Source organism: Patella vulgata, chromosome 2 (genome assembly GCF_932274485.2).
Source record: "Patella vulgata chromosome 2, xgPatVulg1.2, whole genome shotgun sequence".
Taxonomy (NCBI): domain Eukaryota; kingdom Metazoa; phylum Mollusca; class Gastropoda; family Patellidae; genus Patella; species Patella vulgata.
The window spans coordinates 79,924,252-79,996,340 of NC_065880.2; the positions used below are offsets into that span (position 1 = coordinate 79,924,252).

Below are 72,089 nucleotides of genomic sequence, written 5' to 3' on the forward strand. Positions count from 1 at the left end.
GCCATCTTTAGATTGCAATGGCATCCCTGATCCTAATTCACCAAATCATCGGAAGTTACGCCAGGCGCTGCGGAAGGAAGCTCAGTATAAATCCATGTCTACGTTATCTCCACGATATCAGTCGTCGGGAAAGGAGTGCTCCATCCTGTCTTGTTTACATCAATTCACCTCCGCGGAACTGCTGACCGGTAGTAATAAAGTTAGCTGTGAGCGATGTACGAAAATCAAGAATAATAAAACAGCCATAAATAAAGGTAAGACAGTGAATACAGTTTAAAGATGCTATCGTCAATTTGTGGGTTTTGTTTTTGACAATATCAAAGTTTTGGTATTGTTTTCTTAAACATACATTATGCAAGAGCTAAATCTGTCTATTGCAGGTCTTTCTTTGGGCCTGAAATGTTATCTAAATTATTAATTAGACATTAATTAACCTATCCAGACCATAATCAACTCTAGATGGTTATGCTAGCCTGCGATCTTTACTGGATTATGAGCTGATTTACTGCATAACTTTCCTTCTTGATTAAACGATTAAATGGATAATGGAGACTATGCTGTTTATCGTACTGACTTTAGTAATGATGATCGAGGCTAGGCGGAAATTCCTACCGCTTAGTTCTCGGTTCATAGTGGATCAATTTGAATGAAATTTTCAGCAAATTGCCTTTACATTATCTAGTTTTTAACTATTATAGTGAGGACTGCCAACTCGTTATCGAATCTCCCATAATGTATATTTAATTAAAGGTTAACTAATCATTTTTTTAGTTCATTTTAAGCGTGGATTAAGACATGATATTGTCAGTTATTATTTTAATATCAACTGGTACCTGGAATTCTTACGGAGTGTGGAAAACACGTGCAATTCGCAAACAATGTCGAGATAGTCTTCTTTTGCCACGTGGCTTATTTTCACAAAGGCAGCTTACCGAACCTGCTCAGAATAATCAGCAAGCTTGTTTTTTTTTTTTTCCCGCATTATCAAAATAACCGTTAAATGTGCTAATTACTCGGATTATGAACCACATGGTTGATTCTCATTAAGGAATGGCTGTTGTTGTAGCCAACAAACAAGTTGATTGACTTCTTAATTAAAAGTAATAATTATAACCTGTTGTAATTTAGCGGAAAGTAGATTGATTTATGATACCGTAGTGACTGGTTAATTGTTTGACCAATCGACTAGATTAAACATCAATCAGCTAAAGCAACAACCGATTAAAAACAGTACTCAGTAGGCTATTAAATAATGTTCTTGCTATGTGTAAAGAGAGTGATCAGGGTTTGTTATATAATAAAACAAAAAATTAGTTAATCCCTGGTTTCTTGTTATTTTCACTGATCTTTTTACCTGATCAGCGAGGAGCCAAATAATTAGCTGTTAATCTAGCTATATGACTGGATAGCGGATATCAGCAATGGCCGTTGAATGGGTGATATCTTGACAATTTTATAAAAAAGATACTGGCTGTTGGCTGGTCACATTAGAGGAGTGGCTGTAAATAATTTCAACAGGTGTATTTATTGTGACTGCTCGTACAGATTCTACTGTACTGTATTAAGAAGAAGAGTGAGACCGTCTTGTTGTCAGATCTATATAATCGTATTATTTATATTTTGTAGATAAGAAGAAAAGTGAGACCGTCTGTTCGAATGCTAGTAAACAATATTTAATATTTCAACCACCTGCTGTTTTAACTCTTCATTTAAAAAGATTTGAACAGGTAGGTGCTTGTCTCTAATCCCAGTTAAAAGGACAGCTGTCTTGTCGTTCGAATGGGACAAAAAAACAAGGTCCTGTGTATACAATGGCGTGCACCTTAAAGATCCCTTGGCAGTTGGAATTCAATATAAGAGTAGGCCATAGCGCTGCTGTGCGGGCAAAATTTCTCTCGTGGCACACTGTATTGCGTATGCCCACCTTCATTAGCCCAGTCAGAGCAGAACAGTAGGCATTAAACCCCATTTCATTTCATTTTCTATGGTATTTTATATAAATTTGATTTATTTGTAGGTTGGTTTTGCATCCAGAAAAGTAAATCGTCATGTAGATTTTCCATTAGTTCTTGACCTAGCTCCATATTGTAGTTCTTTATGTCAGGTTGGTATTAATATATATTGTAATCAGTTATAGATTGGAAACTGCTGGGGAGCCATGGTGGCTCAGTGGCTTGCTAACAGGGGGTCTCGAATATTATCCCGGTGTTGGCTGAGAAAGTTCCTCAGGATTTTCTAATTTCCCCTTGTCAGTGACTAGTTGATCGGTTGGTATGAAAAATCTAGGTCCTTTGTACACATTGGCAAGCACATAAAGGAACACTTGACATTTTGAATTCAAAATAAGAGTAGACCATTGTGCAAAATTTCTCTCATAGCACACTGCATGGCGTATGCACATCTTCATTAGCCCATTTTAAACCCCATTTCATTTCATTGAAACTGCCAAGATATTTGAGATGTTGTACTACCCAGTATTAGCAGAGAAGATGGAAATCCTGCTGTATCCCTCCTTGCATTGCATATGTGACCATAGTCAATAAGATATTCACGCAAAGTGCGAAAATATGCAACAGCTATCTCTCAACTGAAGCTTATCTTAAAGGCAAACTTGCAAGTTGCTCAAATTTGATAAATATCTTGATCCTTCAATAAATCAGTCATATGGATGAGACAAAAAAGACAAGGTCTTGTGTATACATTGGCGTGCATGTAAAAGATCCCCTGGCAGTTGGAATATGATATAAAAGTAGGCCATAGTGCCTCTGCCGAGGCAAAATTTCCCTCATACCACACTGTATGGTGTATGCCTGTCTTCCTTTTCCCAGTAGGAGCAGAGAACGGTAGGACATTAAACCCCAATTTCATTTTATTTCTGTTCCAGGGTATTCAACCAGGTCAAAGAAAAGTTCTTTATTCCTTATATGGTGTTGTTGAACACAGTGGACGTCTATCTGGTGGCCATTACACAGCATTTGTCAAAGTCCGACCTAATCTGAATGCAGTAGTAAGTTACATACAACCACACTATTCATTTCCCAAAGAGTATATCCATAGATACGTCGAACGATCCATCAACGGTCCAAAATCTCCGGAAACCGACATCAGTGAGAAGGCAATCGAGAGTTTGATTCCTCCAGGAAAATGGTACCATATCAGTGACAGTCACGTCCATGAAGTTCCAGAATCCTCCGTTCTTCACGCACAAGCTTACCTTTTATTTTACGAGAGAATTCTTTAAAGATAATTAGTCTTAGTGAAAAGTAGGACGTCAATCAATTACCCACCCCCCTACATTTCATTTTGTCTTAAGCGGCCCATACACGGCCCCCTACATTTCATTTTGTCAAGCGGCCCATACACGTTCAATTTTTTCGTCAATCTATTAATTGATTTCAGTTAATTGACGAAATTGACATTGCTCCCACACGATCAATGTTTTAGCTTCAATTTACATTCTGATCGAAAACTTTGAGATGAAAGCATCTCTAGCACTAGCACACACGGTTGATTTAATTGACGAGCCGTCAATAAATATCAAAGGAACTTTGATCCGTCAATTAATTGACTCAATTAAATTGTTTCAATTAATTTGCCGTCAATGTCCTTCATACACGTTCAATTTCTTCATCAATTAATTGAACGTGTATGGACCACTTTAGTGACCCAAAAATATTTCGAACAACTGAAGTCAGTTACGTATTATTTTACTAGAGAATATGACTTGTATGTTGTAGAATTAATTACGAAATTTATTGTTTGGAAGTTAAAAGGTTGTATATGGGTTTAGCCACATTGTTCAGGCAAGCAAAAAATGCATAGCAGTTAAGAATCATGAGGGGGGTTGGATGGCATTGTATCATAAAGTCTGGCATTGAGTCAACTGGCGTGGTTTCGATTTCCCAGTTGTACGTGAGAAGGAGTAAGGTTGCCTGTCCAACCTCGTGGGTTTTCTCCGGGTCCTCCGGTTTCCTGCCACTGCTAAAGACCCCTACGTGCAAGCGAATTATTGAAATAAAATTGAACCATATGTTAGTCACGAAATGACCTAGTTTGTATTGAGTGGACGTTAAACCCTATTTCTCTCTCTAAGAATTATGATATTGTACGGAAACCACATTTTGAAACAATGTCTAGATCCCCTTGAAACAATATTTATAAAACCTTTTTTTATTGGCTTAGAAATACATGAAAAGATGCACAAGAAAATTCTAAGTATAGACAAGCAAAAATATAAATTTTGTAATATATGCCATATACAACCTTTTTGACTTACGTCCGACAATATGTAACATCTGGTGTCACTTGTGTTTTATTTTCTGAGAGAATGCATTAAAAACTGTTTATGATTTAGTCATTATAAGTAAAAAGTTTTAGGAGAGAGATAATATATGCCCAGCCTGTTTCTCAATCCTTTTCTGAGAATAAGATTTAATTTGTTTTTATACTTAATGAAAACTAGGACGAACACTTTCATATAAGGTCCACTGGTTTAGATGTATTTGAACTTATAAATGTTAAGTTCAGATAGCCATTCTATTTTTGTGATATTCACAATGCTTTAAGAGTTGAATTGTCTAAATATTCAATTTATCCAATTATTATAAATGAAATGAAATGGGGTTTAACGTCCTACTGTTCTGCTCCTAACCTGGGCTAATGAAGACGGCAATTATTATAAGATAATTCAAATATCCATTATTTTAAAGATACATTATGGGAGATAAGATAAAGAGCTGGAAGTTCTCACTATAATAGTTAAAAACTAGATAATGTAAAGGGAATTTGCTGAAAATTTCAGTCAAATGGATCCACTCTGAACCCAGATTTTAGCGATTGAATTTTGGGCCAAGCCTTGATCATCATTACTAAAGTCGGTACGATAAAAAGCATAGTCCTGATTATCCATTTCATGATTAAATTATGAATGGAAGTCAAACAGCATATCGGGGCCTAATCCAATAAAAATCACGCCCTAGCGATGGCATCAAGAGTTGATTATGGTCTTGATAAGTTAATTAATGTTTAATTAATGATTTATATAACATTTCAGGCCTAAAGAAAGACCTGCAATAGGCAGATTTAGCTCTTGCATAATATCTGTTTAATGATTACATGTACTAAACCTATTTGTTATTTTGTTTTTACTATTGAGAAATCTACAATTAGGCCACCCCAATTTTATTTTCTGTTCTTCAAGACCTTCATAAATAAATAGCTACTTGAATCATGTGACAGAATTTTTTGTTTTAAATTTCAAAACTTCTTGAATCATGTGAAAGAATTTTTTGTTTTAAATTTCAAAACTATTTGAATCGTGTGAAAGAATATTTTTTTGTAAATTTCAAAACTACTTGAATCACGTTAAACTCCATTTCTTTCTCTCTCTCTCATTACCCGGCTTCGTTAAACAGATTGGTGCTGACAAGTTTGACGTTAAATATCATTTCATTTCAACTTTGACTTAAACATACATTATGCTAGAGCTAAATCTGCCTATTACAGGTCTTTCTTGAGGTCTGAAATGTGATCTAAATTATTAATTAGGCATTAATTAACTTATCAAGACCATAATCAACTCTCGATGCCATTGTTAGCCTGCAATATTAAGTGGATTTGAATACTTTTTTGTGATGGATGATTTAACGTAAAAATGAATAGTTGAAACTTATTTTATTATCGTATCAATGGTAGTAATGACAATCAAGGCTAGCCTAAAATTAAATCACTAATATCTCGGTTCAGGGTAAAGCAATTTGACTGAAATTTTCAGCATATTCTGTTTTCATTATCTATTTTTTAACTATTATAGCGAGAACTGTGTCAGCTATTTATCTAATCCTACCTAATATCTTGGTTCAGGGTAAAGCAATTTGACTGAAATTTTCAGCATATTCTGTTTTCATTATCTATTTTTTAACTATTATAGCGAGAACTGTGTCAGCTATTTATCTAATCCTACCTAATGCCCCTTTAAGTAAAAAAATACCAAACACAATATAATTGTTATGATAAAAATATTGTTACATATTGTGTTTATAGATATAAATTGTAAATTGTTATTATTGAGAGAGAATATATGATAGTAATTGTTATTGTGTAAAAAGGACTGAAATAATTGTTTTATTAATGCATCTTGGTATGACCATGGTTCACTAATATTATCACCTATGCCTAATTTGGAGGAGGGCGATCACTGTAACGCGGGTATCATTTAATCTTGTGTATCTAGCACTAATTTCTTTTACATTCGTTTAATATCTATTTTTTGTTTTAAAATTCGTAAAAATCATTTAAGATCACCCAAAATCATCTAATTTGTCCAGTTTAAAGCTGACTGATTAATTTTGATAATTTACAAGCATTTTATTTTCTGACCATTGTTCAAAAACTAATCATTATACATAAATAATCAATTGGGTTGTTTATTTTTTAACAGTGATCAAGAAATTAAATACTTGTAAATTGGACACTCAGTATCAAAATTGAATGGTCAGATCTAAACTGTACACAGTACAAATTTTAATTAGATGATTTTTGGTGATTTTAAATGATTTTTTCAAATTTTTAAACAAGGATTTGTTATTGAATAAATGTGAAAGAAATTAGTGCTAAATACACACAAGATTAAATGATACTGAATATATCCCGATTGGCTCTGTATATTAACAAAATATTAACAAAAAGGATATTTGAAATCAAATATTAAAGTGGCATTATCACTTCTACTGAGTTTATAAAGGTAAAAGATAATCTTACACCAACCATGAACCTGTTTAGAAAAAGAAATTATCTAAAAATGATTGTAAAATTGTCGAATAATGTTTGTATATTAGTGATTTATCGATTTGTCTCAAATTTTCGATTCAATTTTGATTTGAATGTATAGTCAAATCGCAGCAAATCAAATATTATTTTACATCTATAAGCAGGCCTGGAAATAATGGTTTTAGATGTACCTGGCACTAATAAATAATACCTGATATTTTCAACTTAGTGCCAGACATGTATTAATAATATCAATAAACAAGACAAATCAGTGCTGGACAAAATGACAGGCACCAGAGGTTTTGTGCCTGGCCAAGCCTGAATTGGTGCCTGACATTGTCTGTGACTGGTGCCTTATTTCCAGACTTGTTTATAAGTGTAGATCTCGAAATCACAAATATGTTCTTTAACTGAAGTGAATCGGAGCAAATCAGATTATTCCAGTCATCTGAGACCAGTTAAACCATCAGTATGGATAAGTGTTGTATACTAGCTTGTTTATGCTTCCTCTTTCTAGAACATCCGATACCTCTTCTGATTTACTGGACACTGTGGATATACCAAGATGATTTTAAAGAATTTTCAGGGATCTTTGTTGATTTAAGAATATTGTTAAAGAGGTTTATGAGAGAATATTTTTGGGTTTGAGAAATTGTTTGAGACAGAAACAAGATATTTAAATCAATTTATTAAAGTTTCTTGAATCTAGAGCAGTGGTTCTCAACCATTTTTCGCCAATGGCACACCTTGGAACACATGGGTCTAATAAAGACAGGCATACACCTTACAATTTGGCCCGGACGGCGGTGCTATGGCCCACTTTTGGGTTTGAATTCCAACTACCAAGGGAAATTTTGCTCAGATAGCAGCGCTACGGCCCACTGCTAGATCAAATTCCAACTGCCAAGGGATCGGGTTAGCAAAAAAACGTCTTACTCACTGAGCCACTTGTTCGATCCCTGCATTGGCTGAGAAACTTCCCTAGGTGGTTTTCGCTTGTAAGTGGTAAATGACGGAGAGCCAGACAAGGAATGACGAATAAACTAAGTCTTATTTCCACCTAAGTCTGCTGTTGAGCAGGGATTTTTAAATATCTGTTGTTTAAAAAGACTTGTTCTTAAAAGAATATTTTCACAAAAACATCAAATTAGCAAATATCTTGTTTCTGTTTCGTAATATGGACAAGTATGTTATTTCTTTGAGGTTATAATGTTATGATCGTATTGTTGACATGTAATATGGACAAGTATGTTATTCTTTTGATTTTAATTCTATGATGGTATTGTTGACATGTAATATGGACAAATGGTTATTGCTTTGAGTTTAATGTAATATGTAATATGGACAAGTACGTTATTTGATCGTATTGTTGACATGTAATGATGGACAAGTGGTTATTGCTTTCGAGTTTAATTTTATGATCATATTGTGGACATGTAATATGGACAAGTACATTATTCCTTCGAGATTATAATGTTATGATCGTATTGTTGACATGTAATATGGACAAGTCCGTTATTCTTTCGAGTTTAATGTTATGATCATATTGTTTGCATGTAATATGGACAAGTACATTTATTGCTTCGAGTTTAATGATATGATCATATTGTGGACATGTAATATGGACAAGTATGTCATCCTTTTGAGGTCAATGTTATGATCATATTGTTGACATGTAATATGGACAAGTACATTATTGCTTCGAGTTTCATGATATGATCATATTGTTGACATGTAATATGGACAAGTATGTTATTCATGTTATGATCATATTGTTGACATGTAATATGGACATGTACATTATTCATGTTATGATCATATTGTTGACATGTAATATGGACAAGTACGTTATCCCTTCAAGTTTAATGTTATGATCGTATTGTTGACATGTCAATATGTAAAGGGGGAAGAAAATTTGTTTACAGTTAAGATATAATAAAGAGAATCACCTACAGTTCTATCCATAGTTAATAAAATTGATGATATCCAAGCAATTATAGACATTTAACAATTTGTCAGTTGAAACAAAGTATATAAGAATTGAGCTTTAAGACTAATAGTTTTAGAAGTAGAATTTTCATCTGTAGTAGTATAAAATTTGGGGTGTATTTTGCTGTAGTCGAAAAATACTCATCCCATATTACCCGTTAGCAGATTAAAACAGTTACTGATAGTGTTCAAGCAGCTGTTTTTGAACCAAAGAGTATTGGATAAATTTTATTATTTTTTAGAAATGTTATTAAATGTCATATTATTTGTATTTGCTTTGGCGGAAAAATTAAATTGACCTGTACAAACCTATCTTATCCTTTCAAATTCTGTTTGTGAACAATGCTAGGTCATTTACATAAGATACTTAAGGGGCAACACGAGGCCAATAACAAAGATCAGGGCTGGAAAGTTTCATTTTACACATGTTATTTACATTATTATGGCTTTGTCATTCTTTTGTATAAATGAATGAATAGAGTTTTATGGCATGTCAGACATTCTTTTGTAGCAAATGGTAAACAGCTTATTAGGAGCCTTATAGTAAGATACCATCTTGGTCCTGATGTTAATTATGTATGCTCAACTAATGTAAACTTTAAATGGTGAGAACCTTTGATGTGATTGAATACTTTGATTAATATTTGGACCAATATGTTTTTTTTTTTGTATTTCTCTTTTATTCTGGAGTATTGTCAGAGTGTTATAGGCTCCTAGGCATAGCAGTGTATTGGGTCCCATACCTACTCAATCACTCACTGGACCGTTTATACAGCATTATAGGCTCTTGGGCAAAGCAGTGTACTGTGGCTCCTACCTAAATAACACTCACAGGGACCCAGGAGAAAATAGTGCACTTGGTCCCCTACCTACACAACCAGTCACAGAGCTGTCTATGCAACATTGTAGGCTCCCGGGCATAGTAGTAGCGCACTGGGTCCCATACCTACACAACCATTCACAGAGCTGTCTATATACAGCATTATAGGCTCCCAGACATAACAGTGCACTGGGTCCCATACCTACACAACCATTCACAGAGCTGTCTATATACAGCATTATAGGCTCCCAGACATAACAGTGCACTGGGTCCCATACCTACACAACCATTCACAGGAATAAATATATTTATTGTATGAATACTTACTACAAAATCAGTGTTTAAACATTAAAAACATGCAAATCACAACTTAATAGATTAGTGCGTTGTCCCTTTGCTCGTGGTGTCCCCTGCTAACTTCCCATGTGTTAAAACTGTCGACACAAGTACATCTAGGATTCATTTCAATCCTAAATCTAACACTGTCTTGGTATTGACACAAGTACATGCAGGATGACACAAGTACATCTAGGATTCATTTCAATCCTAAATCTAACACTGTCTTGGTATTGACACAAGTACATGCAGGATTCATTTCAATCCTAAACCTAACACTATATCTCTTGCTTATGTCTTTGCTTTTTGAAATAATTAATATTATTATGTATATATTTTGAATATTATAATTTTTTTTTTAAATGGATTATTGAATTTGTTATATGATATTGTAATCTATATTATGTATAATACGGTGGTATATCTCATACCGTATATCAGACCTGAATGGTGTTTTTTTTATATCATGATATTTATATCTGGGATATTTATGTTATGGTTAATGGAATAAATTTTCAACAGATTGTTCTTTCTTTTGTTTTATACCCAGACAGGGCTTCAGTTTTTGCCGACATTGTATACCCACATTGTACAAATCTGTATACCCACATTGCACAAAACTTATACAAACAATGTACAAATCTGTATTCCCACATTGTACAAAGCTGTATAGTGTATACACATTGTACAAATCTGTATACCCACATGGTTGAAAGCTGTATACCCACATTGTACAAGCTGTATTCCCACACTGCACAAAGCTGTATACCCACATTGCCAATATAGTCATATACTTATATTACCCATTGTTCTACACACTCATTGCACTAAGTTACTAGTATGTGTACTCATTACTCTCAACATTTGTTATAAGCCCCCAGTGTTCATAGTTATATGCCCACATTGTTCATAGTCATATGCCCACTTTAATCATAGTTATATGCCCATATTGTTCATAGTCATATGCCCACTTTAATCATAGTTATATACCCACATTGTTCATAGGTATATGCCCACATTGTTCATAGTTGTATGAACACATTGTTCAGATTTTATGTCCACATTGTTCATAGATATATGCCCAGATTGTTCATAGATATGACTCCAGTCTTTATATTTATATGCAGAACAATAGGGCGTTAAACCCCATTTCATTTCATTTATATGACCACATTGTTCATAGTTATATGCCCCCAGTGTTTATAGTCATATGTCCACATTGTTCATAGATATATGCCCACATATGTATTTTAGTAGTGAGAGAAAACGCGTAAGGTTATGTAAGCGACCTTTGACCCTGTCCCATACAGGCCTGGGAACTAAACCTGAATCCGAAGCGTACGCTTCAAACCACTCGGCAACCTATGCAGTTGTATTCTCTGGTTTCGTTCAACTGCTAAAAACACAATAATTGTTGGACCAAAACTGGCGGCCATGTTAACCTATCAGGGTTGGGCCACGTGGTTTCTTTTACTAATAAGAAAATAACAGCTATGTTTAAATTATAATTCCCATATCGTTCTATAAAGATAAGGGAATATTTACGACCTTTGTTCTTACAGTAGGTCATAAGCGAGACCCTACCCATTTTCTTTTACTCAAATATATAAAAAAATCGTGACATCTGAATAATTAAATCTACGGGGAACCGTTATGGTCGGCTCAATATGAGAATGTTCTCACATTTTCGTATAGATTGAACAAAATTAGATTGAGATCATTCGTTTGTTTTCTTGATCTATGCGACATTCAATTTATTTGTTTATACTGCCCAATCTCTTTCATAGCGGTAACCTCGGCAGATTCCGTTACTCTACATCTGGCCTGGGCTGTATGACGGTAAGTGATAAGTACCTATGCCTATACATTTGCGATGCGGCACCGGTTTACTTATTAGGAAAACTTGCCGCTTTAAAAAGCGTGTTTAGAATTTTCAGTGCAAAGTTGTCCTTGTTTGAAGAGAACGGATAAACTTGAAAGAAAAACAGCTTCAGACTTTGAAATATTTGTGCGATAAAACATTCTTCAAAAGCGTCGTCATGGGCAACTCCGTCATACAGCCGGGGCTAGATGTAGGGTACTGGAATCTGCTTAGGTTTGCCGAGTGCGTGCATTGTAGGTCTACGTGTGACGTCACGGCATACGACCCGGATAGCATGTGCGTTATTTCCATCGGTGGCTACAGAAAAATAGGACGTTAAACCCCATTTCTTTCCATTTCGGAAATAAACATAAGCTCATAAACATAAAACCGTTTCCGGATACAGATTCAACATGCCAGAATAAAAGTTAAAATAGAGTTTAAGAACATCCACTTCTATTTTTAAAAACTCTGGTCCAATGATTTTTCAAATCGAAAATTTGAACGGGCCATTTAACATTTTCATTCGTGTCTATTGATATCCATATTTATGTGTCTTTGGCAAATATAGTAATGTTAATTTTTCGATATATGGTGATGTCCTGGCTTGTACCTTTAAAAACGGTGGTTCTCAACCTTGAAGTTACCAGTAGACACCAGTGAATACCCATTTGGGATCACATGGTTTTTCGCATTTTCTTAGTGTGCCGTTCACGTTCGCGCCGCACTTAGGAAGATCTCGTAGCACACCTGTGTGCCGCGGCACACTGGTTGAGAATCACTGCTTTAAAAGCAGGAATTGTTAGCTTGGCCAATTTGTGACCCGATTGGTGTTCCGTACAATAGATAACCCATATTATTGATAATAAACAGTCTCTACTATTGATCAGTTTTCCATGCCATTTTAAAATCTGCAACTATGATCCAATATCTCTGGGCAGCGTTTGGACTAATAATCCTATCTGTTGAAGCTAAGCAAGAATTTGCTTTGGCCGACTGTCGTAAGTACCACAGGGCGTTGTATAGCTATTTTGTTTAAATAGATGCGTCCCCGAATCAGGTGTTCTGGAAAGAAAAGGTGTACCCCGATTCGTGCACGACATCCGCCATGATTCTTTTAGTCATTTGGAACTTGGATTTCAGAAGCCGAAGCTAGTTGGTATCAGTTAACCTGCATCTGGCAAACGGGGCTTAAGACGAGGTGACAAATGAATCCGTGCTTATTTAGTTTTGGGTTACCACGGTGGCTCAGTATGTATGGCACTGGCTCTTTAACCAAGAGTCAGTGGTGCAGGACGGACGGCCTGGCAAAGAAAGGTGAGTGTTATCACGTTGGCGTGAACGTGAAAGAACCCTTGACATTCGATGAGGAGTCGACGGAACCGCCAGTATCCGGACGTTAAATCCTATTCCATGTCATTTCATTTCATTTGCTAATTCTACATGCACATTGGCACACTGATGAGCAGTAAATATTCGCTAGGGCGCTACAATCACTGATAAGAATGACATCGATGCGACTTAGTGAGCCCCAAATATTAACTTGTTTCTTCCGACAAATTAAATTCTAAAAGATTTTTATTTTTGTATTAGAAAAATAAATAAAGACGTTTGAAGTATTTGTAGGTAAAAATTATTTCCTATTTAGTGTAAATGGGTATTAAAATAAGTAAAAGACACCATTCTGCCCGAACCAGTAACGTCTTATGTAAACAATGCACGCGCCATTGAGCAGTCATCTTTTACTGGGATAGAAGACTTTCGTAATCCTCCGCGATAGATTTATAATTTTGTGTTTATATATCATCATATTTCAGTCCGCCCGTCTATCGTTCAATTAGCACAATAGAAGTTAATATAATCCATCTTTTTTTCAAATTAATATTGGTTAATATTGATTTTTCATATTTTCCGAATTTCACTATGAAAATCTTGATAGTATTTTTTTACATAATGCCAGAGATTTTCAACTATAAGCGCCAAAGTTATTTCCCTTTATTACGACCCTATCTCTTTGAAATTTTTATGAGTTTTTAATTCATTATTGAGTGGACGTATGTTTCTTGGGCTATGTTTATAATTTGTAACGATTTTATTTTTGTTGTTCTCTAGTAACTATGTATCAAGCAATACTGTTTATTATTGAGCGGCGGTTCAATTTTGCGGCTCAAGTCTGTATAAAACGGGGGGGGGGGGCTGAATGGTTAGCGTGTGCACGCTGTATCATAAGGGTTGTCATTGAGTCAACTGGAGTCGTTTCGATTCCCCGGTTGTACGTGACAAGGAGTAGGATGGCCTGTCCAACCTAGTGGGTTTTCTCCGGGTACTCCGGTTTCCTCCCACTGCTAAAGGTTCCTTCGCGCAAGCGAATTATTGAAATAAAATTGAATCATATGTTAGTCCCAAAATGACCTAGTTTGTGCCGAGTGGACGTTAAACCCCCTCTCCCTCTCCCCCCCTCTGTCTCTCTCTCTCTCTCGTTCAAAACATTGGGAGGGAAGAAAATAAAATACAGAATCCTGGGAAAAAAACAGTCATAAACAGTAATTGCATTCCATAGAATTTTGTCTTGTGTATATCCCGTTCATTTACTAAATACCACGATTTTATTTTTGTCTTCGGTAGCATCAAATAACGCCAACAGTTCTGTGACATTTCACAACTTTACCATTAGCCCAGATCCAGTTGAACTACCCGGGAATCTGAGTGTATCTGGTATAGTGACGTTTAACACAAATATTATTGGTAACTTGAGTCTGGAACTGGCTATAACTAGATCTTTAGGCTTCTTCGACCTACCTCTACCCTGTATAAATTATCTGGGAAGCTGGTTAGTTTTGTTTTAAACATATTTTATTGTACAAGAAAATATAAATACAATACAAAAGGATTCGGACAAAAGTAACAAAGGCTCACCGATGCCCCTTTCACAGTTATTATATATAGTTCAGTAATCTTGTGATTTAATGTTTCGGTATATTTTTCTACTTTTCAATGAAACCCAGTTTTAATTCGTCTTCAAATATGGCGTCCATTTCTATCGGCGTGTTTCAAGATTGCAAGCCCTGACGGCAAAAACGCGACGATCATCGTCCCTTTCGTCGAACTGACTTGCCGGCGACCCACAACTTTCAAAACACCTTAAGACAACACGCCCCCCCCCCCCCCCCCCAGCAAAAAACAATACAAAACAAAACGAAAACAAAAAACCCGTTCTAGTCACGCTACATCTGAAACAGGCTGATCTAAGTGAACGTTTTCAACACTCACCACACATGGACGTGGCCTCACGAATATGTATAAGAGGCGAATAAATCAAAGGGCCCAATTGGAGAAAACATTATAATGGCCTTTGCCTGTTGTTCAATCCAATTCAGTTTATTGAATGAAATATTGTTTAAACTAAAGGGCCCAATTGTTAGGTACCGAGTGAAGCGAAATCAAAAGACCTAATATATACGAATGGAATATGTTCAGTAACAGACTGTAGTCATTCAAATAAATATTATGGGTCTGTTTCCTCAATGTAAATTATTAGACTATTAAACTTTTCTTCTAAGTAGTTTTCGGGGTCACGGTGGCTAAGTGGGTAAGACGCTAGCTCGCTAGCCTGGAGGTCAGGTGTTCGATCCCTGCATTGGCAGAGAAAATTCTTCCGGATTATCCGGCGTGGTTCCCCCTTGTCACAGATGCAGGACGGAAGGCCTGACATGGACAGCTGTCTAGTCGTTCGGATGGGACGAAAAACCGAGGTCCTGTGTACACATTGGCGTGCACGTAAAAGATCCCTTGACAGTTGGAATTCGATATAAGAGCAGGCCGTAGTGCCACTGTCCGTATAACAAACTTTCCCTCACAGCATACTGTATGGCGTATGCCCGTCTTCACTAGCCCAGTTCGGAATCCCAGTTCGGAACAGAACAGTAGGACGTTAAACCCCATTTCATTTCATTTCTAATTATTTTTCAGCAAATATATAGATGTATGTTCAATATTAGATCAAGGTAAAAATGCCACTTTAACTTGTGCTGATCAGCTACGAGACAATGGATTTCCCTGCGCCTGTCCTTTTCTCAATGGAACCTATGTTGTAGACAATGCAGTATTCGAACTTCCTAAGCTTGAAGGACCCTTGGCTGCTTTTGCTAAGGTAAGAATACAACATTTCAGCACAGATAGCTAGAAGTGCCCTATGCAAAGTCAGAGGTAGAGGTGGGGGTGCGGCAAGAATTTTAAGATTGTCAATACACAGGATTTGATTTAATCTGGGGCCTGTTTCACCAAAATTTAAAGGAGCTAAATCGCTAATATCTGGGACCTAGAAATTGACCCAAATGGATCGCAACGCATATAATAATGTAATTTGATTGTATATAAACTGATTTACATTCAATTGTTTCCGTTTTTACTCTTATTTCCAATCAGTTATATCCAGCGAAATACGGCATGTGTCTCAACCCTATAGCAATTTCTAGCGTCTGGTCATTCCAGTCTATTGAGCAGGCTCCCAGTTGAATATGTCTAGCCTCGTTCTTTCTGGTCACTTGTTGCAAATGACGCTAAAACTCACTATGGTACACGATTCGTGTACCAATGGTAAAATGTTTATTTTGTCTTAAATATTGGGTATCAGAAGCCTGTCTTTTCCTGGTAAGATCACAACATCATTGTTGATTTGAATTGACAAATAATTTGTATTTTCAACGTGTAAGACTTTGGATGATATTGAGTTAGAGACTTAGCTACTTTAACTAAGATAAAATCCAAATTTTAGTAATTTGATTAGATAATATTAGATTGATTTTAGTGCTTAGCCAATCAAAATTGAAGTATCTACTAAAATTTGGATTTTATCTTTAGTTAAGATTTCGAGAAACAGACCCCTGACCTGTTCGAATATGCTGTTGCGTAAGGTGACAGGGTTGGTCGTGTGGTCTAACGTGCCCCAGTCAGTTCTGTCTTTCATCAACGCAAAGTTATAATAACAAGTACGATGGTACTATGGATCTATCTGTCATTGAGTCGACTGGCGTGGTTTCGAATCCCCGGTTGTACGTGACAAGGAGGAGGGTCGCCTGTCCAACCTCGTGGGTTTTCTCCGGGTCCTCCGGTTTCCTCCCACTGCTAAAGACCCCTACGCGCAAGCGAATTATTGAAATAATATTAAACCATATGTTAGTCCCGAAATGACCTAGTTTGTGTCGAGTGGACGTTAAACCCTATTTCTCTCTCTCTCAACTATGGATCTAGAAATGACAATGTTGTTGGATGTAATTCAAAAATCTAATTCACCAAATCGATGCAAAATCGTTCAAGCATGCCAATTTTCATTTCGATGGGACTTGAATTGACGGAATCTTAGGCTTTTCGAAGAGCGTCACCCCAACAACAAGACGAGTAGCGGATCATGGTTATCTGCCTAAACCTGTTGGTTGTCTAGGATTAGGGTTTGAGAAAAATTCTTTAACTCTTACTAGTAGTAAAAGTCTTAATTGGTGGGGATTTTCTTTAGTAACACTATAATTAAAATCTACATTGAAAAAGGTCGAAACTTCTTTGATCTCCGGGTCAAATACAATGTATGCGTTGATCCTCTTTGCGGTCTGACATCCTGTTTTCGTTCTTAAATGTACATCCATGGATAAAGCTACTGCAGGGCCGGATTAAGATCAATAGAGACCCTAAGCACTTAAAAGATTTTGGTGCCCCTGCTATTCAAAATATAAACAATAATAAACCATAAACAATCCGCCAAGCACGTGGTTGAAGTTGTTTCTAAGGTTTTATATACGTCATCATTTCTAATAATATAATAAGCTAAACCTGAAACTATTACTTTCAATAAAGCATATTTCCTCGTTAATCCAAATTACATATCGGATCAACTGAATTTAATACTTCATTTTGTCCTCAAGTGTCCTAAATCAAAGAGCTTTAGCTTATCGAAGAAAAGTATCTGCACATATGTTTCTTAAATGAATACCGAAATCTGGTTTCAAGAAATATTTCTTTAAAATTTTGTCGGATTCTTTTGTCCATTTCAGGGGGACTATACCATAAAACTAAAACTAGTTGATCTAGACACTAATGAAATATTGGGATGTGAAGATCTCCAATTTACCCTGACGGAGCCCCCAGTTGTACATATCCCAACAACCAAGGCACCATGTGGTTTCTTCTGTCAGCTAATAGGATAACTAAAAGACAATACCAGTGAATTGTATTTTTTGTAATTCAGGGAGAACGATCTAATAAAATATATTTCATATACCAAGTTTATCCACGTTGTTTTAGTGTTGAACTAGTATGAGCGTATTATATGGATAAGGAACCAAGGATGACGTCACCGCGGCCATCTTGAAATCGGATTTTGTCAATCGGTGCACATTTGTCCAAGGAACAAGCATGCGAAGTGTCGTGTTTTAATTGGCGGAGATTTAGGCTTTCCTGGTACAAATACCCATTTCATCATACTGGCGGTTCAGCCGCATAAACGTACATCTATAAGGTGGGAATTTTATTTTGGTTTGTTCAACTCTCGATTGTTAAAGCCCGTCGTACACGAGCAAATAGAGGAAATTTGCCACATTTTCATTTGCCATATGAGATTTGACAAAAGCTGGCATGCATAGCTTTTCGTCAAATAAATGTGTCAAAGATTTGGAACTTATGCTCGTGTACGATAGGCCGTCAAATAAAGCCCGTCGTACACGAGCAAAGAAAATTTGAATTTTTTTTTTTTACGGTCTCTTCAAATTTCCATTGACCGTGTACGAAGCCAGAAATTTATTTGACGGCAAATGAAAATGTGGCAAATTTCCTGTCGTACACGAGCAAATTTCTCTGACAAATCTCCATTTGTGAAAGAAAATTTGCTCGTGTACGACGGGCTTTAATTGCTGGCTTCGTACAAATTTGTCAAATGTTCTTTGCTCGTGTACGACGGGCTTAAAGGGGAAGACCAATGATTTTCAACAAAGCTTCCATAAATCTTAAATATACATTGATAAATAATCCCTTCTGTAACACAGGCAAAAATGTTTTTTTAAGCAAGAAATTAATTTTTATTAAAACCGGAAGTGATGTTGTTGGTTCAACACGCTCACTGGTCTCTAGTAAGCATACAGATTTGGCATAAGTTTGCTGCTCTATTTTGTTCACACCTCATCGTCTGGATGAGAATCCGGCCAAAGGGACACTTTAGATGAACTGAATGCTCAAACCCATCGCTTTTGACAACTAACTAACAGATTTTATGAGTTGAAATCTTTAATCAATTTACTTATGTTACTGTTTTACAACCTTTTATGTAAATAAAAATATTAAATAACATCAAACATATATATAAATGACATTTAGATTCAGAACTTGTTCAGGTATTTTATCAAACAATGTTGTCAAGCAATATCTATGAAATTGTGTTTTGTTAATAACAAACATATATAAATGTCGAAGTCGCGACAGACTTTTCATTTTCGACTTATTAAAGCGGAATTACCATTACCTATCCCGCCAAAAATTTTAGTTGACCATAGTTTCATTCCAATCAATGTACATGTATAATATATTATCGCGGTCACGCTGATTATTGAAGTGTATTTACATGTACGTACTTCTTCTTTCAAGTTTGGTTTTAATACTCTTACTGGGTATTGTTTATCGAACAAGTTTGCTATAAAGTTGTGCATTTTTAAAATTTACGACAAAACATCTATAAATGTCGTTTATGTCGAAATCGCGACAGACTCTTTATTTCCGACTTAATAAAGCGCATTGCCACTTGCTTCAAAAATATCAGTTGACTTATCTTCAATAGACGGCTTGGTCTCCCTTTAACTCCGTACACCTTAACAAGCCCGTCACGTAATGCCCTGCATATATCGTCACAAATTTCGATTGGACACTGACTCAGCTGGGGACCCCTGAGATTCCCCGATAAAAAATATCATCGCGAATAACCAAGTCTTGCGCTTTCCAAATGAAATGTGTACCCGTGATAATCGAGTTGCAACGTTCAAGGTTCGTTCAATGTCAAGGTTTCGTGGAACGACCATGATTGATTTGAGTGTGTTTGTGTCACGACCTCTGAATGGACAACGCTATTGTTCGCGTGTCTCTGGTAAAGGAAGATAACGTACCTATAAGTTCGGGAATTTCTGACTAATCTAGCAACGGCTAATGTTGTAAAACTCGCGGTCGTTGCTTCAGGTACATCCAGTTAACCACGCTTTCATTCGAATAATTATACTTTGTTTTTGTTCAGCTAGTTGATGTTACAGAAAGTTATCGTCTTCTACTAACCCCGTTACAGAGCCGATATACACGAACAAAGTAATTTCAAGGCATTGTGGTTCGTACAACGCTCGTGGCGGCATCCGAATCAACATCCGAAATTTTACAAATAAGAAGTCGAAATAAAATGGGTTTTAACTCTTAATTTTCTGTACTGTAAGTTGAAAAATGTTCACAAGTTTAATTAGTTGATTTACATGGAAATCTGATTAAAACACAGATCCTATTTCGTTTCGTTTTTTATAGTTCAAAATTTCGTTTTACTTGTCTTTACTACACTAGGATCTGGAAGAATTGTTATATTACCGGCGTTTTTGTTGAAGTGGGGAATAAGCCAATGAAACAGTCAGTTACGGCGATTGCTACGCACGGAACTGTGGGTAAACCACTAGAAACGCCAACGCTGATTGATTAATCAATTTCTGACGTCAAAAGCCGTAGTAGATGCCTGACACGACCTTCGAGTACAACTTGTCAGATCTTCGTGTAGTGTAGGCCATGAAAAGTATAAAAAAACGAAACGAAATATAGATCTGTATTGTACATGGAAGACACAATGACACATTACATTCCTAAAATAGTTTGTAGTAATAGTTGTTGGTTTAACATCTGCTTCCACAGTAGTGATATCGCAGAAAATAAAGTCAGGGTTAGAGTGTTAATAAGTTTGATCGTAAATGTTCAAATTACATCGATGACGTCATAAAAACCCTGAAAGCCATGGCTCCAGTGACGCCCACACCGGTTAAGAAACACACAAATCTGGACGGTTGTGGTAGAGGCACCATGTAACATGCGGTGTGTAGAAACCGGGAGGCTGCAAATGTCCTGAATAAAATGCTAGCAACTTCTGGATATGGTTCTGTAGCGACGTAGAATAAGCCAAATAAAACAAACGGTACAACATTCTCCACGTCATTTTGATGACATCTGAAAAATATGGTAACAATATACATACTCCTTGTCCACTCGGCAAGCTTCAGTACCACACATCTACCTTCGGCTGTATGACGAATTCCGCCATCGGAACTACTTTCAAGTTCTCGGATTACAAATGGCGTCGCCCATGCAGATGCCTGTGAAGGGTGTTTTATTATGAAAATTCTATACACTCTTCAAACGACGCAGATGTAGAGTACCGAGTCTGTCGAGGTTTGCCTTGGGATCGAAACCACGTCATTTGACTCAATGACGCGTGCACGATCAGTCAACCCCTCGATTGTATGCCCCTAGTACTGAGGAATATGGAAAAGGAAGGCATCTTAAAAGTCAAAATATACTTTCTATTCAAACTTAATTTCAATTGCACTCATTAATTGGTTGTCCCCTAAAATGGATGCCCGGCCCCGTCACCCACTGTTCTGCTCCGACTGAGATAATGAAGATGGGCATACGCCATACAGTGTGCTATGAGAGAATATTTGCCCGGGCAGCGGCACTGTGGCCTACTCTTATATCGAATTCCAACTGCCAAGGGATCTTTTACGTTCACGCCAATGTATACAGTAATTGTTTTAAGTGTGTCATTAAATATTATTTCATTTCGTTTCGTTTACCTTCTTATTCTTTCTACAGTAAGATCATTAAATCTGGGTTTTAATGATTTATCTTTACTTAGTTTACAGTCTTCTTCATTGGAATATGTCTGAAATATACATGTGATAGGCCTATATAGTAATGGGCATATCTATTCTATTTACCTTCTTATTCGTTCGATCGTCGGATCATCAAATCTGGGTTTTAATGATTTATCTTTACTCAGTTTACAGTCTTCTTCATTGGGGAAGCTCTGAAATATACACGTGTACCAAATGATGTATATGGTAAAGACCATATTCCCGAAGCAATGGCCCCAGAAATCCCTCTCTGGCCATTGCTGGATTGGCTTTTTGAGCTTTTGAGGGAGTTTGCCTATTCTTCCCGTTCAACCAAATCTATCCCAAGTACAGAAACATGACAGCCCTTCGTTTAATCTGGGTCTTCCCTAAAACGGGTCTCTTTCTGTATTAAAAAAATTGAATCTATTTAACGTCGAATTCAACGGAAGTAAACTGGTGGCGCGACTCCGCCTGATACAACGAGTTACCTCCCTTCTGTTGTGTTGGGATTACTAGACCATTCAAACTATTGATGATTGGGACTACTAGACCGACCAAGCTATATTATTGGGACTACTTGACCGTCAAATTTATATATTATTGGGAGTACTAGACCATCAAAACTGTATATTATTGGGATTACTAGATAGTCCAGACTGTATATTATTCAATCTGGTTAAAACACATATCCTATTTCGTTTCGTTTTGATAGTTATTATTTCGCGTTTTACTTGTTTTACTACACTTGGATCTGGAAGAGATGTTATTTAACTCGTGTTCTGAATGGTGTCAGGGATAAGCCAATGAAACGGTCTGTTACAGCGAGCTTTAGGCGTGTTTTGCACGGAACGGTGGGTAATCAATGCTGATTGGTTAATCAAATGTCTGACGTCATAGGTCATAAGTCGGTCTTTTGACCCCTGAAGTGACCTATGGCTATAACTTGCCAGATCTTTATGTAGTGTAGGCCATCGAAAGTATAAAAAACGAAACGAAATATAGATGTGTATTTTAATCAGATTGTATATTATTGGGACTGCTAGACAGTCAAAACTATACTGGTTCTACCCGACCGTCCAAACTATATATTATTGGGACTACTAGTTATATCTAGATAGTCACAATATATTAATAGTACAAGAGTACACATATTTGATTTGGTGTTGTATTTCGTATGAATTGAATTTATTATTATTAGGTCTAACTAGGGCTATCGCGATATTCGGTAAAGATCCCTCAGATAAAGGTCGGTCGTAACCCGATATCAGTCTTCTCAAGCGTGCTATGTGTTTGCTGTGGTAGATTGACTCATGGTTAAGCATATAGATTGGCTGGCCACGCTACACATTGTATCCCGTTTAGTTCATTCAACCGTGATGATAAACTGTCAATATATACAGTTAACAATGTATCATTCCAGCCTCTCTCCTCCCCACAGAACCCCTAAAAAATTACCTAATATTACCAAGTATCTACTATTATGAGACATGTCGTGAGAGATTTGGGGAATCGAGTTCTTTAAGTCTATTAGTTAAATCCTGATTTTATAAGCAGTTTAAAGTAGCCAAGTCTCTAACTCAATATCATCCAAAGTCTTCGACATTGAAAACACAAATTATATGTCAATTTAAATCAACATTGATGTTGTGATCTTACCGGGAAAAGAAGGGCTTCTGATATCCAATATTAAGACAAAATAAACATTTTATTATTGGTACACGTGGTACACGAATCGTGTACCATAATCCTTTTCAGCGCCATTTGTAACAAGGGACTCGAAGAACGCTTGACATATTCCACAAGTGATGTCAAACGGTGACCTCATATTCTTATCTGGAGAGCATGCGCAATAAATACTATCGGTGTAGACTGGAATAACTAGAGATTGCCTTTCGATTGAGACTAATTCTGGCATATTTCGCCGAACATATATACTGATTAGAATTTACAAAAAAACAGAAACGACTGAATGTAAATCAGTTTTATATACATTCATACATTATTATATGCCTTGCGACCCATTTGTGTCGATTTCTATAGTTCCCAAATATTAGCGATGTAGCTCCTTTAACTGTATGTAAGCCTAAAACTTAACCTACATGAATGTCCTTGAGAGAATTAGGTCGACTGCTGGCTGTATGTATCACTACTACATAATACAACCTGTGAGTATGCTACCATTGAATATACCGCACACACACGTATATCACTTATGATAGCTGAACAATAAATAAATTATATAACATCTGTATTTGGATTGGTATAAGCCTATGTTATGAAATGAAATGGAATGGGGTTTATACTATTCTGCTCCAACTGGGCTTAATATGGAGACGACCATACGCCATACAGTGTGCTCGGTCGTTCGTAACTAACGTACGAAAATTAAATGGTAGCTTGGCTTTCTTCTCTGCAGATTGACATTGTGCTGTGAGGGGAAACTTTGCTCCGACAGCAGCGCTATGACCACTTACTCTTAAATCGAAGTCCAACGTTCACGCCAATGTGTACATAGGATAGGACCTAGCTTGCGGTATACCTGTGTACAATAATAACGTCCCTGTGCAGTTTTAGACTGCAGTTTTCTTACTAGTATATACTCTAACTAACATGATACGTCACTGTACTTACATCATGGCTGAGTCTGAAGAAAGACGTTATTGGTCCCATTAACAGAGTTTTACCAATAACAAGCCCTGAATAAAATGCAAATTGTTGAAAAACAGGATTCCCGAATGATAGTACGTCCGACATGTTGATTTTTTCTCGTCTGTTGGTTATTGGGATATATTTAGTATCACGTTAGGTGTGGTAACGGTTGGATAGCTTCGTATAGATCTCACTAGTCAGCTGTTGAACGTACGGTATGACGAGAGAGGGAGAGAGAGAGAGACTCTGCAATTTATGGTTGGCCTCATGGATTGTTTTAGGCCCTCGTTTTTCTCTTATAAAGACACATGTAAGAGGTAAATCTCCTTTATTTTAGCCTCAAATTTTATACAAACTACTATTTAGACATTATTCACGTAACCCACCCTATAGAAATGAAATGAAATGAAATGGGGTTTAACGTCCTACTGTTCTGCTCCGAACTGGGCTAATGAAGACGGGCATACGCCATACATTGTGCTATGAGGGAAATTTTGCCCGGACAGCGGCACTACGGCCTATTCTTATATCGAATTCCAACTGTCAAGGGATCTTTTACGTGCACGCCAATGTGTACACGGGACCTCGGTTTTTCGTCCCATCCGAACGACTAGACAGCTGTCCTTGTCAGGCCCTCCGTCTTGCATCACTGACAAGGGAGAACCACGCCGGAAAATCTGGATGAACTTTCTCGGCCAATGCAGGGATCGAACACCCGACCTCCAGGCTAGCGAGCCAGCGCCTTACCCGCTTAGCTACCGTGATCCCCCCCCACCCTATAGACTATCGGATGACGGAGATTTAAACCGATTGAAACGCGATCGTCATTTACTGATTTAATTTTATAAGGGTGAATATAGGTTTAGTCTCGATTAACCAGTACAGTTGCCATTATCATAAACATCTATGCCACACTATGTCAAAACTTCAAACTGTGATAACTTTACTCAGAATAAATTAATTTGAATAAAATTTTGAATAAATCCATTTTACATTATATATTTTTAAACTATTATAGCGAAAATTAACAGCTCCTTATCAAATCTTACATAATGCATCCTTAATTCAGAAAAATAAAACATAATGCCCAAAATCAATTTTTTTTTTCTCAAAACAGTAGGACGTTAAACCCCCTTTATTTCATTTCAGTTCAGGTTTTTTTTTATTCGCATACTTAAACTTGCGTACTGTGAAATCTGGGAATCCCCCTGATTAAAAGGGAAACTCCCTATAAATAAAAACATGGTAATCGAATCATGTTTTGTAAGCATTATTTAGATCTACTTAATGTCATGAAAACTTTTATTTTATATCCGGGTCCTGGTGTGCTAATATGTCAAATGTATTATCTCTTATACTTTCACGCCTTTTTGTCGCATCCTATTATCTAAACGGCTCAGTTAATCGGTTTGACCTCCAGCGGTTTGACATCTTAACAATTGTTTGCGATATTACCCTTTGTGATAGTGGACAGTAAACTTCACCTATCAGACAGGCTTGTATTTACAGTTATTACTGGGATATAAGTTCAATTAAGTCAGGGTAACACTGTTGACTTTTGTCATCGGGTGTGGTGTAAGAAATTAGATGAAATGAAATGAAATGGGGTTTAACGTCCTACTGTTCTGCTCCTATACTGGGCTACTGAAGACGGGCATACGCCATACAGTGTGCTGTGAGGGAAATTTGGCCCGGACAGCAGCACTATCGACTACTCTTATATCGAATTCCAACTACCAAGGGATCTTTTACGTGCATTCCAATGTATACACGGGACCTCGGTTTTTCGCCTCATCCGAAGGACTAGACAGCTGTACTTGTCAGGCCCTCCGTTCTGCTGTGGTGTAAGAAGGACGTTATTTTCTGTTGTACTGCGTGATTGTTCATATGTCTAGGGACGCCCAGATTGGTTTGCCCTGTGTTGTCTTGAGTTGCAATATATTTCCTACCGATTTGAGCGTGGGGTTTTCCTTTGGCTCACATAGTAGGGAGATAAAGAAGAAAATAAATTGTATTGATGCCATGCTGTGAGTCGCGCGTTCGATTCCCGACGGGAATTTGGGTATTTAATGATATGATACATTGACAGCCAGCCTTTCATCTGATCTTTGTGCTCTGATTTCATAGTCGCTGAATGTTCTTAGCAGCTGATTGTAACAATACCAGTTACTAACTTTTTAAAACCTCCTGTCAGTAAACAGTTACTAATACGATGTTTTTGATTTGTTAATTTAAATTAATTGCCCATATAACTTCAGTCATTTAGTCTATGTTCACACTGCCGAAGTTTTTTTGGTAGTCAAATATGGTTACGATTTTGAAGTTGTTCGATTCTCTAACTAAAATTCTATAGCCTGAACGCTAAAGGTTGACTTCTCTTCACAGATAAACTTCTGAGGACTTTTTTTTCTGTATAAAGTCTACAGTGTAGCCCTAGCATAAGACTATGGATACGAAAAACACAACACAGTTTATATGGAAATACAATCACTGGTTTATAAGTATAGCACGACGTTTCGACAAGTATTCTCTTATCGTTATCAAGCACAAATGATATTTAGTTAAACTAAAAGGTGATATTTATAGTAAAACAAAAAAGAAGCCATAAAAGTTAGGTTGTTACAGGTTTTAACAAATTTACCTTCTAGTTTACTAAGTTCATTAACACACTTAACTGCCTCATCTCCATACTGATGACGAATATAATCCTTGAGTGGCATTTAGCGATTGAACACATTAAAAACACAACACAGTTTATAGAAGGTAAATATGTTAAAACCTGTAACAACCTAACTTTTATGGCTTCTTTTTTGTTTTACTATAAATATCACCTTTAAGTTTAACTAAATATCATTTGTGCTTGATAACGATAAGAGAATACTTGTCGAAACGTCGTGCTATACTTATAAACCAGTGATTATATTTCCATATAAACTGTGTTGTGTTTTTAATGTGTTCAATCGCTAAATGCCACTCAAGGATTAGACTATGGATACGATTTAAGGCTAGACAACAGGCAGTGTGATCCCGGCATTAGTTTAACCTAGGTTACAATAACTATGATAACACTGTCCACAGTTTGTGACAGTTAAACCATCATGGCGACCACAATCCCTCTCATAGATTTCCAGCATTACGGTCTGCATGTAGAAAATACAGAAACAATTTCTGATGAAGATTTAAAACAACTTGGAGAAGAAATTCACGAAGCTTTTCGTACGATAGGATTTTGTTACATCAAGAATCATGGGATTTCACAAGAACTCGTAAGTCTTTGGTAAATCATCTCTTTGGTCAATCGGGGGGTTGGGTGGCTGAATGGTTAATGCGTCCACGTTTGATCATAATGTCTGCCATTGAGCCAAGTGGCGTGGTTTCGATTCCCCGCTTGTGCGTGGCAAGGAATAGGTCACCTGTCCAATCTCGTGGGTTTTCTATGTGTCATCCGATTTCCTCCCACTGCGAAAAGGCCCCTGGCGAATTATTGAAAAGAAATTGAACCATACGTCAGTTTCAAAATGACCTAGTTTGTGTCGAGTGGATGTTAAACCCAATCCCCTCTTTAAGGCGACGTGCGGCGAGAGCATGCGCTGCGATACATATCGGCAGATTATGATTAACAGTTTTTTTTTATGCAATTTGTCATTAGAAGTATCTGTCAGATAAAAATCAGCATTGTGGGACGAATGACCTACTTATTTTCGAGGGAATCTATCTTTATCTATGAATTCGAACGCCACCAATGTTATTACTACATGAATAATATCACAGCCCTATAAACTTTTGTATTTACAGGTTGACAAAGCCTTTAAAATATCGAGAGACTTTTTCGATTTACCAGTCGACACCAAAACAAAGGTTAAACGGCCCATAGACTCTAACAATGGCTGGGTTGCACCCGGTCGAGAAAGGTAGCTATTAGGTTAGATCTAATTATTAAGGTCACCTGCAGATTTGGTCAAAGGTCACGAGCTGTAAACGAGCTAGCGCTAACCCTAATCCTAACCCACAATCTCGCCAAGAATCACGTGCCCTAACCCTATTTACATCTCGGCGACCTTGAGAAAATCTGCAGGTGACCTTAATGTTTAGATCTAGTGATTGTGGTTATTGGAAAGAAATGGAGTTTAACTTCCAACCGTGTTAATGAATACGGACAGTGTGCTATGGATGAAAGTTTTGTTTGGCATAGGCATAGGCATAGGAGCCCAATCTCAGTTGAGGGTGGGGTGGGGGATTGAGACTACATCCTAAAAGAACTGAGAAAATGGAGCCGCGGTGGCCCAGTGTGTAGGAAGCTCCCTTACAAGGTAAGGTGTTCCTGGGGTTCTATCCCGGTGTTGGTCGAGAAAGTTCCCGGATATTTTCTGGCGTGACTTCCCCTTGTCTGTATCCGGTTTCCTCCCACTGCTAAAGACGCCTACGCACAAGCCATTTATTGAAATAAAATTGAACCATGAGTTAGTTCCGAAATGACCTTTTTGTGTAGAGTGGACGTTACCCCCCCCCCCCTCTCTCTAAGGCATTCATCCATTCAAGTCCGACGTACTTCACGATCCGCACTCGATGAAGTGACAGATTCCACTACACTTTGATGTACACGAATTTGTTATTCTTGGTGCTACTGGGCAAACATTTCCCACAAAGTAATCGAGTTAATGTTTCATAATGTATTTTCTTTCAGTTTAAATCCTGATCGTCCAGGTGATCTTAAAGAAGCTTTTAATTTTGCTCCTTCTGGTGAAAAAGTGAGTTTATTTATATCCATTATTTATTTTATACAATATGGGATGGTAGAGCCGGCGGAGGGGGGGGGGGGTCCCAACCAGACCCAAGGCGGCGGGTTCCAGTCGGTACATCACTCTGGGTCGCATGAAGCTCTCGATGTCCTTTAAATATATGTTTAATTTTTATTACGTCGACATGGCCCACAATCCGAGCCTCGATGTGCTATTTCGGTTTTCCAGTTAGAAACCTTATGAATTGTAATGTAATGTATAATGTGGGGGAGGCGTGGCAAAGTTTTTCTCCGGCACATAAAAATTATCCCAGTGTCCCGTGGTTTATCGTCACCCCCCCCCCCCCCGCTCCCACTGTAGACTGTAAGACCCGGTTATTTATGCAAGTCTCCTGCGAGATCTTATACATGTGCATTCGTCGGTCTGCCCAATCATGTGGGTTTTTGTTTTAATCCTTTATTAAATCCATTTTCACGATCTTCGTCAAACCGTGAAATAAAATTACAAATCGTATTTCATAAGATAAACCAGAAAACGCTTCCCGACAAAGCTATAGTGTATTCATCCAGTGGCGTAAGATGCGGGTTCGGTAGCCTGGAGATCACGTGTTCGCTCCTTGTGTTGGCCGAGAAAGTTCCTCGGGATTTTCCGGCGTGCTTTCCTCTTGTCAGAGGTGCAGGGCGGATGGGGAGGACAAGGACAAGGTCTCGTGTACACATTGGCGTGCACGTGAAAGATCCCTTGGTAGTTGAAATTTGATATAAGAGTAGGCCATAGCGCCGCTGTCCGGGAAAAATTTCCCGCATGGCGTATTGCATGGCGCATTGCCGTCTTCATTAGCCCCGTCGGAGCAGAATAGTAGGACGTTAAACCCCATTTCATTTGTATTGGACTGTGATTCAAAGGGTAACCTCTAGTCACATCAACACACGTGACTCTATTACAAAATGTCGTTTGTTTTTCTTTATCAATTACATACCGTTAAACAGTCATTCTTGCCCCACTTTCCCCTATCACTTTACATGTTCCCATGTGGGGAGACCACTTGCTGAAATTCGATTTTGTCGAACTCATCCATACTCTATTGTATTTTGATTAATTATTGTGGATTAAATTGATTATTTATTTTAAAAAACAGATTTTCCCAGATTCAGACGTACTAGAAATGAGAAAAATATTTGATGAATTTTTCGCAGTTTGCAAGAAAATGACGTTCCGAATTCTTGATGTTCTTGCTGTGGGGTTAAAACTTGAGGTAATTGGTCATTTTTAAATTTTTATATATTTAGAACAGTGATATACTAAGGTTGTCTTTAATGTTTCAACCATCATATTATTCAAAAATGCAACAAAAAATGTCAGCTCATGCATGGTTTCGGGTAAGATCCAAGTGTTGTCCGCGGAGGTTCCTGGTGATTTCGTGCCAGGTATTCCCCATCTTCAATAACAGGCTTCATCTCGCTTTTCGCGTAATACCCTGCATATTGTGGTGCAGGACGGAGGGCCGGACAAGGAAATCTGTCTAGTCGTTCGGATGGAACGAAAACCCGAGGTCCCGTGTATACATTGGCGTGCACGTAAAAGATTCCTTGACAGTTGGAATTCCATATAAGAGTAGCTCGTAGTACCGCTGCCCGGGCAAAATTTCCCTCATAGCACACTGTATGGCGTATGCCCGTCTTCATTATCCCAGTCGGAGCAGAACAGTAGGACGTTAAACCCCATTTCATTTCCTTCCAGAGATCGCCACGTTTGATTTGACCGTGTTTGTATGACGACCTCCGATTAGAAAACGCAATTGTTCACGTGTCTGCAGTAATGGGAGATAACATACCTATAGATTTGGCAATTTCAGATTAATGTAGCAACTGCTACATTTTCCCATGTCAGTGATGCAAGACAGGCAGTGGGAGAATCAAGGAAAAGCGCCAGGCAATCGGACGGCACAAAAACCGAGGCTACGTGTATACCTCTGAAGATCCCATATCAGTTTTGAATCTAAATATGCCCGTCTTCGTTAGCCTCGTGGTGCTGAACAATCTGATTAAAACACAGATCCTATTTCGTTTCGTTTTTTATAGTTCAAAATTTCGTCTTACTTGTCTTTACTACACCAGGCCCACTCGGCAAACCTCGGCAGATTCCGGAACCCTACATCTAGCCTCGGCTGTATGACAGTAAGTGATATGCACCTACGCCTATACATTTGCGATGCGGCACCGGTTTACTTATAAGGGAAACTTGCCCGCGTTTAGAAAGAAGTTCTCAAAATTGCGTCGTTCGAAGAGTGTGTAGAATTTTCAATGCAAATTTGTCCTTGTCTAAAGAAAATCGGATAAACTTGAAAGAAAAACAGCTTCAAACTTTGAAAATTTTGTATGATAAAACATTCTTCAAATACGTCATCATCAATGACGTCATTAGTCGTCATGGACAACGCCATTGTAATCCGGGAACTTGAAAGTAGTTCTAATTGCGGACTTGGTCATACAGCCGAGATTAGATGTAGGGTACTGGAATCTGTTGAGGTTTGCCGAGTGACACCAGGCCATCGAAAGTATAAAAAAACCGAAACGAAATATAGATCTGTATTTTAATCAGATTGGGTGCTGAAAAGTAGTAAGTTAAACCCCAATTCGTTTTGTGTCAGCTAATGGGATATGGTCTAATTCTTAGATTGTAGTCTCTGAAACACAGTTCTAGTTGTCGCTGCCCCTACACCGAGCAACACATTTTTCCAAGCACGATAGAATATCAGTAAACTCACTTAAAAATTATGGACTTAAACATACATTATGCAAGAGCTAAATCTGCCATTTGAAGGTCTTTCTTTAGGCCTGAAATGTTATCATCTAAATTATTAATTAGACATTAATTAACTTATCCAGAGTATAATCAACTCTCGATGGCATCGCTAGCCTGCGATATTTGCTGGATTATGATCCTATTTGCTGCTCGACTTCCATTCATAATTTAATCATGAAATGGATGATCGAGACTATGTTTTTATCGTACAGACTTTAGTAATTTAAATCGCTTAATTCTCGGTTCATAGTGGATCAATGTGACTGAAATTTTCAGCAAATTGCCTTTACGTTATCTAGTTTTTCACTATTATAGTGAGAACTGCCAACTCGTTATCGAATCTCCCATAATGTATCTTTAACGTGCTATACTTTGTCCTGTAATATAATACACAACTGATTTTGATGCATTTCTCTTTTTGCTACAGGATCGAGATTTTCTCAGACAATGTCACCAGGATATCGGAAATAAAAACCAAACGACGCTAAGGTCGTTGATGTATCCACCATTACCCACAGACGGAAGTAAGTGTATTTATTAGTATAACCTGACAAGGAGTATGGTCGAATGCCGAACGGGAGTCGAGGTGGCTCAGTGAGTAAGCCGAGGATTCTCTAACCCAGAGGTCCCGAGGTTCGACCCGGGACTTGTTCGAGAAAGTTCATCGCGATTTGCTGGTGTGCTCCCCCTTCTCAGTTGTGCGGGACGGAGGGCTTGCCAAGGGGCAATGTCTAGTCGTTCGGAAGCGTGCTCGTAAAGGAACATCAGTTGGAATTCGAAATAAGAGTAGACCCTAGCGCCGCTGTCCGGGCCAAATTTTGTTCTACATTAGACCAGTCGGTCCAGGAGATTAGGATGTTAAATCCTATTTAATTGTATTCGCCAGCCTCATAACCTCGTGATTTTTTCCCAGGATTCTGTATTTTATTTTCTTCCCTCCCAATGTTGTGGACCAGAGAGAGAGAGAGAGAGAGAGAGAGAGAGAGAGAGAGAGATGAGAGAGAGAGAGAGTTTAACGTCCACTCGACACAAACTAGGTCATTTCGGTCGGGACTAACATATGGTTTTGATTTTATTTTAATAATTCGCTTGTGCGTAGGGGTGTCTTTAGCAGTGGGAGGAAACCGGAGGACCCGGAGAAAACCCACGAGGTTGGACAGGCAATTCTACTCCTTGTCACGTACAACCGGGGATTCGAAACCACGCAAGTTGACTCAATGACAGGCCTTATGATACAGCGCTCACTTGATAACCATTCGGCCATCCAAGCCCCCTTGTGGACCAGAGAAGACCCATGAGGCTTGTACAAGTGATGGTGGGATGACCCATGAGGCTTGTACAAGTGATGGTGGAATGAAAGGAGTTGAACACCTTGAAAGTACCCTGGGTTACTCCGAAGAAATAAATTGGTCTTTAATATCTTGTCAGCACCATATTTTGTTCTATTTTGGATAAAGTTATGGTCTTTTGTATTTCTAGTGTTACCCGAGATAGGAAAATTTTGCCAACGTGTATTCTAATTACAGACTTTCCTTGTCAGTCTTAGCCCTACCATACTAAACTTACGATGTCTGCATACACTTAACCCCGCTTGAGAACAGACACTAAGTTAGTTGACCGTAACTTCAGACAAACCGTAACCCCCTTGGATGTGGATTTCTTTATTCTCATTTTGTTGAACGACTTGTTTCTGATATACTATATTATAGGTATTTTACCTGGTCAGGTGAGATGTGGAGAACATTCTGATTATGGTACAGTAACTATGTTATTTCAAGATGATGTCGGTGGTCTAGAGGTGTGTAATACAGCAGGTGAATATATCCAGGCTACACCTGTACCAGGTGCTATCTGTGTTAATATTGGTGACTTAATGCAAAGATGGACGGCAGATAAATTAATGGCCACGGTAGGTATAGGTCATTCTACAGTAGTATCATACAATAACCCGTGTTAAAAGACCATCCTCAACAATATGATATAATAGCCTGTTTTAACAGACCACTATACAACGATATCCTATAATAACCTGTATTCACAGTTAACATACAACAAATTCACACAATAGCCTGTGATAACAGGCCACCCTACAACAATAGCATACAATAACCCGTGTTAACAGACCGCCACATAACAATATCATACAATGACATGTGTTAACAGGCCACTATACAAAAATCACATACAATGATCTGTGTTAACACCACTATACAAAAATATCATACAACGACCTGTTTAAACAGGCCTTCATACAACAATATCATACAATGACCTGTGTTAACAGACCACTATACAAAAATATCACACAACGACCTGTGTTAACAGACCAACATACAAAAATATCATAAAATGACCTGTGTTAACAGACCATAATACAAAAATATCATACAACGACCTGTGTTGACAGACCGTCATACAACAATATCATACAATGACCTGTGTTGACAGATCTTCATACAACAATATCATATTTGTAATTAGTGATTGTTATATATGATGATCTATTATAATAGATCATCATATATAACAATCACTAATAGAACTCAATACCAAGGTATTTTAACAGACTACAATACTACCACCTTACTATGATAGTGTAAAAATAGATAATGAAAAATGAATATATTGAAAATTTCGCTAAAATTATTCCATTCTGAGCAAAGTTATGAGAGTTTGAAGTTTTGACAATATAGTTTCGATTGTCAATTACCATTGCTACGATAATAAACAATGTCTTCGATTAACCATTTTTAAATTAAATTATTAAATGGCGATTGTGTATTAATCCATTTAAAATCACGGCCACCCGACGGTCTTGAGTGTTGAGTTTGAGCTTGTCATGTGAATATATTTCTAATTAATAATTTATATAGCATTTGAAGCCAAAAGGGGGCGTGCAATAACATAACATAACCACTCGGTAAATCTCAGCAGATTCCAGTACCCTACACCTACACATTGTTGTGTAAATAAAGATCTAATTTATAATTTCTATAACATCTGAAGCCTACATAAAGACTTGCAATAATCAGATTCAGCTCTTGCATAATGTATGTTTAATGGACAGATTTAGCTCTTACATAATGTATCTTTAAGGTTAACATGTCATTGACTGACATATTTCAACTAATTTAGTTAGAAATACAGAGATAATTCTATATCGATTTTGAAGTGTGTTGAATTACGAAAGACACAGGATAAAGAATCCACTATCTGTAGCATTTGCCCTAAAATATACCCAGTATTTACGTCAGGTGGTGTGTATTTACTCTTTTTAGAACAACCGATAACACTTCTCACAATCTGATTAAAACACAGATCCTATATTTAGTTTCGTTTTTTATAGTTCAAAATTTCGTTTTACTCGTCTTTACTACACTACGATCCGGAAGAGTTGTAATAATACCGGCGTTTTGGTTGAAGTGAGGGATTAGCCAATGAAACGGTATGTTGCGGCGAGTTCTTGGCCTTTTGATGCACAAAGCTGTGGGTAAATCACCAGAGACGTGAAAGCTGATTGAGTAATCAATGTCTGACGTCATAGGTCAAAAGCCGCTCGTTTGACCCCTGACGTGAACTCCCACTACAACTGGTCATCGAAAGTATAAAAAAACGAAACGAAATATAGATCTGTATTTTAATCAGATTGCAATTCTCACGTAAATAGTTGGCAGCCATAGTTATCCATTTTTGTTATACTTTTTTTTTTCAGAAACACCGCGTATTAATACCAGAAGATGAAGTCCGGAAGAACAAGGGGAGACAGTCCATGGCGTTTTTTATTCACCCAGACGACGACTGCCTTATTAAATGTTTAGATGGGTCTGATAAATACCAGCCTATTACAGCTCTAGATTATCTCAACTGGAGATTCAGTCTCACTTTTAAAAATTACTAGATTATCTCAGCAGGAGATTTAGTCTCAATTTTGAATACCTCTAGATTATCTCAACTGGAGATTTAGTCTCTCCTATTAATAGACATTACCATAACGGGCTATTATCTTAATTTGGTGATTTGTTTTCATTTTTGAATACCGCTGAATTTTCTCAACTGACGATTTGGTTTAACGTTTCGATAACTCTAGAGTATCTCAACTCAACATTTCGGTTTACTTTTGAATAGTTCTATATCATCCCATTTTGTTATTTCATAAAAGAACATTTTATATGGATTTTCTTCGCTCATTTTGTACACTTATATTATCTCACACTGGAGATTTTGTCTTTTTTTATAAATGGACATTTTATACAAATTGTCGTCACTCATTTTGTACAACTCTTAATAATTTTAACTGTAGAGTTTTAAATAGGCAGTGACTATATGGAATATGTCAAAAACTTTTCATTGATTCTATAAATCAAATATACGATAAAAACACATTTACAAGCGGTGATTCAAACAGAGGTTAGCCCTACCCAATCTTCAATAGAAGGCTTGATCTCGCTATAACTACGTACATCTTATCAAGGCCTTCGCGTAGTACCCTGCATATTTCGGCACTAATTTAGATTGGGTACAAGCCCAGCTTGTGAGCTTATCAGATTCCTCGATCGTCGCGATTACCAAGTCTCGCGCTTTCAAGCTAAAATGTCTACCTGTGATAATCGAGTTGCAAAGTTCAAGGTCCATTCAATGTCAAGGTTTCTGTTGAGGTCGCGATGTCACAACCTCTTATTGGACGCTACTGCTCATGTGTCTGTAGATAACATATAGCTATAAGTTCGGGAAGTAAACAAGCAACGTCCAGATATTGTAAAACTCACAGTCGTTGCTTCGGGAACATGGCCCAACTCTTACTTTAACGGAAAGTTGATTGGGATTTTCCGGCCTGGTTCACCTTGTCAGTTGTAAAGGGCGAAAGGCCTGGCAAGGGACAATGTATAGGCATTCGTAGGAGTCGAAAAACCGATGTCCCGTGTACACATTGACGTAAAATAGCCCTTGCCAGCTGGAATTTGAAATAAGTGTAGGCCATGGTGTCACCGTGACAAGTTCTAAAACAGTGTAAACCCGTTTTAGCAACATTTTCCAGAACGTAGTGAGAACTAGTTTGGTGTGATGGTGGCTTAAGACCATAAGATCCGTGACAAGTTCTAAAACAGTGTAAACCCGTTTTAGCAACATTTTCCAGAACGTAGTGAGAACTAGTTTGGTGTGATGGTGGCTTAAGATCATAAGATCTGTGATTTGGGCAAAACTGGCATGTTTTCGATTCCCCGCTTGTACGTGATAAGGAGTAGGGCCGCCTGTCCCACCTCGTGGATATCCCCCGGGTCCTCCGGTTTCCTCCCACTGCTAAAGACCCCTGTGCGCAAGCATACCTTAGTCCTGAAAAACCTAATTTGTGTCGAATGGACGCTAGCCCCAGCCTCCCACTCTCTTTGGGGGGTTGGATGGCTGGATGGTTAGCGTGCGCGCGCTGTATCATAAAGTCTGTCATTGAGTCGATTGGCGTGGTTTCGAATCCCCGGTTGTACGTGACAAGGAGTAGGGTCGCCTGTCCAACCTCGTGGGTTTTCTCCGGGTCCTCCGGTTTCCTCCCACTGCTAAAGACCCCTATGTGCAAGCGAATTATTGAAATAAAATTGAACCATATGTTAGTCCCGAAATGACCTAGTTTGTGTCGAGTGGACGTTAAACCCCATTTCTCTCCCCCCCCCCTCTCTCTCTCTCTCTCTCTCTCTCATTATACTTAAAATTATGTCGTGAATTGCCCTCCATATCGTTAACAGTATCGGCACGCCCATATCAATAAGAAACAGGTAACCTATTTAGTTCGTGACAGTGAATCCATCATGGCGACCTCAATCCCTCTCATAGATTTCCAACATTACGGCCTACAAGTAGAAAATACAGAAACAGTTTCTAATGAAGATTTAAAACAACTTGGAGAAGAAATTCACGAAGCTTTTCGTACGATAGGATTTTGTTACATCAAGAATCATGGGATTTCGCAAGAACTGGTAAGTTGTGTCTTTGGTTAATCAGCGCTGTCACAGCAGACGATCGGGTCGAATGAAAACTGGAACCTGGGGCCTGTTTCACGAAATTTTAACTAAGATAGAATCCAGATTTTAGTAATTTGATTGGATAATATTAGATTGATTTTAGTGCTTAGCCAATTATCTACTAAAATTTGAATTTTATCTTTAGTTAAAATTTCGAAAAACAGGGCCCTGGATTCATTGGGTCCAGAATTCAATTCTTTACCATATGTCACTGACGTCACCTTTTCCAAACTAACAGACAATTGACTCAATGACCGACATTATGATCCTTTCATTATAATTAAAGAGCCAATTGCGATTATATTTTGGAGAATAAAACTGCTTAATTTTGCGTTAAAGGCTCTTATCCTCTATCTTAGGGCCGAGCAACTAACCCAATATACGTGATACGTTTTCAAAGAACTCAAACCCGTCAGTCTTTGTCTGGAAATGTAGACGGGTGCCCCAAGCTGTACATAAAACCAAACTTTTATTTTATAAAAAGTACGTGTAGGTAAAATTTACCTTCTTTATCAAATATCACTCGTGGGTCATTCACTGTACAAACCTCTAAAAGAACGACAAAAAATTATCAAGTAACCCATCCCGAAATCCTAAAAGGGTTACGTGTCCGGATAAGCGTTTTTTGGCGTTCACGTCCAAACGACTCAATATTTTGAGCTGAAATTTTAAGACAAGGCCAATACACCATTCCTTTATATGTTGGCGTATAAATTTCATACTTATACGGACTTTTATTTCGGGATGGTCCCTTTAAGTATAAAGTTCAGGACGATCGACAGTGGGGCGTACAACGGGTGTGGGGAGTCAGTACACATGTAGTTCCAAATGTAAGCAGCTCCAGCATTGAAATTGCCCGCTCATCCCATCCCCCATCCTCCCCAACTAAACAACCATAACCCCCGACAGAGCGCTTAAGATTCTACGATCTGTAATTACCCAATATCTATGCCTTCACCCTCCCAGACCCCCGCCCAATCTACCGTCGAGATCTTGTTATAGTTAATTTTTCTGCTCGCTATTGAAACCCGAGCTTTATCCCAACCGCGCGCCATAGTTATTATTTATTTAACCCCCCACCCCAAAAAAAATAAATAACATGATATGAGTGTCAATGATCTATGTAACACTAAGGTTATTTACCTACTGTTTGAGCAACCTGATATGAGTGTCAATGATCTATGTAACACTAAGGTTATTTACCTACTGTTTGAGCAACCTACTTCATAATTTAAACATATAAAAACCTTATTAGTAGATCAAGGTGAATCTAACGAGGTCCCGTGTACAGACTGGCGTGTACGAAAACGTACCCCTGGCAGTTGGAATTTGATATAGGAGTACGCCTCATAGTACTCTGTATAGCGTGTACTCATCTTCATTATCCCAGTAATTCGAATCTAGATGATTAGTATTCCAATGCAAAATATAAAAATCTTAAAACTATTTCCTATTATTTCAGATTGGCGAGATGTTTAAAATATCGAAAGAATTTTTCTATTTACCTGTCGACGTCAAAAGCAATGTTGAACGACCCGTTAACTCGGACCATGGTTGGACCGGAACAGGAAGAGAAAAGTAATTAATGTTACTGCATTTATGTATGGAAGCCTGGTGTTGAAAAGTCGAGAAGTCGGGGGCGAGGGTGAGAGTACGAGGACGCGCGGAAACGGAGCGAGAATGAGCTGGAATATAGTAGATTATTGTGGATTTTGGTTGATTGTGCGGGTGGTGGTAGTCAATGAACATGCGTACGAATCGAACTTCAAGTGCGAGAAGTCGAGATTATGAAATGTCCGCAATATGCTTCCATAATTTAGGACACGCTTGGTTTAAAGCCGCTGGTTTAAAGTTCGATTCAGTCGCCATGGGAGCCACTGTGGCTCGGTGAGTAAGGCTATGGCTCGCTAACCTGGAGGTCCCATGTTCGATCCCGGTGCAAGTCGACACATTAAAGAACCCTTGAGAGCAGGAATTCGAAACAAGAGTAGGTCGCTATTTGGGCAAATTTCGCATAGCATATAGCCCAGTCGGAGCAAGTTAGTAGGACGTTAAACCTCATTTCATTTTATTTGTCATAATCCCAGTTTTGTATGTGGAAATGAGTATAATAGAGTCGCATGCCTAACGCCGTGGGTTTCCAGGTTTTCTGCTTTCCCCCGTTAGCTATAGACACACGACGCAATCGAATTTTCATCCGGATATCGAAGTTAGCATGGTATATTAATTATTCATTGTTTTACAGGATCAATGCCAATCGACCAGGGGATTATAAAGAAACTTTTAACTATGTCCCTCCTGCTGATGGTGTGAGTTCATTTCTTTATCAAATCATATAAGAATCGGTCCCTGTAGCTATAAATAAAATGAGGATATTTCTAGCTAACATGGCAGTCATAATGTATAATTTGCGGTCTAAATCGTAATAATGCTCCAAATCATTTGCTTCAAGTCGAAACTCGTAGTTACCTGATATACGACATAAACCGAACCGGTACCGGATTTAGATAGTACATAGTGATCGGAGCCTCCCACTTTTTGGGATGAGTACAAGATTCTGTGTAACACTATTTAGTGATAACATCAGTTTAGTAAATATATCATTTATTTACATCGGAACAGAAAATTTAAGAGCTACATAAATCAAACTGGAACTAAACTACATCAGGAATATAAACGATAACATTTACATGATATATTAAGACAACCATTCCGCCCTTCTGCCTCGGCAGCGGCTGAACTCGGATGAACCCATTCGCGGTCTCGACTCCTCTCATATACAACTGGCGGTAGTTTTTTCTTTGATGTCCATAGCAGTTATATCTCATAACAACCATGACAAATGAAATGAAATGAAATGGGGTTTAACGTCCTACTGTTCTGCTCCTATACTGGGCTAATGAAGACGGGCATACGCCATACAGTGTGCTATGAGGGAAATTATATCGAATTCCAACTGCCAAGGGATCTTTTACGTGCATTTCAATGTATACATGGGACCTCCGTTTTTCGTCTCGTCCGAAGGACTAGACAGCTGTCCTTGTCAGGCCCTCCGGTCTGCACCACTGACAAGGGGAAACCACGTCGGAAAATCTGGATGAACTTTCTCGGCCAATGCAGGGATCGAACACCCGACCTCCAGGCTAGCGAGCCAGCGTCTTAACCACCTAGCCACCGTGGCTCCCACCTGTCACGACGCCATCATAGGTTGGTATATTCGGTTCATATCAACCACTGATGACGTCACGACAGGTTGATATTTCATATTTCATATCAACCGCTAATGACCTCATCTCAGGTCGATATATTCGGTTCATATCAACCGCTGATGACGTAGATAAGCGAAATAATACAAAGAACACAGAAATAATTTTTTATTCTTTTAACAGTTAAAAATTGTTATGGTACAGTTTGTAGCATTCAGGACCGAAATAGACGGCGTGCTTATCGGCATTTTTAGGTCGGTTATCCATACTCCATGTCTAAGATAGAATTTTCTTTCCCCCCACATTTCGATTATTTCTCCACACACTCCACTTTATAAAGTATTTTTGGGTACAGTCCACTTAAAACAGTCGGTCAAATCCTTCTCTGAACATACCGAAAACCTTCAATCACAGTTCATTGTCAGAATTATCGGAAAAGATTGCCTTTTGATCCATATTTTCTTTAGGCTTTGGATAGATACTCATCGATATTTGCATTCACATCTATTCCATCGTCAATATGTTGGCTAAAAAGGATTGATTATTCGTCTGACTTCGTATTACTATCCATTTTGTTTTTGCTTTCAATTCAATTACTCCAAAATGGCGACTTATAAACAAAAACGTGCACGTACATTCACGTGATTACTTCGGTAATTTTCGCTATTTGACGGAAACTATCGAGCAATTATCCAATCAGTATTGCCTTTTAATAGAAGAGGTCATTAAATTTAAGAGTATAATGGCGTTGTATATGTCGGATATAAACCTACTCTCCCTCGGATTGATATGATAGAGAACACTTGAGCTTCGTCCGGGTGTTCTCTATCATATCAACCTCGAATAGCTTAATATCCTATACTTCTTCTCGCCATCGTCTCTCCTCTGCGTCTCTCTAATTGTTATATTCTTTGAATGGCATTTAGTAATTGGAACATAATCAAAAACACACTTTTATGGATAACAATTACTATGGTTTATTTCACTGCGACGTTTCAACAAGGTTTCACAAGTCGTTATCAAGCATATATACAAAAAAAAAAAAAAAAAAAAAAAATCATAAAAGTGTGTTTTTGATCTCTAATTGTTAGTAAACTGGTGGTTGTATACCTTTCACCTTGGTATACATACACTATTACTATATATGGCATTTACAAGTTATTAATTTCGATGACTGATATAGTCTTTAGTTGAAATGAAATAAAGGGATTAGCCAATGAATCGGTCTGTTACGGCGAGTTATTGGCGTACTGTGCATGGAACTGTGGGCAAACCACTAGAAACGCCAACACTGGTTGATTAATCAATGTTTGACCTCATAGGGCCAAAAGTCACTCGTATGACCTCTGACGCGACCTAACACTACAACCGGTCAGATCTTCATGTAATGTAGGTCACCGAAAGTATTAAAAAAAAAACGAAATATAGATCTGTATTTTATTCAGATTGGGCAAAAATAGACTAATTAACAAATTAACAGACGGAAGCCAACCAAAGACGCCATATTATGATGTTAACCCACCTAGTCAGACCTAAGGAAACTAATAACACATAGAAATTATTAATTACTTCTATTTAATAGGCTTGGCCAGACGCAGACTTACCACAGATGAGGAAAATATTTTATGATTTTTTTGAGATTTGCAAGAAAATGGCGTTTAGAATTTTAGAAGTTCTTGGTGTAGGACTAAAGTTTGAGGTATTGACTGTTGATTATTACGGATTAATATTATTCCAGCAATAAAATATATTGCGTACAGCTCTAACTCAATATTATCCATTTTGATAACGCGTAGTCTCTATCAACCAGAAAATTTTTCGACGAATAGTAGTCTGGATGCGTTGTCGACATTTGAGAATAATAGGTCATTGACTAGATTATCCGGTCTTTTACACTATTATAAACAAAGTCTAAGGGAGGTAACTGATCCTATAAACAAAAAGATATTGACGCTCATGAAATCAATTTAGTTGCATTGCCAGTTCAATATCCAACACTCTTAATTTTTGTTATTGTAAAATTGCTCTCTTTATGGGCCATATCTATGTTGTTGTTTTTTTAAAAAAAATAAATCTTAATTTGTCATCACGGCTCATGTATGTTTATATTACTGCAAGAATTATGGGATTTATTGGGGAAGGTGGCGCAACTCTTACTTAACTTGGCCAAAGATACTGGATAATCAACCACATGAAAAAAACAACTCCCAGTTACGCATGGGCAGTGGAACTTTTCGTCAAATATTGACAACGTTCCCAGACCCTCCATATGTTGAAGACTATGAGATTCTGGGTGACCGAGGCTAGATAACGCGGTTTCTAGAATGCCCAAGGGAGAAAACCCCGTTTTGTCATATTCGATCTGCGTCCGCGTGAAATCCTATAAGGAAAATGACTGTAAGAAACTCTTCTCGGCCTTCTGTAAGCTGTTTGATGTTAATGCTTATGTCTGCTGCATTCAGTCGATCAACTGGATGGGTGCGCCAAACCTTACATTAATAATCCAGGAGATGTGTAATACATAATTTATTTTAATACCTTTATATTTTTGATACAGGATCGAGATTTTCTCAGACGATGTCACAAGGATATCGGAAATAAAAACCAAACGACGCTAAGATCGTTGATGTATCCACCATTACCCAAAGACGGAAGTAAGTAGATGGCATATTTGAATGATTTTGAAAGAGTTCTGACAGTTACTGTTATAGTTACTCCCCTTGATTTACTACGACTTGTCAACACCCTGGAGGCCACAATTTTCTCTGGTATGGTCCAGTGAATAAGCTGTCTACTGGCTAACCTAAAGGTTCCGTGTTCGATACATGCATTGGCCTGGATAGTTCATTGGGATTTTCCGCCGCGATTCCTCCTTATCTGTGGTGCAGCCTGAAGGCCTGGCAAGACACAACGTATAGTTGTTCGGATGGGACAAAAACCGAGGTAAGACACATTGGTGAACACGTTAAAGATTGCTTGTCAACTGAAATTTGATATAAGAGTAGGCCGTAGCGCCGTTGTCTGGCCAAAGTTTCCCTCACAGCACACTGTATGGTGTATATGCCGTCTTCATTAACCCAGTCGGAGCAGAACAGTAGGACGTCAAATCCCATTTTCATTTCTCTGGTATGTTTATATTAAGGAACAATCGTTTGTGGGTTGACGTTTATTCTAATTCCTGGTGCTACCTTCCTGATAGTACCCCCTACACACGCACACGACACGGAGCTCACATACAGGGCTTAGTACCCAGAAATGTAAGAAAGGAGGACATTTTGGAAGTGTGGGGATTAAAGACATTTTAGAAATGAGAGAAGCGAAGACATTTTAGCATGTGAGAAATATTTTGGAAATGTGACATAGGAAGACATTTTAGAAATGTGAGAAAAGCAGGCAATTTAGAAATGTAAGACATTTTGGAAATGTGAGAAAGGTCGACATTTTGGAAATATGAGAAAGGTCGACATTTTGGAAATGTGAGAAAGGAAGACATTTTGGAAATGTGAGAAGGGTCGACATTTTGGAAATGTAAGAAAGGAAGACATTTTAGAAATGTGAGAAAGAAAGCCATTTTGGAAATATGAGAAAGGAAGATATTTTGGAAATGTGAGTTAGGAAGACATTTTTGAAATATAAGATAGGATGACATTTTAGAAATGTGAGAAGGGAAGATATTTTAGAAATTTGAGAAAGTAAGACATTTTGGTAATGCGAGAATGGCAGACATTATGGAAATGTGAGAATGGAAGACATTTTTGAAATATGAGAATGGAAGACATTTATTTAGAAATGTGAGAAAGAAAGTCATTTTGGAAATGTGAGAAAGGCAGACATTTTAGAAATGTGAGAAAGGAAGATAATTTAGAAACGTAAGATGGGAAGGCATTTTAGAAATGTTAGAAAGAAGGACATTTTTGAAATTTGAGAAAGGAGGACATTTTTGAAATTTGAGAAAGGAGGACATTTTTGAAATGTGAGAAAGGAGGACATTTTAGAAATGTGAGAAAGGCAGACATTTTGGATATGTGAGAAAGGAAAACAATTATAAAATTTCAGATAGGAAGAAAATTTAGAAATGTGAGAAAGGCAGACATTTTAGAAATGTGAGAAAGGAAGCGTAAGACATTTTGGAATTGTGAGAAAGGAAGACATTTTGGAAATGTGAGAAAGGAAGACATTTTGGAAATGTGAGAAAGGTAGCCATTTTAGAAATGTGAGAAAGGAAAAATATTTTGGAAATGTGAGATAGGAAAACATTTTAGAAATGTGAGAAAAGAAGACAATTTAGAAATGTAAGATAGGAAAACATTTTAGAAAATGGGAAACGCAAACATCTTGGAAATGTGAGTTAGGAAGACATTTTAGAAATGTGAAAAAGGAAGACATTTTGGAAATGTGAGAAAGGGAGACATTTTGGAAATGTGAGAAAGGAAGACATTTGGAAATGTGAAAAAGGGAGATATTTTGAACAAATGTAATAATAAAACTCGTACAACAAGGTTAACAGCGCTAATTTCAAATTTAAAAATAAAATGATTGGATGCCCACACCCTAACCGAAATGGTTGTGTGGGGCGTTCCCCACTCTGTGCCCTTCTGCTGTCATTCTCACCTGGTAGTAATACTATATTATAGGTATTTTACCTGGTCAGGTGAGATGTGGAGAACATTCTGATTATGGTGCAGTAACTATGTTATTTCAAGATGATATTGGTGGTCTAGAGGTGTGTAATACAGCAGGTGAATATATCCAGGCTACACCTGTACCAGGTGCTATCTGTGTTAATATTGGTGACTTGATGCAAAGATGGACGGCAGATAAATTAATGGCCACGGTAGGTATAGACACAATATATACCCCTACAATAACTTATAGTAACCAATGGTAGCAAATCAAAATGAAATGAAATAACGAATTGAATTCTAATATGACGGCGACTGTTAAGCGCTTTTCACAGTGTATAAAGCCGCATAATATTCAATTTTGTTTTTGGCAGTTCTAGTTTTCTAAGATACAAATGAAATCCAATATGACGGCTATTGTAAGCGGTCTTTAACAGTTGGATATACTCACCAGTTGCGGTTAGCGTATGAATTCTGTTTATGTCCGAAATGCAGTAAAGCAAACATAGGTTATTTTGGTGACCATCTTTGAATTCAAGATGGCGGCTACCAGGTCGTGTCATTTTTGGAGTCCCGTTTTTTCCATGATCCTTAGGTATCATACTACTGACGTGCAGAGATTAATAATTTACTCAAGAAGTGAACGATTCCAGTAGAAATCACTCTCTAGTCACTCTACTACATTTCTTATTCTATTTTCAGAAACACCGCGTATTAATACCAGAAGATGAAGTTCGGAGAAACAAAGGGAGACAATCCATAGCTTTTTTTATTCAGGCAGACGACGACTGTGTTATTAAATGTTTAGATGGGTCTGATAAATACCAGCCTATTACAGCTCTAGATTATCTCAACTGGAGATTTAGTCTCACCTATTAATAGCTCTAGACTATCTCAACAGGAGACTTAGTCTCACTTTTAAAAATTACTAGATTATCTGAACAGGAGATTCAGTCTCGCTTTTAAATAATACTAGATTATCTCAACTGGAGATTCAGTCTCGCTTTTTAATACCTCTAGACTATCTCGTCTAAAGATTTAGTTTCACTTTAAAAACACAAGATAATGTCAACTGGAGACCTAGACCCACTTTTCAATGACTGGATTATCTCAATTGGAGATATAGTCTCACTTTTTATACGCCCACATTTTCACGTGGACGTATATTGTCGTCGCCCATGTCCGTCCGTCCGACCGTACACAATTGTTTGTGAACACTCTAGAGGTCACAATTTTTATCCGATTTCAACGAAACTTGAAATATAGGTTTATCACCCAAAGATCTCATTTCCTTTCGATATTGGCATGTATCGGACTGTAACTTCATGGATTAAATAGCGTAAAAATATGGTATATCAAGGTTGTGGACCCTCTAGAGGTCACAAGTTTCTTCTGATTTTGATGGAACTTGAAATGTAAGTTTATAACCCAAAGATCTCGGCTGCCCCTCGTACGCAAATATTGTAAATATATGGTATATCAAGGTTTTGGACCCTCTAGAGAGAGGATACAATTTTGATCCGATTTTGATGAAACTTGAAATACATGTTTATCACCCAAAGATCTTGGTTCCTTTCAATATTCATGCATATTGGATCGTAACTTCCTGAATTATGGCCCTTGATTGTACGAAAAATCACCTTTTTTTAGCTTGTTCTCTGTCCATCTCTTGCAAAATGTGGTCGTATCTTGCATGGCAACCGCTTGTTGATAACACTAGATTATCTCATCTGGAGACGTGTTCTCACCTTTTAATATCTCTAGATTATCTCAACTGGAGATTCCGTCTCGCATTTTAATACCACTCGACTATCCCAACCGAAGATTCAGTCCACTAGATTATCTCATCTGGAGATTTAGTTTCACTTTTTAATACCATTCGAGTATTTCAACTGGAGACTAAGTCCCACCTTTTGATAATACTAGATTGTCTTATCTGGCGATTAAATTCCTCTTGTGAATAAATCGTCGCACCTGGAAATTTGGTTTCATTTATAAATAACCCTAGTTTATTTCAACTAGAGATTTAACCCCACATAAAGAGCTTAATATTACAACAGTTGGAGATGAAGTCTCACGTAAAATTGTTCTAGATTATCTCAATATTTGAATGGATTTTGTTTGACGGAGCAAGGGTGTGGGGACGAGGGTTGGGTGGGGGGCGAAGGGATAGGGATCGAACATTAAAAATAATTAGACCTGGATGCTCTTCTTAAAACGAATTTGCTCCAAATATCCATGTGCGTATCACTTATTTGGTTGTTTGGGTGTGCGGAAAGCCGAGGTTACACATACAAGTTTTTCTTTCAGCTGGAGGGGGGGGGGGGGGGTGGTGGATGGCCGAATGGTTAGCACGTGCGCGCTGTATCATAAGGCCTGTCACTGAGTCAACTGGCGTGGTTTCTAATCCCCGGTTGTGTCTGACAAGGAGTAGGGTCGCCTGTCCAGCCCCGTGTCCAACCTTGTGTCTGACATGGAGTAGGGTCGCCTGTCCGACCTCGTGGGTTTTCTCCGGGTTCTCCGGTTTCCTTCCACTGCTAAAGACCCCTACGCGCAAGCGAATTATTGAAATGAAATTAAATCATATGTTAGTCCCAAAATGACCTGGTTTGTGTCGAGTGGACGTTAAACCCCATCTCTCTCTCTCTCTCTCTCTCTCTCTCTCAGAAGAAGAATTGCTAGAAATAGAAGGAGTATAGTCGTCCATATAGCTATCATTGTGCCATTGTTCTCCTTATAGCGACTTAGAAAGTATAAATACGCCCATGTATAATAAATATACACGGAGAGAGATTATGGGGTTTAACGTCCACTCGTCACGAACTAGGCTATTTCGGAATTAACATATGGTTCAATTGTTTTATCAGTAATTCGCTTGCGTGTAGTTATCTTTAGCAATGGTGAGTAGCCTGAGGACAGGAAGAAATCCCGTGGGGTGGGAAGGTAACCCTTATAAAGCACAAGATGAGAATCGTAACCCAACCACTTGACTTAATGACAAGCCCTGGGATCTAACGCGCATGAATATACACCGGTAGTTACCTAGGATGACCCGGAGCTTCTCCTTTGGATAAATTTCATCCTGGGCGCTTCCCTGCAAAGACATTGTGTCCTACCCCAAAAAGCTGGATCATGCCTATTTTTGTGGATTCTTCTGGCAAGTTTCTTAGGAAACATCTGTCTACGATATCATCCTTGGTGGAAGTGGACGTAAAACTCAGTGAACTAACGAACGAACCTAGGATGATGAAATGAAATAAAATAAAATGGGGTTTAACGTCTGTGCCCACTGCACAGTGTATTTAAACTCAAAACAAAGTAAAAGTTCAAAGTTTATTAGAATAATAACCGCTGAACTCAATCCCATATTTGAAACACAGTGAAATTCACAACAGTCAACCGATGTACATACTAAATCATATATGTATTAGAAAAACAGTTTACTGAATGGGTTTAGATATCCGCATCTAACCGCACATTAACAAATTCACGGAATTCACTGGTTTTCAAGTTGTTTGGGGTCACATCCTCAAACAAATACCGAATAAACCGTCCACACTTGGAAATGACAACACGCCATCATTATATTTTTACCGCGAACTCTCAAACCGAGGCTCGGATTAAGACCGCCAGTAAGATTTTCCGAAAACCAGTGAAACCGAAAGTAGACATCAAACTCTACCCTTATACATTTTACAAAATAACACTATTAAACATATACTAAAGGGATATGGTAGCTACACCAGCCCCTACATAAAAATGACAGTAAACATTTTTATGTACAAAAAAAAACCAATTAGCTACCATTTTAATTCTTATGGCTAACTCAATAATAAATACAAATTACAGATTTCCAAACAGTTACTTTAACATACATGTACATCAATAACTAATTATCTAAGATAACAGGTTCGTCCAATTCAAGTAAACATACTTTATGAATTGGTCGAGTAAGAACCACATAACCATCTTTAATATTAGCATCCTTGTGATGCTTTGCACAAGTCGCAACGGTTGCTTTTGTTTTAAGCTTAACGGTGCGCACAAACCCATCCTTAGACACAAATACTTCCACAATTCGAGCCAAGGGCCACTGACCGCGTGGGTAATTATCATCCGCTAAAAGCACTAGATCCCCAATGCAAATGTTACGTTTGGCGTGATTCCACTTAGATCGTTCCAATAATGTAGGCAAATATTCCTTTACCCATCGGCGCCAAAAAACATCACTCAAATATTGGGCCTGTTTCCATTTACGTTTTAAATATAAGTCCTTCTTTTCGAATATACCAGGGGGTAAACTATTACTACATCTAAGATGCAACAAATGATTTGGTGTTAAAGGCCCGTCGTCTAAAACACTATCACTGTTTCTCGTTAACGGCCTACTATTCAAGATAAACACCACTTCAGCTACAACAGTTAATAAAACTTCATCCGAAACTAACTGTTCCTTTAATACAGATTTTAATATTTGGCGTACTGAACGAATCATTCGCTCCCACACACCACCCATGTGGCTGGCCGCAGGTGGATTAAAATTCCAAGTTATATTCCGCTGAACACAAAATCTAGAGAGTTTAGACTGATTAAAATCCTTAAGTGCCTCTTTAAGTTCCTTATCCGCGCTTGTGAAATTCGAACCATTATCGCTCCATATCTCCTCTGGTTGACCACGAACACTAACAAATCTCCGTAAGGCATTTATCATAGAATCCGTGTTTAGTGAATGTGCAATTTCTATATGCACAGACCTTGAAGTCATACAAGTAAAAAGGCAGCCGTACCTTTTCACAACACTTCGTCCCTGTTTCACTAACAAAGGTCCGAAATAATCAATTCCAACGCACGAAAACGGTGGTTTATCAGCAACAAGTCTTTGTTTCGGTAAATTGCCCATAAACTGAGTTTCGGTTGGCTTAGATCTCCTCTGACAGGTTACACATTTTGAAAGTATCCGTCTTACCGCTGATCGGCCTTTTATTATCCAAAACTTCTGTCTTAAAGTGGCAAGAACCGTTTCTTGTCCCATATGACCGACACTAACATGACACTCTCTAATTATTAAGTCCGTAACCGAGTGTTTGTATGGCAAAATTACTGGATGTTTCGCCAATCCATCAATTGAAGCATTCTCCAATCGACCTCCAACGCATAACAGTTCATTTTCCAGTTGAGGATTCAATTTAACCAACGAAGATCCAACTTCCTTTAATGACGATTCATTAGACTCAGATTCTAAACTTAAAGCTTTATACGTCTTTGGAAAATCTCCTTTCTGGACAAATTTAATTATTTGCGATTCGGCATAACTTATTTCTTGTACAGACAAATATTTTAATAACTGTCTTGGTTTACTCCCGTTTAATCGTTCCGACACTTTGTCTCTTAAAATAGTCTTTAGACGTATCAGATAAGCAACAGCTCTTTTTAATTTCCACCAAGATGAAAAATATTCAAACAGTTTATCAAACAAAGTTCTGTCCGGGACATTAACCGTAGCATACACTTGAGCTTCTTTACGTATTTCTGGATCAGTATCCATCATTTCAGGAATGTTCACTTTATCCGGCCAAAACAACTCATCACGATACAAAAAGTCAGGTCCCGTTAACCACCTATCGTTTTGAATAAACGATTTCATCTTTAACCCTTTAGACCCGTCGTCAGCGGGGTTAATGTTCCTGTCAATGTACCTAAATTGAGAGGGGTTTGAACCTAAATGAATAACGGTTAACCGGTTTGATTCAAAAGTGTGAAAACGTTTAGTTTTATTGTTAATACACTTAAGAACCGACATTGAGTCAGTCCAATACACAACTTTGTTAATTTCAAAGTCAATTTCACTCTTTATCAAGTGACACAATTTCACGGACACAACAGCAGCCGATAATTCCAACCGAGGAATTGATATCTCCTTCAATGGAGCTAACCGAGCCTTGCCCATTACAAAAGCACAATGGATGTTCATATCTCTATCTACACATCGTAAATAGGCTACTGACGAATACCCTACTCTCGAGGCATCCGAAAAAACATGTAACTGAATATCTACAATATCACTTGAGTCTTGTAATTTATAACACCGAGGAACTTTAATCTCCGATAAACGATTCAAATCATTTAACCATCTAATCCACTGATTTTTATCAATGTCTGGAATTGAATCATCCCATCCTAATTGTTTCCTGCTTAACATTTGCAGCAATAGTTTGGCTTTCATAAGAAAGGGCGCAACAAATCCGAGGGGGTCAAACAGTGAATATGCAACAGAAAGAATACCCCTACGAGTCATAGGCTTGTTTAATGCGCTATTAGAAAGTTTATCAGCATTTTCCCAAACAAAACAATCCGATTCGGTATTCCACTTGATACCTAAAGTACTTTGGGTTGGCAACTTTTCAATGTCAAGGTTAACAACGGATTTTGCTCTCTCCGCTTCCGGAATGGTGGCTAAGAACTGTCTATCATTGCTACACCATTTAGTTATGTGGAATCCACCTAAAGACAAAAGTTCGGTCACTTCGTGATACAGCTTGGTTGCATTTGCTATAGTGTCTACCGATTTCATTAAGTCATCCACGTACATGTTATTTAGAACAGTCGAGATTGTTTCCGGATTAAATTCACTTTCATGAGTTTTGGCACACATTTTCAGACAAAAGTTCGCTATACAGGGAGAAGATGTTGCACCAAAAATATGTTTAATCATCCTATATTCTTCAACAGAACTAGACAAATCACTGTCTTTAAACCACAAAAATCGTAAAGCATCACAGTCCTTCGGGTCCACACGGACTTGGTGAAACATGGCCTCGATGTCCGAAACAATACCAATCTTATCCTGCCGAAATCGTAAGAGAACACCAGTTAACTGATTCGCTAAATCCGGTCCTTGAAGCAATTGATCATTTAAAGATGTATTGCGAAATATACTAGCACAATCAAACACAACCCTGACCTTATCAGGTTTTAAAGGGTGTGTTACCGGGTGAGTCGGTAAATACCAAACTGGCGATGTCGTGTTCACATCCTCTGCTGGCACTAATTCAGCATGACCACTGTCGATGTAACCTTGAATGGTATCCTTATACCGATCAAATAACGTTGGGTTTCGTAGAAATCGCCTCCTTAACCCGTTTAGTCTGTTTTCAGCCACGGTCCTGTTATTTGGAAGATAGGGAGTCACGCTTTTCCACGGAAGGGCTACTTGGTAGTGGTTATCAACTTTAGTTAAACTGTTTTCTATAATTTCCAGAGCTCGCTTATCACTAACCGACATTCCTACTTTATTATCAACTTCAAGATCAGCAAAATCTGTGGTCCACAAACGATCAAGTTGATGTTTTAAAAGTTCATCCGAATCTGTTACCGGTTCGACTTTTAAATAGTTTACTGTAAAATCATCACAACTTTTCGAGTCATTTAAAGGTCCAAGAATCATCCATCCCAAATTATACCGAACGGCAATCGGATCATGTTCATTTCCTGAAGAGCGAGATTCAAGGGGGATAAACAAACTGGGATTCTCCTTTAATCCAACTAATAAACTTACTTCAGGAATATCGACGTGTCCCAACGAAATATCATCTAAATGGGGATAACTCTTGATATCATCCGTCATCGGGATACAATTTTTAGTAATAGGTAAGTTTTTAACAGTTTTAACATTTTCTAGTTTATACGACACAGTTCCGTCTAACGATGAAACAACAATATCAACATTTCGGCTGGTAATTTCCGTTGAACCGGTCACACCAGTCAAGGTAAGTTTTTGGGTATCATCATTCTCGTGGATCTCCACGTTGTTTTCAGCACATAAACTTAATTCACTGGCAGTATCCTGTACGAGGTAAGTCGTAAAGGATTTTCCTTGACCTATTTTTAGTCTTACGGGTATAACACCTAAAGAAATGCGAGGGACGCCAGCCCCAGTAGCGGCTGTAACCGATCTATTACTTGCAACTTCCTTTAGGTTAGTGTTTTCGGTTGTAATGTCCTTCCTAAAGGCAGAAAAATCGGCACCGTGTAATAGTATATTATGGTTCCTCATACAGCCTTTAATTTGACAAACAAATGTTTTATCACAAACTTTAGCAACATGACCAGTTCGTAAACAGCTGATACAAAGTCTGTTCTCAAAGACAAATTTAACACGATCTTGATTAGACATATTGAGAAACTTTTCACAATTCCAGATATTATGTGACATAGAACAATGTAAACATTTCACATTAGTAGCACCCTGCTTACTAACAGTGTCCTTTGGTTTAAACAAAGGCTTCCTTTCCTCCGTTACAAGTGTAGTTACAGGCCTACTATAAAATTTTCGTTGCTTACTATTATTATTATCTTTAAGTTTATCATTATAATGACTGTGATTATTAGAAAGTAAATCTTCTCCGTATTCGTTGTTAACTAACTTCGCACGGTTCTTTATAAATTGCATAAAATCATTAAATTTTGGGCGAGAACCATTATCCAAGATTTTACCCGCTACTTCTACCCATTTGGCTTTCATATGTAAAGGCAACTTTTTATTTAATGATCTGATTGTATTAATATGGTTTAAATCTGTCACATATTCTGGTCCCATTCCCGATAATACTCTGTACGTGTCTTCCAAATTACGTCCGAACTCCAACAACGACGCACTGTCTGCGACTTTAATTGGGGATAAATTCTCAAGTTTTTTCAAATGAGCGTCTGCTACAATGTGTGATCGACCGAAATTTTCTAGTAATGTTTTTCTAGCTGTGACATACCCCTCCTCGGGTGGTAAATTTACGCAACTTTCTATCGCGTCGCGTGCCTTAAAAGTACAATGTTGTATCAATAACTGCAGTCTCCTAGAACTGTCTGAGTTTTGGCTTTCTAAACATGTTTCGAAATTATGAATGAATGATGCGTATTTCAGCGGATTCCCATCAAAGTGTAGATATTCCAACTTTGGTGTTAACATAGCTTCACACAATTTTGTCATCATGTCACTGTTATGTGAAGAATTTACATAACCGTTTGGGGACTGCTTAACTTGTTGATTTACATTTACATTATCAACGTTTACATTATTATCATCATCAAATTGAATCAAATCAGAACTTAAACTATAATTTAATAAACCTGTACCTGTATTTGGTAAGTTAGGTAAAGGGTTAATATGTTCATGCATTGTGATACGATTTCGTTGAGAAAGTACAAACGGATTATTATTATGATTATTATCAATATGATTTACAGACATATTATTTGACACAGCAGATTGAAAATGCCCTGATGTAATATTACTAACAGGCGGTGGTACAGTGAAATAAGGTCGAACAACATTATTCACATGTGGATTAAAATAAGTAGCAGTGTTTACACCAGTACTTTCTGCTGTATGAACAGGTAAACAATGATTAAATCTATCATATGGCATAGAGTAAACAGTATAAGGCCTATCATGCATAGATGAAGGAATATTAACAGATGTAAACAAAGGTAAATTATTAGAGCTACAATAGGCACTACTTGACATAAACACAGGTAAATTACTGGAGACAGTTATAGGTAAACTATCTGATATAGAGGCTGACAAACTCGATGAGACAACACTAACAGGATTAAATTGTTCAACAGGAGGGGGTGGGACATATACATTATTAGCATACATGGCAGAATTAGCATTAGCAATACTAGTTTGCAAGTTCATTTTTAAGGGAGATTCAAAATTATCAAAGTCATTAACATAAGGAACAGTAGACACATCTTTTCTTTTTTCTTCATCAGATTCTTCATCCGTGTAAACTTTGAGGCTAACTTCTGCCTGTTCTTCCTCCATTTTTGCTTCCATTAACTCTGATTGGTGCTTTAATTCTGACATTTTCTGTTCTAATTCATGTTTTTTCTGTAACTGTGTTACCTTAAGCTTAGCCAAGGCTAACTGTTCTTTCTTCTTCAAACGAACTGAGCTTGAATTGTGACTATCAACACTACCGAATAATGAATTCTCATCAGACTTTTTCTTCATTTTATCGTTTTGCCACGAAATTGTCAATTTGTCAAATTGTGTTTTCTGTAACAATTCACTCTCGTATAATTGACGAGATGCGTCTTCATCTTCCGTGTCCACCAAATCTTTATAAATATTCTCGTGACATCGAACAAAATTCTTCCACGCACTTTCGTGTTTTGAGATCCTATACTCAATATTACAAAATGAGTCCTTAGTAGTTATAAGATACCGAATCTCTTCTTTGAGCTTTCGGACTTGTGTGAGATATATATCTCGTTCCCTATAAAGTTCATTCCTCCTAGAGACATTCGGGAACTTGTCAATGTCGAGATCCATACTAAGTTCACAAGTAGGCCTTAATGTCAACAAAATAATAAAGCACCAAAACATGAATTACGTCATATAAAAACACACCAACTGTTGAATGGTAAAACACACCAGTCTTAATGTAGGTCCGCTTACAACTTGAAAACTTCATGTGCCCACTGCACAGTGTATTTAAACTCAAAACAAAGTAAAAGTTCAAAGTTTATTAGAATAATAACCGCTGAACTCAATCCCATATTTGAAACACAGTGAAATTCACAACAGTCAACCGATGTACATACTAAATCATATATGTATTAGAAAAACAGTTTACTGAATGGGTTTAGATATCCGCATCTAACCGCACATTAACAAATTCACGGAATTCACTGGTTTTCAAGTTGTTTGGGGTCACATCCTCAAACAAATACCGAATAAACCGTCCACACTTGGAAATGACAACACGCCATCATTATATTTTTACCGCGAACTCTCAAACCGAGGCTCGGATTAAGACCGCCAGTAAGATTTTCCGAAAACCAGTGAAACCGAAAGTAGACATCAAACTCTACCCTTATACATTTTACAAAATAACACTATTAAACATATACTAAAGGGATATGGTAGCTACAACGTCCTACTGTTCTGCCCCTAACTGGGCTAATGAAGACGGGCATACGCCATACAGTGTGCTACGATTTTTCCAATCGGATGTCGTGACACAAACACGGTCAAATCAATGAGGGCGACCTCTGAAAGAAAATGAAATGAAATGGGTGTAACGTCCTACTGTTCTGCTCCGACTGGGCAGTGTGTTATGAGGGATTTTTGCCCGGGCAGCGGCAGCATGACCTACTCTTATATCGAATTCCATCTGTCAAGGAATATTTTATGTGCACGCCAATGTGTACACGAGACCTTGGTTTTTCGTCCCATCCTAACGACTAGACATTTGTCCTTGTCAGGCCTTGCATCACTGGCAAGGAGGAACGACACCGGAAAATCTGGAGGAACTTTCTCGGCCAATGCAGGGATCGAAACCTAGAATGATATACTGAACTCATACTTTACTTAAAGGAGCTAAATCGCTAATATTTGGTACCTAGAAATTGACCCAAATGGGTCGCAACGCATATAATAATGTAATCTGATTGTATATGAACTGATTTACAATCAATTGTTTCTGTTTTGACTCTAATTTCAAATCAGTTAGGTCCAGCGAAATACGGCATGAGACTCAACCGAATAGAAATTTGTAGCGTCTGGTTATTACAGTCTATTGCGCATGCTCTCCAGATAAGTTATGGCGTCGCCGTATGACATGACTTATGGAATATGTCTAGCCTCGCTCTTTCTGGTCACTTGTTACAAATGACGATGAAACGCACTATAGTACACGATTCGTGTTTTCAACGTGTAAGACTTTGGGTGATATTGAGTTAGAGACTTAGCTACTTTAAGTTAGATGAATAACATGCTTAAATATACTCTTATCTATTTATGTAACGTACATATTATGCTAAATAGAGAATGTCATAACAATATGTCATATATATCAAAACTATACAGTTATATGGGACAACAATCACTGGTTTATTATACACAAGCACGAGGTTTCGATAAGTATTGTCTTATCGTTATTTAAATGTTATCTATATGGGCTCCTTTCACCACGTGCTAAATGTATTGTATTTACTCTATATTTTACCTGATATATATGTTGATATGTATCAGTAATACAATATTATAGGGATTAATATCACTCAAACTCACCGTATAAAGTTTCGTTGAAATCTGTATTAAATGGCTTGTGAAAATAGGCTATTTCTCGGCAACTGAACAAGTTAGGAATTGATACAAATATTGCTGCTCATTCACTTCCAGTGCAAATAACCTCATTTGACCTTTGACCCAGAATATCCGAACGCCCCCAACGGCGGACTGATTACCACTCGGCAACGTATTCTACGCAAAATTTTACTATAGAAAAGTTTGATTTAGTTTTGTGCCCATTTGATGCCCCCCCCACCCTCCGCGCACTGATCTTCCTGACTAGTAGGACGTTAAACTCCATTTCATGAATTCATGAATACGTAAACCGACTGTGGGGTTAAAATGCCTCCCTGACTAAGAGAACCGATACACCATCTGCGATCTTTGCTGACATGGATTCGCGTTCTCTATTTTCAACTTTACCGCCAGGAGATCATCTGAAAAATGAAATGAAATGTGGTTTAACGACTGGGCGATCAAGGACATTTTGTCCGGACAGCGAAGCTACGGCCTACTTTTATATCGAATCCTAACTGCAAAGGGTTCTTTTACGTGCACGCCAATGTGTAGGCCTATTGATTCCGAAATTTTAAAAACAAATAAGAGGGTGTGGGGGGGGGAGATTAACTCCGAAACCATTCCGCTAGTGCGCATGGAACTCTTAGAGAGGAGCACAATCGCTGAAGACAATATTGTGCCTATTTTCAATCATCGAGGCCTTGATCCCATTAGTGATGACAGTAAACGGATGAATATACGATAAGGTCAATAAAAGCTGTGAACCGTTTTCCTGACACCACTTCCTATTCAAGGAATTAACATAGCTAACTAACTTTCGTCCTGCTATTGTTATTCTAGATTATGTGAATATCATACCAAATATATTTCCTTTTGAACACAACGTGTTTCATTATTTTGAGAAAACAAATAATTAAGCAATATTATTTTCCTATTATCTCTTTTGTATCAGTCTTATTTATATTTATCTAATCTGCTTCTTTCATGATGTAAGGAGTACAGCAGTAGTGCTTGCAAAATTATGTATTTTTGTGCCTTGTAGAAAGAGACTAAGGCAACAAATCGACATCACAGTTCCTATGACAATAACACAGGATACAGTGTCGCATGATTGCGTTAATACCGTCGTGATATCGTTTATCGGGTTATAAAATGGCCACAGATCACTAATTATTTCCCCATTGACTTTAATGTTAATTATCGTCTCTTAGACCGTCTCTAACTTTTTCCCAAATTTTCGTTGGGTAGAACGCTTTCTGCCACAGATGGAGCAACATGTGGCAAACTCTTGCCCAAAAGCATGTATGGGGTTCACCATGAAAAACTTGAGATACACAAGTTGGAAGTAGAGATAAATAAACATGCAATTTCCGGCCCTACATTTCAACGTAACCAACCTCACAACTGTTGTATCCTTCCGCCTCAAAATCATGAATATTCACCAAAACCTGGCAGAAAATGTATTTTCAAACCTTTGTTTTCGATTCTACACCATAAAGTCAACAAAAATCGCCATGCAAAAGGGGGAAAAAGGGAAAGGGAGAGAGAGACTGAAATTAACTTTGGCCCTTGTTTGTGGGTGACGGCGTAGAAATATTTGGTGAGCTGTGTCCAAATAGGCGAGATTTCACATGAACGCTATCAGGCACTGTAGTCCGGAACGATGACAGGATACTGATAACGTTATGAGTATGGTTTCCGTTATTGACATCAGTTGTTATATAGGTTATCAAGTGTCGTATTACTTATAGTATGAACATTCCAGACAAAATTAATACGAGAATGTTTTGTTTGTTTGGTTGTTTTTTTTTGTTTGTTTTGTTTTGTTGTTTTTTGGTTGTTTTTTTTTTTTTGGGTGGGGGGGGGTATATTAGCAACGAATATATTAGCAATCCTGAAGAAATCAGATTAAGATCGATGTTGAAAGAATCCAAGATTACGTTCATACGTTCATTTCTGCACTAGTTAACCTAGACACACAGCCTGTAATCATTGTGGAGCCCCAGGGCAATAGTTTCAGAGACCCCCCCTCTCCCTCCCTCCGCAATTGCATACTGTAGTTGCTTTGTTCACTCTCTGCGTTCAGTTGATTTTTGATGATTAAAGAAATTTTAAAATACCATTTTGTTATACATTTAACACTTTGTCCAAATAACTATTTATTAAATGAACTTATATGTAAATGTTTTAAATTTATTTCCCTATCAACTCTCCATTTGATCGAAAAACCCTGTAATATATTTTTTTTTTTTTTTTTTTTTTTTTTTTTTTTTTAAAAAACCCAGTTTATTAACCAACAACATACATATACATATATATAAAACATGCATATATAAATCATGAATATAAGTATAAATATAAATCTGTAGATAATCTAAAAACTAGGATTGAATAAATATTACCTATATAGAGAACATAACGAAATGTATATTATATATATGAATAAATATTTTTAATGATTTTGTTTTATCTTCAGGATGTTGTGTCCGTCTTCTGTGTTGTATATTATCTTAGTTTTCATTTCGATGTATGAAGTATAACTTCTGGTATTTGGAACACTTTTTTTGACCTTACATGAGTAGATATAGTATTTTGATAACAATATAAGTAAATTAACAGTATTTAATTCTTTTTCATTTTTTAAATTCTCATGTATAATTATACCTAAGTGTTTAATTATACTAGTAAGATTAATATATATATTATTATAGATTAATATTTCATGTAGTTTCTGCCATACTAATTGAGCATATTCGCATTGAATGAAGAGATGATCGATATTTTCAATTGTAGAATTACAAAAATCACACAGTAATGAGTTAGATAATTTCATTTTATATAATCGATCGTTAAGGTAAATTACGTGGTGTATATATCTAAAATGAAATGTCACCATTTTTGAATCTCTAGTTATTCTTCGTATCTGTGTAAAAATGTGTTTAACTTGGTCTTCTTCTAGGGCAATACTATAATTTTTTTCCCACCTGGCAATAGCTGGTGGTTTTGTGTAGTTCTTTTGTACAAGTTTTTTATAAATGTCTTTTGAGGTTATATTTGATATATTTTTTTTGTATAATTTTTCTAAAAAATTATCCAAATTTACATTTAATCTATTGTCAAAAATTTTAGTATTCCAACTGTATTCCGTTTCCGATATTGTTTCCTTTACCTTTTTAATGTTAACCAAAATTTGATTGATCTCCATTAACTTGATAAGATCATTATCATATTTGGAAAGATTGATGTCTGCGATATCCTCAACAAATAAAATGTTATCGTTAATTAATATATTCTTGATTGAAGACTTATTGTTAATTCTTAGATTATGGTTATTCCAAATCAATTGATTTCTTAAGGGAACCAATCCGTCAATATAGCACGTGTATATGTTATACCAGTTTTGAAATAGATTTGTATAAAAGGGTGTCGAGATAATGTCTCTAATATTGAAGTTAGATAACGGTATTAAATATCCATTCTGATTTTGTAGGATATGTTCGTAAATAATTTTCCATGGTTGTTCTTGTTCGGAGTATATTTTTTTTATCCAAAAGATACTCTGGCTTTTCAACAATTCATTAATGTTTATCATATTTAAACCCCCCATTTCAAATTGTTGGGAAATAACATTTCGTTTTATTTTATCTGGGCCTGACCACAGGTAGTTATATATAATCGTATTAAACTTTGAAATGATATACTCTGGAATATTTATCGTTAATGTTGGGTACAGTATTTTAGAGATACAGAACGTTTTTATAACCTGGATTTTGCCTATTAATGTTAAATTTCTTTTTTTCCACCTATTCAGTATTGTTTTGATATCCGAAATCCTTTCTTCATAGTTGTATTTATTGCTTAAACATTTATCATTTGTGAAATAGATTCCCAAAATCTTAATTTTTTCTTTCTGTAAAATTATTCCGAATTCATTAGCAATGGATTGTATATTTTCAGTTTTACTATTTAGGTCTGCTATCTCGGTTTTGGTTGCATTGATTTCAAGACCGGATACTTTACTAAATTTCTTTAATATTTCGAAAAGGTGTCTTGCTGATTTGAAGTTTTTCAGTAAACAAGTGATGTCATCAGCAAAGGCGGTCAGTTTTAATGATTTTTGTCCAAATTCTATGCCTTCAATATATTTACAGTTTCTAATATTTTGACATAATGTTTCTAAAACAAGGTTAAAAAGGTTTGAGCTACTTGGATCCCCCTGTCTAACTCCTTTACTTACTAGGAAGTGCTTCGTTGAGAAACCATTGTTCATAACAGTACATGTAATATTATGATAAAGGGTCTTAATCCACCTCACAAAGTTTTTTTGAAAGCCAAAATATCTAAGCACTGAAAATAGATAATTATGATCAACACTGTCATAGGCTTTCTGAAAGTCTAATGCTAATAATATCCCAGTGATTTTTTTCTGGGCTGCTAGAGTAAAACAGTCACTTATTATCCTGGTATTTTCCTGTATGTGTCTACCAGGCACAAAGCCTGTTTGATTTGGATGAATGAGGTCGTTAAGGAATGGTTTTAGTCTTATGGATAAGGATTTGCTTAAGATTTTTACATCTACGTTAATTAAACTAATTGGTCTCCAGTTAGTTAGTTGAGTTTTATCTTTTCCGGATTTTGGAATTAATTTTATTACTGACTGTCTCTGCGAATTAGATAAGGTTCCATTTTCGAAGGCACAGTTGAATGAATTAAGTACATGGACCCTTACAAGTTGCCAGTGTTTTCTGTAAAATTCAACAGTAAGTCCATCGTTACCTGGTGTTTTGTTATTTTTGAATGATTTGAGGGCAGTTTGACATTCACAATCACTAACCTTGTGTTCAAATATGTGTGTTAAGTTGTCTTCAATTACTGGGTGTGTATTATCATTCATTATAAAAATATTTTGTGTTTGTATAGATTTATTCGTTTGTGAATACAATTTTCTGTAAAATTTATAAATTTCAAACTGAATTTTGTTAGAGTCTGAAATCATTTCGTTATTTTCATTCGTTAGTCTTTGAATAACCGTGTTTATTTTGTTTCTTTTTTCTATTCCAAGGAAGAATTTTGTATTTTTTTCTCCTTCTTCGTGCCACTGAATTTTTGCACGTAGGATTGCCCCTTTAGTTTCATCCTCATAGATATTGTTCAATTTAATTTTCACCTCGTCAATACGGTTCAAAATGTTTTCAATATTTTTTGTTACGTTGGCACTACCTAGTTTATTCTCGTACTGATAAAGTTCGTTATTCAGAGTTTCTTTTAATTTTCGTTTGATAGTTTGTTTACATTTGCAGTACAGTATTGTTTCATGTTTAATTTTAAATTTGAGAAAATCCCATAGCCCCCCCTTATCATATTGATCATGATATGAGCTACACCATTCTTCTATCGACTTTTTCAATAAGTTATAGTAATTGTTATCATTGTTTAAATCATTATTATAAATCCATAAACCTGGACCTCTTCTTTCATTCACGATAACGTATTCAATAAAGACTGCGGAGTGATCGCTTATTGTATTACGTATAATAGAGCAAGATTTTATATAATTTTGAGTACTCTCTGATGTCAACCAAAAATCAATTCTACTCTGTATAAGTGGTTTATTTTGTCGCCATGTAAATTGCCGCAGTTTTGGTTTTCGTATTCTGAATATATCTACTAATTCATATTCATTAATAAGTTCTTTTAAAGCTGCTAATCCCTTGGATTTTACTCTGTAATTACCCCCACTTCTGTCTAAGTTTGTATCTAACACATTATTGAAATCTCCTCCCACAAATATTATATCATATTCTTGGTTAGAAAGAGTTTTTGTAAGTGTATTACGTAGTTTATTAAAATAAGCATTTTGATCACTGTCGGATGTTGGACTGTATGTATTTACAAGAACTGTAATTTTTTCTTCAGCTTGTATTATTAATATAACAAAGTACCCATTTTCATCTGATATACTCTTAATGACTTTTGGTTGAAAATTCGAATTGAATAGTATTGAGGTTCCTGCAGAATTTGTTGAACCATGAGAGTAGTAAATTGTCCCACCCCTATCTCCTTGCCAAAAGTCTTCATCTTCCTTTGTACTATGAGTTTCTTGTAAGAATATTATTTGACCCTTTTGCTCTTTTAGCCATAGGTAGACTTTTTCTCTCTTTTGTTTATTTCGAAGTCCCCTGACATTAAGTGAGAGTGCCCTTATTCCTGCCATTTTAACGGACAATATTGTATTTTATAAATTATCTTCGAGATGTTATTTAAGGTAATATTGGGGTTTTTCATGGTTGTATATTTAATAATAATGTATATGTGATTGTATATTAATGTGTGTATATTATATGGTGCTTGTTGAAACTGGTTTGTTATAATTCGCGTTCGCTTCATCCTCCTAGGTTGTTAAATTGGAGAGATGTGTACAAGGTGTTTTATGCTATAAGTATAATTAACACAATCTATATTTTGTATTGATTATACCATTGCGCATGCCTATTCTTATTCACTATCTAGTGATAATGATATATGACATTACATGATATAAATACATAAATGATATAAATACATAAATGATATAAATATATAAACGATATAAATATAATAGTTCGTCCTTATTTTAGTAGTTATAATTGAATATTGGTGAAGAGATGTGTTTGTGGTGTCTCTGAATACGATATTTGATGTCCCACCGTAGTCACCACCACCCTTGGGTTTCCTCGATAAGAGAGAAGCCTCACCTAATTGAATATATTCGTTGGATGATTATCACAAAAGCCTGTGACTGGTATTTACAAATTATATTTTAGTCCAAAATTTCCAGTCTGTAGCGTACTTGCGTAACAATATTTGTGACTGGTTATTAGTGTTTGTACATATAACCGAATTGGGTCAATGCATGGTCATGTACGAGGCGTGTGTCAACAATAATATTTACATCATGCTTTAAAGATCCGTTGACTGTCTTCTTTGGTCAAAAGGGGCTGACATGAGTTTGTCTCGAAAATTTTCGAATAAGTTAATCTTGATTTTTACTCTTCCTTTAGATTTTGCATATACCTGACCATTGTAATACCACGATTTTTCTACACAGTCCATGTTATTAGCCCTATTCATTAAACTCAGATTGGATTTGGTAATGTCGTCAGTAAATTTCACGTTTTTTTCAGCTACTATTTTTTTGTGTATCATTAGGTTTCGTTTGGCTTCCGAATTCGACATTTTTACTAAAATCAGGCTAGGTTTATCGAAATTCCTGGAAGGGAGGGGGTGAATGGCTGTTATTTCAGTTGGTGATACCGAAACTCCAATATGCTTATGAACAAACTTCATGAATGTTTCTTTCATAGGTTCGTCACTGTCGGGAAAATGTATGCCTGATACTCGGATATTGTTTTTACGAGAGTATTGCTCGTTGTAATTAGCCATGCTTATGGCTTCGTTTATTCTCTGTCTCTCAGTTTCGCTTGTTTCCTTCAATTCATTAAAGTCGGCCCTGAGTTTATCATTTTCCTTCCTTAAAAGCTCGTTTTCTTTCAGTGTAGTATCAAGTTTTTCGTGAATTGCGTTAAATTCTTCCTTGAAGCTTAACAAGACCGAACTAGTAATATCACTTACTATTGTTTTAATATCATCTTTTGTTAACATATTATTTTTCATTATTGTGAGTTTATTGTTCATATCTGTCATTTCTGTAGCGTTGAGGCTTTGCCTTCTTTGATCAGTATCTATTTTCTTAAACGCTCCCCTAGTGCCCGACGACATTATTTTTTGCAGTGGTATGAGTTTTATTAATACTGTTCAACACGCGTGAGTCACTTTAACTCCCAGGTTTGTTATACAGTCACACTATACTATAACAATATACCCTGCTTGTCAATCTATAAATAGGTCAATATCTTCACTTTACAGAAAAAAACTCACTTACAAGTTAACGTCTTTTCCGATCTTCTATATATATTTACTAGGTATTCACGGATATATATAGTGTATAGTTACCGATTTTTAGTAAATAGTTTCACATATTTTAAAGACTATTACATAAAACACCTGTACACATCTGTGTGTGTTGTTGTCAGGTCGCCATCATGCCATTTTTTAACTCCGAAACCATTCCGCTAGTGCGCATGGAACTCTTAGAGAGGAGCACAATCGCTGAAGACAATATTGTGCCTATTTTCAATCATCGAGGCCTTGATCCCATTAGTGATGACAGTAAACGGATGAATATACGATAAGGTCAATAAAAGCTGTGAACCGTTTTCCTGACACCACTTCCTATTCAAGGAATTAACATAGCTAACTAACTTTCGTCCTGCTATTGTTATTCTAGATTATGTGAATATCATACCAAATATATTTCCTTTTGAACACAACGTGTTTCATTATTTTGAGAAAACAAATAATTAAGCAATATTATTTTCCTATTATCTCTTTTGTATCAGTCTTATTTATATTTATCTAATCTGCTTCTTTCATGATGTAAGGAGTACAGCAGTAGTGCTTGCAAAATTATGTATTTTTGTGCCTTGTAGAAAGAGACTAAGGCAACAAATCGACATCACAGTTCCTATGACAATAACACAGGATACAGTGTCGCATGATTGCGTTAATACCGTCGTGATATCGTTTATCGGGTTATAAAATGGCCACAGATCACTAATTATTTCCCCATTGACTTTAATGTTAATTATCGTCTCTTAGACCGTCTCTAACTTTTTCCCAAATTTTCGTTGGGTAGAACGCTTTCTGCCACAGATGGAGCAACATGTGGCAAACTCTTGCCCAAAAGCATGTATGGGGTTCACCATGAAAAACTTGAGATACACAAGTTGGAAGTAGAGATAAATAAACATGCAATTTCCGGCCCTACATTTCAACGTAACCAACCTCACAACTGTTGTATCCTTCCGCCTCAAAATCATGAATATTCACCAAAACCTGGCAGAAAATGTATTTTCAAACCTTTGTTTTCGATTCTACACCATAAAGTCAACAAAAATCGCCATGCAAAAGGGGGAAAAAGGGAAAGGGAGAGAGAGACTGAAATTAACTTTGGCCCTTGTTTGTGGGTGACGGCGTAGAAATATTTGGTGAGCTGTGTCCAAATAGGCGAGATTTCACATGAACGCTATCAGGCACTGTAGTCCGGAACGATGACAGGATACTGATAACGTTATGAGTATGGTTTCCGTTATTGACATCAGTTGTTATATAGGTTATCAAGTGTCGTATTACTTATAGTATGAACATTCCAGACAAAATTAATACGAGAATGTTTTGTTTGTTTGGTTGTTTTTTTTTGTTTGTTTTGTTTTGTTGTTTTTTGGTTGTTTTTTTTTTTTTGGGTGGGGGGGGGGGTATATTAGCAACGAATATATTAGCAATCCTGAAGAAATCAGATTAAGATCGATGTTGAAAGAATCCAAGATTACGTTCATACGTTCATTTCTGCACTAGTTAACCTAGACACACAGCCTGTAATCATTGTGGAGCCCCAGGGCAATAGTTTCAGAGACCCCCCCTCTCCCTCCCTCCGCAATTGCATACTGTAGTTGCTTTGTTCACTCTCTGCGTTCAGTTGATTTTTGATGATTAAAGAAATTTTAAAATACCATTTTGTTATACATTTAACACTTTGTCCAAATAACTATTTATTAAATGAACTTATATGTAAATGTTTTAAATTTATTTCCCTATCAACTCTCCATTTGATCGAAAAACCCTGTAATATATCTTGGAAAATCAAAATTATACCCTGTCTATTCGTTGAAATATAAACTGATTCACATATGTTTAGAGGAAGCGAGGGTCGTTGATTTGTTATCTCAGCGCCCAAGGAAGTTAGTCTATAAATATTCAGAGGGTCCCCCTGTGAATATTTCTGGTAAGCACTCAGATAATTTGCCCTCCCCCTCCCCAGAAAAGTCGCCTCCCGAACATATGCCCCACTTAGCCCTCCCACCCCTCTTATGTAAGGGCCCTGGCTACAAGTACAAAATTTCTGAGATAAAACATTATGATAACATTTTTAAATGTAAATACAAGTTTCTATGTTTTGTATTTATTAAAAACTATTATTTGAAATTTCTATCTATAAATATTTTGAAATGAAATGAAATGAAATGGGGTTTAACGTCCTACTGTTTTGCTCTGAAATGGGCTAATGAAGACGGGCATACGCCATACAGTGTGCTATGAGGGAAATTTTGCCCGGACAGCGGCACTACGGCCTACTCTTATATCGAATTCCAACTGCCAAGGGATCTTTTACGTGCACGCCAATGTGTACACGGGACCTCGGTTTTTCGTCGCATCCGAACGACTAGACAGCTTTCCTTGTCAGCCCCTCCGTCCTGCATCACTGACAAGGGAGAACCACGCCTGAAAATCTGGATGAACTTTCTCGGCCAATGCAGGGATCGAAAACCCGACCTCTAGGCTAGCGAGCCAGCGTCTTACCCACTTAGCCACGTGATCCCCTATAAATATTTTGAAAGGCAACGCGCAACGCAAATGGGGGCGCGTCGTTTTATAACGGGCGACGTCGTGTTAAAAAGTCGACGCCTTATTTTATATCCATAGTTTAAGATTGAAAAAAAAGCAACGCGCGACGCGGAAAGTGGCCGAAATAGAACACCATAGTAATCTCATTTCCAGCCAAAAGCAACCGAGACAAACCAGGGTCCTGTTTCTCGAAATCTTAACTAAAGATAAAATCCAATTTTTAGTAGATAATTCAATTTTGATTGGCTAAGCGCTAAAATCAACCTAATATTATCCAATCAAATTACTAAAATCTGGATTTTATCTTAGTTAAAATTTCGTGAAACTGTCCCCTGGTACCCAATCAAACCGCCACAAACGCGCAACTGACTGTCAGTTAAAAATAGATATTTTGTAATAGTCATTGACTGAACGCGGACATTGTGAGATCCGCGAAGCTATGATTTCCTTCTCAGTGATTGGTTCTAAGAGTCACGTGAAACACAATAGTAGTAAATCTTCCTATATAATATTATTATACTATATAAATAAGTCAGTTCATGCCGATATATGTGACATCACTGACATTGGCAAAGTATTGCACAACAATTTAGAAGTACAACATAGTTAAGGAATTGTAGAAAATTTACAAAATGGCAACTCGAAGTTCAATGAACATTGCTTCCATGGTATTTTCTTCTCTAGTTCTTGCCGCAGGTTAGTATTTTATAAATTTGGTTTCGTTAATTGGTGTGCGGCCTTTGGGGACAAGAATAACATTCGCGAGAGCACCATGCAGGGGGTGATAACCCTTGGGTCAGGGATTTGGACCAAATTTTTTCTGTGAGATGGGTTAGTACCCAGATACATCCCCACAAAATATTAGATTGATTCAGTTGATACCGACCTAGAAAATTGGAAAAGTATTTTTTAATCGAAAAATAAGCCAAAAATAGGCAATTTTGGATCCAAATTTGAATGACCTGCTATTCGGACAATAATTGATTTGGATAGACAAAATTTTGGGCATTAGTAGGACCACTCAGGTTCCTCCTTCACACTGAGTTTGAAGTTTCTACTGCTAATGATACCTTGGTACTGACCGGATACCCAACTCTCTCTGAAAATTGAATTTAATGAAAACCAATGTTTAAGAGGCTATAGCTCGTTCTTTGCAGGGACTAGGACCAAAGTTGAATGTTACCCACAACGAGCAACCTTCCTACTAACAAAATAAAAAATAAAAATGACCGGAACAGTCATAATAAAAACAGGAGAAATATATTAAAAACACCAAAAGTTAGGATAAAATGTTCCGTCTATCAATACCCCAGATGAAGTATATGTATGGACATCTTTACAAATTTAATATATTCCATTTAGTCGTTAGCAAGGATGATTTAGACATGAGAGGAACAAAGTAAAATGAGATTTAAAGTCCACTGGACACAAACTAGGTCATTTTGGGACTAGCATAATATGGTGATGCATACTGTATCTATGGACATCATCACAAAGTTAATATATTCGCTAGCAAGGGTGATTTTGACTTAAGAGAGAGAAGTGGGGTTTAAGGTCCACTCAACACAAACTAGGTCATTTTGGGACTAACATATGGTACAATTTTACTTCAATAATACACTTGTGGGAAAAAAGAATATCCATGAGGTTGGACAAACAACACCACACCATGTCACCGGCATGCTGTCACACCACCACTTAACTCAATGACAGACCTTGGGATCTAAAGTCTATGTGTTGGACCAGGGACAAGTTTCATGAATGTCTAATGCAATTTAAACAGAACAAATCGTCTTCTATAAATATGATATAATGAAAGGTGAAATATGATACACGATTCAGTGTAACCATATTTTAGCTCTTGGGTAAAAGAAGTGTTTCTGAGGGATGTACATGTTCGCTCTTGTAACAGGTTTTAAGGACGAGGTGATTGTAGATGATCCAGTGACAGTAAGTCGTAGTCACACAATCAGCAAGACGACTATACAACACCTTTTCTACCAATGTTCCTTGTGCCAAATAGGTTATTTTGGTCAAACATATTTTAGGAATCAGACCAGCTTATTCCCATCTGTATTTAGGAGCCGATCATTGTATAGAAACATTTGGACGTTTTCATGGAGAGACATTACAGATCGGGAGGCTATGATAATTCCATATTGAACTCCCTGAAGGAGAAGAGGTCAAAAACAGTACTACAAAATAAAACAGTACTCTGTGGTCCAAAAACCTTGAAGGAAGGTCAGAGAGCATTTACACTCGAACGTAGGAATCTAAGTAAGTGAGCACTTCTGCTCGAACGTAGGTATATGTAGGAGTTTGGCACATGCGGTCAACATTATCCTGGAGTGCCATAAATCCTGTTGTGATCTATCTTTCCCTTCAGAGATTTCAATACCAGACATTAAATGTCCCTACATGAACACTTCTGAATGTTTCTTCTTATGGTTCTTCTTTACATGAGCAGGTGTACAAATTAATAGATATCAAGTTTATGATAGTCATGTCAGTCAAATTTATACGATGATCTGCTCATGAATACAGATCTTAATAACAGTGGTCTGATCCCTGCAAAATTACACACCACTTATGACTCTTCCCTATGGCTATCAAGCAAGCGTGAAAGTCAGATTTTGTCACAAAAATATTATGATTTTAAACAAAATGATCTATTTGACACGATTCACGTTGAAATTACGAAATATTACAAGTAATGGTGATGATCAGTAGTCATTTGAAGATAATCGTTGGTCATTGCTGAAAAGGTGCTGCTTTGGTTAAATTGTGCTAATATAAAAGCTTGCTATGCCAGTCCTTACATTTATGCACTTCCGTGTTACTAACTACTGAATACAGATGAGAATAATCGTTGCCTGATCCTGCAAAATTATACACCAGTTAAGCCCCTTTCCTACGATGACCGCGAACGTCCGATTTTGTCACAAAAACTTCATGATTTTTAACCAAGATAGTATATTTGGCACCAGGAACGTTCAAGTAACAAAAAATTGTACTATAATGTTCATAATCAACGGTCATTTGAACTCTTGAAAATAGTAGTCGGTCATCAGTGAAAAAACGAATTTCGTGGAAAATACCGTTTTTACACATTTTCAGAATATTACAGCACTCTAGTGGGTTGCGTTCCGGTCAATTTTTTTCTTTTGACATTTACTTTGAGAAATGCCCTTCACAACCACACCAAGCAATTCTATGTCAGACCTGCAAAGAAGCAGCTACATGCGTTTTAGGATAGCATAATTTTAAACATATGTAAAATGACCACTTTATGATCACTCACAGAAAATTCCACACGATTCATTCATTCCCAAACGACTGCAGGATTTTAAGACAACTACTAGGCCTATCATACCTGACCAATATCAAGAATTTAGAGACACAACATTTCGGGTAAGAGCGTTTTGAAATTAGGGTAACAAATTGGTCGAAATATGTCAACTTTTGCCCCAAAACAACAATTTCCAGTTATACCGGAAGTTGTCAGTTCAAAATTTTTTCACTTCATCATGTGACTTCTGTCGCCTAGGGGTCCCCATAGACCAAGTATGGTTGAAATTTGCTGACCCCCCGGGTTATCGTTTTTTACAATTTCTGCATGGTGCTCTCGTGGACACGCTCTTACTAGTTCGATAGGGTACTTTTATTTACCATTTAGTCTTGTGCATTCGATGTCTTATTTCAACCCACATTTATTTGAACGATCTTTTGAGGAAATATAATGGAGTAAGATTACCCTGGTATTAAGGGGAAACAACTAATAAAGAAATTATCTGTTCAA

At 37.1% G+C, this 72,089-nt stretch overlaps 4 protein-coding genes across 5 annotated transcripts in view; 3 read left to right on the forward strand and 1 right to left on the reverse strand.

Moving 5' to 3' along the window:
• Positions 1–3,317, forward strand: part of LOC126809913 (ubiquitin carboxyl-terminal hydrolase 45) — a 12,432-nt gene extending 9,115 nt beyond the window's left edge. The window contains exons 10-13 of the mRNA XM_050534768.2: positions 1–254; positions 1,627–1,727; positions 2,018–2,104; positions 2,885–3,317. The exon at positions 1–254 is cut by the window's left edge and continues 685 nt beyond it. Of these exons, the coding sequence (XP_050390725.2) occupies positions 1–254; positions 1,627–1,727; positions 2,018–2,104; positions 2,885–3,241 (799 nt within the window). The 3' untranslated portion in view covers positions 3,242–3,317. The remainder of the gene's footprint in view (positions 255–1,626; positions 1,728–2,017; positions 2,105–2,884) is intronic.
• Positions 3,318–19,017: 15,700 nt separating this feature from the next.
• On the reverse strand, positions 19,018–24,533 carry LOC126809937 (microsomal glutathione S-transferase 1). 2 transcript variants are annotated; one of them, XM_050534819.2, is made up of 3 exons: positions 24,296–24,533; positions 21,767–21,855; positions 19,018–20,996 (listed from the first exon to the last, which is right to left on the reverse strand). In XM_050534819.2, the coding sequence occupies exons 1-3, from the start codon at positions 24,416–24,418 to the stop codon at positions 20,753–20,755; spliced, it is 456 nt and encodes a 151-aa protein (XP_050390776.1). In that variant the 5' UTR covers positions 24,419–24,533; the 3' UTR covers positions 19,018–20,752. The 2 variants fall into 2 exon arrangements, with proteins under 2 accessions (XP_050390776.1, XP_050390777.1); XM_050534820.2 differs by lacking the exon at positions 21,767–21,855 and adding an exon at positions 21,623–21,711 and having other exon boundaries at positions 19,019–20,996; positions 24,296–24,527.
• Positions 24,534–27,269: 2,736 nt separating this feature from the next.
• LOC126809929 (uncharacterized) lies at positions 27,270–36,149 on the forward strand. The gene is made up of 7 exons (XM_056098751.1): positions 27,270–27,579; positions 28,109–28,224; positions 28,998–29,061; positions 30,191–30,307; positions 32,285–32,381; positions 33,567–33,766; positions 35,570–36,149. The coding sequence occupies exons 1-7, from the start codon at positions 27,412–27,414 to the stop codon at positions 35,753–35,755; spliced, it is 948 nt and encodes a 315-aa protein (XP_055954726.1). The 5' UTR covers positions 27,270–27,411; the 3' UTR covers positions 35,756–36,149.
• Positions 36,150–43,465: 7,316 nt separating this feature from the next.
• LOC126809935 (uncharacterized) lies at positions 43,466–46,575 on the forward strand. The gene is made up of 4 exons (XM_056098387.1): positions 43,466–43,471; positions 43,632–43,728; positions 45,709–45,908; positions 46,399–46,575. The coding sequence occupies exons 1-4, from the start codon at positions 43,466–43,468 to the stop codon at positions 46,573–46,575; spliced, it is 480 nt and encodes a 159-aa protein (XP_055954362.1).
• Positions 46,576–72,089: the final 25,514 nt, after the last annotated feature.

Bases quoted from the DNA above. Each gene is read 5' to 3' on its own strand.
- LOC126809937 (XM_050534819.2), bottom strand. From the start codon at position 24,418: ATGTCGGACGTACTATCATTCGGGAATCCTGTTTTTCAACAATTTGCA. The intron at 21,856-24,295 runs GTAAGTACAGTG...TGTATATTTCAG, and splicing joins TCTTCAGACTCAGCCATGAT to AGCTTCCCCAATGAAGAAGA. The intron at 20,997-21,766 runs GTAAATAGAATA...CATATTTTTCAG, and splicing joins ACGATCGAACGAATAAGAAG to ATGTCATCAAAATGACGTGG.
- LOC126809929 (XM_056098751.1), top strand. From the start codon at position 27,412: ATGGCGACCACAATCCCTCTCATAGATTTCCAGCATTACGGTCTGCAT. The intron at 28,225-28,997 runs GTAGCTATTAGG...ATTTTCTTTCAG, and splicing joins GTTGCACCCGGTCGAGAAAG to TTTAAATCCTGATCGTCCAG. The intron at 30,308-32,284 runs GTAATTGGTCAT...TTTTTGCTACAG, and splicing joins CTGTGGGGTTAAAACTTGAG to GATCGAGATTTTCTCAGACA.
- LOC126809935 (XM_056098387.1), top strand. The intron at 43,729-45,708 runs GTAAGTAGATGG...ACTATATTATAG, and splicing joins ACCATTACCCAAAGACGGAA to GTATTTTACCTGGTCAGGTG. The intron at 45,909-46,398 runs GTAGGTATAGAC...TTCTATTTTCAG, and splicing joins CAGATAAATTAATGGCCACG to AAACACCGCGTATTAATACC.